Raw genomic sequence first — 56574 nt, forward strand, 5'->3', positions numbered from 1 at the left:
ACTGTATTTCTCAAGGATGGTAGGTACTTATCTTATGTTAAAAAAAAAATACTAGTGACCGTTCAAAACTCATGATATTAAAGAATACTAATTGAATATAAATTAGGCGGAAAAAAAGCTGCAGAAATAAATAAACCCCAAAGAAAATGAAGAAAAAGGGACAAATACAAAAGAGAGAGTGAAATAGGGAGAGGGTGTGAGGTGGAAGGTGACTTTTGAGGTAATTTTGAAACAATATGTTTGTTTATCCAAAGTCATTTACTCAGTTTGGTGGTTTTTGCCGGATGAGACAACCTACCAGTTGTTGCGGCTCTTTGAAGAGTGAGAAAGAGAGAGACTTTTTTTAGGGGAGAGAGAGAAACAAAGCATTTCAGAGAGAGAGAAACAGACTGTGACTGCTCCAGAGATGGGATCTCACTCTCACCAGCAGAATCATTATTACTATTATTACCATTTCAACCACTGTGTTTGATCCATTTCAGCAACCAAATCTTCTGCTTCTTCTTCCTCTTCAGGTATTGCTCTTACTCTTTACCCCCATTTTTCTTCCCATTTTGCCCCTCCCCCATTGTCACCAATCTGCTCTGAAGAACCCATATCCTAATTTTGCTAATTTGTGTAGATCTTCCACATTTCCATGGTTGTAGTTCAAAATGGTGATCTGGGTATGCTTTGTTTCTCTGATTTGGGCTGTGAAAGTTGTTCCTTTTATTTATTTATATTTATTTTTATATGGGAATGTCATGGTTTTTGCTGGAGCATGCTTAAACTGGAGGATTTTGTGTTGTTTTTCTTGCTTTATTGAATATCTGTCATCAATTTAGTTCCTTTTTTCTGTACTCTGATTGGTTGATGGGAAAATGTGGAAAGGAAACAACCTTTGAATGCTGGGTTTTGTCAGTTCTTGTTAAAAGAGATGACAGAAAGCTTATGGGAGCAAAGCCATTTAAGATGTTTTTGGGAGTTTTTGTTTTGCTGCCTATCAATAATATCTGAGATCCAGAAAGAGCCAGAATTCGGCTATTCCTTCTTTTTGCTTCAGATCTTTCATCCATGAAATTCGTTCGAAAGATGACAGATTTCTGACTGGAATCTTTGTAATTAGTAAATGATTTGTTGTACTTGCAATTCTATTGTAGTTTAAGCATTTTGCCCAAAAATTAAGAAACTTTGTGCCACCCAGAACAAAATGTTGCTCTCAAGACTTGACCTTGGATGTTCATTTTCGCAATTGATCTTGGATGTTCGTTTTCGCAATTCAGTAATGCCGTGAAGGTTTAGATGTTATATCAAGATTGCTTTCTTTTCTTGCTGTATTGTGGTGTGGTTGATTAGATCATAACCATTATACCTTTAACTTTTATTTCTTGATTGTCTCAAGTTTTCATGCTGGTTAAGGATTATATGAACAAGACCTGATTGCCTCTCTTTCTCTCTCACAGTAGGACTTTGAGTATCTCTTGGTCATCCATTCTCGTGCCTTGATTCTGTGCCCCTGAAAGAAGCTTGATGGGTTCCAGATTCCCATCTCATCAGCTCAGCAATGGTCTCTATGTATCAGGCAGGCCTGAGCAGCCAAAAGAAAGGCCCCCTACGATGGGTTCAATGGCCATGCCCTATACTGGAGGTGACATCAAGAAGTCAGGAGAACTGGGGAAAATGTTTGATATCCCTATGGATGGGTCCAAGTCTAGGAAATCCGGACAATTGACCAGTGCTCCTTCAAGGACTGGATCATTTGGAGGTGCGGCTTCACATTCAGGTCCTATCATGCCTAATGCTGCAGCTCGAGCGAGCTATACCACATCAGGTCCTGTATCATCTGGAGGCATGCCAGGTTCTGCTTCAGTAAAGAAGACTAATTCTGGGCCGCTCAACAAGCATGGTGAACCATTGAAGAAGTCTTCTGGCCCTCAATCTGGTGGAGTGACACGTCAAAACTCTGGCCATATTCCACCTGTTCTTCCCACAACAGGTCTTATCACATCTGGTCCCATTTCTTCAGGTCCTCTAAATTCCTCAGGAGCACCTAGAAAGGTATCTGGACCTTTAGAGTCTATGGCATCAATGAAATTACAAAGTTCCTCAGTTGCTCACAATCCAGCAGTGACTACTCTTGGCCAAGATGAGTTTTCTTTCAGAAAGAACTTCCCAAAGACAATATTGTGGTCTGTGGTACTGATATTTGTGATGGGGTTCATAGCTGGTGGTTTTATTCTTGGAGCCGTCCACAATGCCATACTCCTTGCTGTTGTGGGAATTCTTTTCGCTGCTGTTGCTGCTTTGTTCACATGGAATACTTGTTGGGGAAGAAATGCTATTGTAAATTATATTTCTAGGTATCCTGATGCTGAGCTCAGAACTGCTAAAAATGGGCAATACGTGAAAGTCTCTGGGGTATGTAGCATAGCCAAGTCTGATAAAATATCTTATATTTCTATCTCCTCTTGTTGGCTTATATTCCAATTGATATTATGATTCTAGCTGGTACTTTTCTTCCTTGCCTTAGATCTCAAATACCATCACTAAGTTGTTTCTCACTATGTGCGTATGTCTGTTCTTCTTTTACTTTGATTCATGTTATAAAGTTGCACTTTGCACAATAATCACCCATCATTGTTTCTCCACTGACATGAATTGGAGAGATGACATCTTTTACTGAGAACTGCAATGCTGAGAACGGAAGAACAGATGAGTTAATCTGTTTACATAAAAGTGGGAAATGAGTCTTGATAAAGTACAGAAACAGGTTGGACTTTTTTAATATTTTAAAGTGTGTAAATAAGCCCTGCAATCTTGAAAATTTCCTACTTTGACATTCAAATGCATATATGGATGATGCAACTGTGAACATATCCTGGATGGTACTTGTTGCTAAGTGGTTTATCATCTGTCATCGTGTATCTTTTTCTGCATAACTAGCATGCCGAAATTTTGATGTTATGTTTTTCATAATTCTTGAAGGTGGTTACCTGTGGTAATGTGCCCCTTGAGTCATCCTTCAGGAGAGTTCCTAGATGTGTTTACACATCTACGAGTTTGTATGAGTACCGAGGATGGGGTTCCAAACCAGCAAACCCTACACATCGTCGATTTACATGGGGACTTAGATCATCAGAGGTCAGTAACTGAATCCTGTGGAATATTATGCAGCACGGATAATTCTATTGGAGAACCTACCCACTTTTGAATATGGATATGTAACTTATGAATACTCCGCAACATGTATCTGATTCTAGTTATATGCATTTAGACTTCTCGTAGTTATTCACATGTTTCTTGAAGTTATGGTCAGGCACTTCTTGAGAGTTTAATGGCATGTATATGGCATTAACGACTGGACAACAAAAGACATAGCACACACAATTAGTATGTCCTTGGCATTAACGACTACAATTAGTATGTCCTTGGCATTAACGACTACAATTAGTATGTCCTTTGCACATCGTACTTTTTCTCATGAGAATTGTTATTTTGTATATATTGCTTAAAAGTTGTGTTCATAACTTCATGTTAATGCTTAAAGGCCTTGTAACTTTATTAGCCTTGTAATATGTTTCCTCGTAGGCTCATATTCTACGTATCTCTTAATTCTCAATTCAGTGCCTTTTACGAATGAAATTGTACATTTTTTCTGTTTTTAAGTAGAACAATTGCAAAGAGAATGTTATATTCTTTTTTATCCTCAAATCAGGGACCTTTTTCTTTTCACAAATAAGAAAGAAGGAAAAAATTACAAAAGATTTGCGTGTCGGTGAAGTGGTTGATTGCCTTTGTGATGCGTACACTAGACATCTTAGTTACCGCTTTATGTCTACAAAGCTTCTTCTGCTAATCATTTTTCTTTCTCAAAAAAAGGATTTCCGTATCACATAAATGCCCCAGTTGACAACTGGAGGGCCGATGTGCATGAAGTGATGGTGTTGCTTTTCTGAGTTTAAGGATCTTAAATTCTGAAGTGTACATTTGTCTATGTTGCTTGACAGAGCCGCGTAGTGGACTTCTACATCTCTGATTTCCAGTCTGGTTTGAGAGCACTAGTTAAGACCGGCTATGGAGCAAGAGTTACTCCTTACGTTGATGAGTCCGTCGTTATTGACGTTATCCCAGAAAACAAAGACATGTCTCCGGAGGTTCTCAGGTGGTTGGCAGAGAGGAATCTTTCAAGTGATGACCGTACAATGCGATTGAAAGAAGGGTAAAAACTTATCACTTAATCCATTGTAGGCGCTCGTAATTATTTGTAAGAAATGCATGAATCAGTTTACTCCGAGTCAGTCTTGCATAACTCCAAGTGATGTTCGTTTTGTAGGTACATCAAGGAAGGTAGCACGGTAAGTGTGATGGGAGTTGTCCATAAAAATGACAATGTTCTTATGATCGTCCCTCCACCCGAGCCACTGACGACTGGATGCCAATGGAGCAATTGTATTTTTCCAGCTAGCCTTGAGGGGGTTGTTTTGAGATGTGAAGACTCCTCGAAAAACGATGTCATACCTGTTTAGTTGTTTGTGTGCTCCATGAAACTTTTCGGGTATTGTTGGTCTTTTGAGAAATATTTTGTTCCCGGTGTCAAAATTGATGGGGGTGGCGGCAGTGGCGGTGGTGTAGTGATAAACAGTGACGAGCTTGATGGTTTAAGACGACGTGATTTTTTCTCTCCTTGTGTATAGATTTTAGAAAATTTCTTATCCATTGTTTTTCGTAGGGTTTGAAAGTTTCTGTAATGGTGTGGCTTCTTGTAGTGGGGATTTTACAAGTGTGAGGAGACTTTGTTATAAAGGAAAGTGTTACATAATTCATCGGTTCATTTTTTGTTTTTGTTCATCCGTTTGCCCCTCTCAAATTTGCTTTCGTCTCTCTCACAGCTCTGCATGGTTTTCACTATTTTCGATTGTTTTTTCATGGTACGTACTACTAAATGATCCGAGAAATTAACAGTTTAGATCTTGTATATAGTAGAACAATTATATCCTACATAAAACCTGTACCCCTGAGTGGAATGTAGCATTGTAGCCGGACAGCGACCAATTTCTCTTGAGAAGGACGAGGCAACCTGCTCAGTTCATCATTCATCATGCCCTTTTCCCTATTTTACCTAATCCCAAATCATTGTACGAATGCTTGGGCTGGTTTCGTACTACTTCTTAAGAAAAAATCTAGGAAGTTTTAACGAAAAACCTGCGGTACTGTTTATTTTAATGAAAAATTACATTTTTACACTAAAAAGTCAATCCTTGTATATTTACTTTACCTTTTATTTTGTCCTTATCGTTAAAAATCAAAATTTTCAAACCTTTTTCATTAGTTTTCCTAAAAATTCTATGCTCATATTTTAGAAGTGATTTTATATGAATTACGTTTAAAATTTCTTTAGAAAATCTAAGTGCTTCGCAATGAAACGTGCTTCTCTAGAAATTTCCAAACAGACACTTGAAAAGTTTGAGAGTTTTCCATTTACAAGACCATCTCCAATCCTTGGTGATAAAACTTAAAATTTTAAGCCAAAACAATTTTAAGCTATAACCCAGAAACTGCTTTTCTCATCGAAACCTTAGAGCTTAAAATTTTAGCCCGAGATATTAAATATTGATTTTAGCCTTTTTTTTTCAGTAACTTTTTTATAATAAAATTTATGTAGATTATACTAATTTATTTTTATGAACATTTTAATCTAAAAATATTTAAATTTCTAAAAACATTTTAATCTAAAAATATTTGATTAAAATAATTTGCTTAAATTATTTTAGATGTTAGATTTAATTTTGGGCAATCATATCTTTTTTTTTTCACCATTAAATTTGATCTCATTTGATCACAGCTGTTAAATTATAAGTAGCAAAACAAAAAAAAGTTTGAAATATAGTAGTTTGGTGGGTCAAGAATAATTTAATACATACTTAAATCCTGAGGGAATCTAACCCAAAGATATATTTGCTCCCCATGGCTTATTTTAGCCCAATGGTTGGAGATGATTTTGGAGGTTTTAAAGCTTATACTTTAAGTCATAAAGGTTGGAGGAGAAAAACAGTTTCTGAGTTATCGCTTAAAATCTTATAGCTTAAAATTTTAAGCTTTATCCTCAAGAGTTAGAGATGGTCTAAAAGCAAGAAAATTCCTAACGATCTTTCCATGCATTAACTTTTACGTCATTAATAATTAAGTTCGACCCTGAAAGAGTTTAAGCGGTTTACTTACCACTTCAGAAGGTGTCTCCACAAGGAAAACACCTTCACGCCACATGCAGCATGCGTGCATTTGATCGTTTCTCCACATATTTTGTGAGGCTTATATGACAAGTTATGTTACCCGACTATCACTTTAACATCTTATCATAATATACGTACGCATTTATCATTTGGCAACAGAACAAATCGTACTGTCTAGCAAGCGAAATGTTGCTAACAAGCTTATCTTAACTAACTTTGCGTGTACTCATTTAATGAATCATTCGTACTTATCATCTTTAGAAATTTACAAATATTAAATAGGTTATTATGGGAATTTTGAAGGGACATTAGGGATGATGGCGAAACCCAACAACATATCCGTGAGGTACAACCTCTTTTATGCCCCTCACAACTCTACATATTTTCCTCCTTCAGAAATTAAATCTTTATTTTTTTTTAAGGAAAATCTTTATTTTTTAAACAAAATTAACAAATAATTTAAACAAAAATAAGACAAAGATTAAACCTTGGGATAAAATAAATAAAAAAGATCCTACCTTGTGACTGTGACCACAAACCAGTACTGTACATAACTATTGTAACAACCAAAAGGTACAAAATACTCGAAAGTAGTATTTTTACTCGTTATCTACACACTAACCAGTTATCTACACATGCATTTTTACTCGTTATACACTTTCTTAATTTTTGACTATGAATTCAATAAATTAAAGAAGATTAATTAAAAAAAAAAAAAAAGAGTGTAAAAGCTAAAAATTGGGGCGTGAATAGAACTTCCAATTCCAAAAAAATTATCCCCACAAAATTAGGGGCATATCAGACATTTCATATACTTTGTACAGGTTCCCCTTTAATTGGAAAATAGAGATCGACAGTGTATACACTGTAAGAGTGAGCTATATATAATACTTGGTGTATAAAATTCGTGTACACCTTAGTACTAAGCAATCGCAATTTCTTTGGGTTCGGAGGTTTTTGGCCGGACGAGACAAGCGCACACAGTTGTTGCTTGCTCCTCTCTCTCTCTCTCTAACTATCTCTTCACGCTCTCTCTCTCTAGCTAGTGAGAAACAAACAGAAACCCCAAAAGAGATTTTGGAGAGAGAGAGAGAAAGTCTGAGGTTTTTCCTTTCTGGGTGCTCTTTGTCCTTGTCAGTGAAGCCATTATGTCTTCAATTCTCCAGATTTCAGCTCTCCATGCTTCTCCTTCAGGTATGTGTATGCATAACTTTTACTTAGTTGCCATTTGGCCCTTGCCCGTATGAATTTTTTCTCTTTTGTCAGCTACTATCTGACTGAGATTTCAGAGTCAATCTCTACTTGTTATGTTAGATCTTTCGATTTTCTTAGTTTTTGCTCGAAATGGTGATCTGGGTATGCTTTATTTTGTTGATTTGGGCTGAAAGATTGGACATTTGGGTGGGTGGTGCTTGAAGATTGTGCCATTTTGAAGATTTTTTCCATTTTTGGAATGGTTATGCTGGCTATTAACCTTCCCTGAAATCTGGGTTGGTTTGTGTTTCTTTTGAGTTTTGTTTGGTTGTTGAGAAAGTGTGGGGAGAGGAATTGGAAAGGACATGCTTGAACTTTCCTTTTTGTTGCATTGGAATTTTGGTATTGCTAAAACCCCCCATTGAACTGTGCAGCACTTGAAATCTGCACTTTTTATGTAGATCTTTTTCGTGTCTTTGATTTAAGGGCAAAATATTGATGTGGGCTTGCTTTGTTAATCGGATTTGAGGTGAAATTTAGTTTTTGCATCTTTCTAAAAATGGAAGATTCTGAATTTCAGATACTTTCTCCTAATTATCCAAGTATTACTTCTGACCTTCTAAAACATGCTTATTTTTTTGAAATGCTTTTCTTACAGTTCCTGAAATTAATTCATTTTGTCCGTGGTATTGTTCATTTGAGTTAGGATGGCATTTCAATTGATATACTGCTTTCATTGTATAAAGTTGAATGTGCGTATGATTTATGGACCATGGATTCTTATATGAATCTACGTATATAATACTCTCCACTCAAACTCAACTAAACTACAGTGAATCAATTTGTTGCTTCTGGCTTTGTCTTTACTTTCTTGATTATCATAAACAAGATGTTATGCATGCGCATGAGCGTTCCTACACACAGGATTGGTTTCATAAGTGGCACAAATCATAACCACATTATAAGGATTATACTCAATAAGATAGTTCTTTAATATTCTCTGAAACTCCACTTGTATATTTAGTTCTATTATTTTATAGGAGTAACTATAGGTTGTTGTGGTATATATAGATGAAGAAACATTGCATGGGTGATGACTATTTCATTGGTGGTGTATAAATTAGACGTGTTTTGTGATAACTTTTCCATGACATATGAATGAAGTATATAAATGTTCAAAAATGTTTTAGCTTTACAGCCTTTACTGGAGATCTGAGACGGCTTCGTAATCTAATTCTTTTGTGACTCTTCTTTATTTGTTAGTACCTATATAACCTTTATTTTCTCCATTTACTCCTTGTTCCTTTCCATTCTGCAATTCATTTGTGTTACTATATTGTGTGTGGCTGTGGGTTACTATTTGGTTTTTAGATAATCAATAAGTGATGATTTTAACTTTTGCGGTGCCCTTTTTCCCCTAGGAGGATCACATCACTGAACTGCTCGTCTGCTAGTTGAGTTTATTGTGTAATATCTCGTGGGATCTTTCAAGGAGCTAGATGGGTTCCAGATTCAATTCTCATCAACTCAGCAATGGCCTTTACGTTTCAGGCCGGCCAGAGCAACCAAAGGAAAGGACTCCAACTATGAGCTCAGTTGCCGTGCCCTATACTGGTGGAGATATCAAGAAGTCGGGAGAACTAGGGAAGATGTTTGATATCCCTACAGATGGCTCTAAGTCTAGAAAATCTGGACCTATAACTGGTGCTCCTTCAAGGACTGGATCTTTTGGAGGTGCTGCTTCACATTCAGGACCAATCCCTAATTCTGCAGCTCGTGCAGGCTATACCACATCAGGTCCCATATCATCTGGAGGCATGCCCGGTTCTGCTTCCTTAAAGAAGTCAAATTCTGGACCACTGAATAAGCATGGGGAACCTCTAAAGAAGTCGTCTGGTCCACAATCTGGTGGGGCAACACCAACTGGCCGGCCAAACTCTGGACCTCTTCCTCCTGTTCTCCCTGCAACAGGTCTCATTACATCTGGGCCCATTTCTTCCGGCCCACTAAACTCTTCTGGTGCTCCTCGTAAGGTATCTGGTCCTTTGGAGTCAATGGGTTCAATGAAAGTACACGGTTCCTCCATTGGTCACAATCAGGCCATTACTACTCTCAGCCAAGATGACGAGTTTTCATTTAGGAAGAACTTCCCAAAGTTAATTATGTGGTCTTTGATTCTTCTTTTTGTGATGGGGTTCATAGCTGGTGGTTTTATTCTAGGCGCAGTCCACAATGCAATTCTCCTCATCGTGGTTGTGATCCTTTTCGGTGCAGTTGCTACACTATTCACATGGAATACCTATTGGGGAAGACGAGCTATTATAGGTTATATTGCTAGTTATTCTGATTCTGAGCTGAGGACTGCAAAGAATGGGCAATTTGTGAAGGTCTCAGGGGTAAGTTTGATGGATTTGAAAGTGTGGCCTATAAATTTTATTAAGAACTCTGAAGGAGGGCGAGATGGAGATACACTGGGGCATTTAATTGCTGGAAATTCTATTTCTGTACAATATTATCTTCTAGGTTCCAATACAAATGAGTTGGGTTTGTGTGTTTTTTCTTTGGATTGAGCTTGGTTATTGTACTGTATATGCAAATCAGTATTTTTTTTACAATTCTTATCTGGTTCTGTTTCTGAAGGTGGTCACTTGTGGCAATCTGCCTCTTGAGTCGTCCTTTGAAAAAATTCCTAGATGTGTGTATACATCTACCAGTTTATATGAGTATCGAGGATGGGATTCAAAAGCTGCCAACCCTACACATCGTCGATTTACTTGGGGGCTCAGGTCCATAGAAGTGAGTAACTGAAACTTAGCTTAATATTTGATGGATAAAGCGGTCTTTCTCTTTCTGCTTTTTCTTTCCTTTTTTATTGGGTTGGGGACTTGGGGTTTTCAAATTAGCTAACTGATTTCCTTTTTTTTTTTCATTAACTTTCAAATGATTTAAGAGTCTGAGGTTGGCTAAGTTTGCATGCAGGTGAAATTGTGACAGTTTTTAATGTGTTTTAGAGGTTGACAAACAGTGTACAATACTAAATTGTCAATCCTCTAAGTGCTGCTATTTGAATTTTGTTGATATGTATGTTTCTGGTTTACTTGGCTTCTTGCGTTGAATGCTTAGTTTCTAGGAGCCATTCCATGGTGATGTCATGGGACCTCTGTGTCTACCAGGCTTGGAAATTCTTTTGCTTTAGATTTCACACTTATGACTCAAATTTTCTGTTTATATCATTTGACAGAGGCGTGTGGTAGATTTCTACATCTCTGATTTCCAATCTGGGTTAAGAGCATTGGTTAAGACTGGTTCTGGGGCAAGGGTGACTCCTTATGTTGAAGATTCGATTGTCATTGATGTGAATCCTGAAAATGAAGAGTTGTCCCCAGAGTTTATTAGGTGGTTGGGAGAGAGGAATCTTTCAAGTGATGACCGCATGATGCGGTTGAAAGAAGGGTAATAGCTTCTATCATACAATTATTCTTTGGTGTAAATTTTAGTGTTAATTATCATGCAATTAATTTACCTTGAAGCTCTTTCTTAATTACTATAATGGTAAGGTTCAATGAGATTTCCCCTCATAATCTATATTTATAGATGAGTTAAACTTAAATGCCCATTTTATGGATTTTATATTGTAATTTTGAATAGCCAGTGTTCATGTTCTCTGGAAGTAAACCGGGATGTAGGGCTTTCTACTGATTTTAGGTTTTCTCAGTGGAGGCATTAGCATGAAGTTGGGTGGCTAACGTCGAGCTCGTTTGGATGTGCTTTTGAAATGACTGAAAACGCTTTTGGTGAAAATGTTTTTCGAACCAATTCTTAGTAAAACTACAAGTAAATTCTGGAAAAGCACTTTAAGTGCTTTTGGAACCAAAAAATATTTTCTCTAAAAGTGCTTTCAGTAATTTTAAAAGCACATCCAAACAAGCCCGTACAGATTTGGTTGGGTTTTCTAGGTTGAAAAGTACTGCAGTTGTTTTATAGTCAGTCTTTCCTATGCAGCCCTAAAGTTTATCCTTAAGATAGTTGACCCAGCCAACCAACCCGGTACTAAATCTGAGTGAATGAATACTTAGACCTTGCCCCGTCTTCACACCCATAAATGTTTTAATGAACGAATAGTATGGTTTGGATTGATACGTCTGCCTTACCAATTCGGCGGGTGCTTATTTAGGACAAATAAATTGGAGTTAGTATAGGAACTTAACTGTGTGCTCTGACAACTACCGATACTGTATAAGTAATGTGAATGAGATTTGTTTACTTTCCATACAAGTAGTTTGATTTTAGGTAGATGCAAATTAAAGTGGTTGTAGCACTAAACTGCAATGTCGTAATTGCAGGTACATTAAAGAAGGAAGCACAGTTAGTGTAATGGGAGTCGTCCAAAGAAATGAAAATGTGCTGATGATTGTTCCTCCACCTGAGCCGATCACGACAGGATGCCAGTGGGCCAAATGTATCTTTCCAGCCAGCCTCGAGGGTATTGTGTTGAGATGTGATGATGCATCAAAGAATGATGTCATCCCAGTTTAGCAGTAAAGTACACTGCAGACTTACCCTTGTAGGTATTTCTCTTTCGGGAGTATATTCTTTCCCTCTATTATTATTAATTATTGTTGTTATCGATGTTGGCGATGATGTTAGGAGTGAAGAAGTTGTGTCCGTGACAGATTAAGACGGGGGTGGCGGTGTTTATTTCTTTTAACATGGTGTATAGTTTTTCCAGGTTTCATTTTCCTTTAATTGTTTTTATTCTAGGGTTTGAAAGCTTTGTAATGGGGGTGGTTTTGATGAAGCAAGGAATTTACATGTTTAATCAGATTGACTTAATGAATGTGAAATAGAAAGAAGAAAGAATTGAGTTGTTTGTATATCATCTTTTTACAATTAGTTTGTCCATCTCAACAAGCCCGAGAAAGTTCAATCCGTTCTATTGGTGGAGAAATTTTTTCAAGCACCCGATATTCAAGTGGGTACTCTACGTTGGGACAGAGAAAAATATATCATTTTCTACGCTTGTATCATTACAGGTCGAGTTCTGCTTGAATGCCAGCACTTGAAAAAAATCTCTCTAATTGGTGCATATTGTGTATCAGATTTGCTATAATTATAGTAATTTGAGTTTTGTTATTTAAATGTGGTGCGGTCTGGATTGCTTGATGTTAATTTGAAATGCATTTGGCTTGATGTTACTTGATGTTCAATTTTTGTAGTAGGGCGACAACATTAGTAGGTTAAATGGTTCGTTGTTAGGCGAGTAGGTTAAGATTGCTGATGCGCAATTTGGCATGCCAGAACTGAGCCATCGGGCAACTGTGCAACGTAACATCGATGCCCTGTTGTGCTCAACAGGGCACTGCCTCCGGACGCAAAAATCTCATTAATCAACCAGATGGTGATTTCTCCGATAAGGAAACATATGCCAATGCTGGCTATTACGGGCCCTAACAAAGCTTGGTCAGTCACCACGGATAGGACAACTCCAATAACATCTCCCATCGCACTACCATCTGATGCCATATTCGATAAAACGTTACGCGCCGCTGTTTGAAGCGGGTTGTCAGCCGGCAGTACCAACATCAAAACTCCTAAACCAAAAACAAGAACGGCCTTGCCAACAGCCCCCTAATCCATTGGATGCACGGTTACAGTAATATTTACCCGCCCGGATTTAGATACCATTGTGCCGTACATCTATATATTTAGATACCAATGCATATCTTTTGATATTAATTATATATTAATTATCAATTAATTAATACATCCCAAAGTCCATCTCCAAGGTTTGAGCCTAATTTTATTCTTCATGATCCATCACTCCAATAACTTTTTATAAGGGACAAAGTCTTATAAAGTGAGGTAATCTTTTAGTAGTGATCAATGTGAGGCAATGAAATTTCTACTCAAAATTTTCAACAAGAACACGATAAAATTTCATGCTAAGAACAATTGGCATGGGCACATTGGAAAGGCACCATACCCACCAGAGATTTTAAATGGTCAGTGGGGTGCGTTTCTGCACGTCCAAACGTCTTTATTAGCGATGGCTAGATCCAATGCGGCTGTTGTGTACCGAGGCCTGAATAACGCCAGGTAGCGAATGCGACTGGTTGTTGTCTCGGAGCAACCCATTTAACAGGGAAGGATATAAAAACACGGTGAGTATTAATGACTTCTTTTCTAATGATTTAAATAATGATCATTAACCGCCATATCACATAATATATAAAGTATTGTCTAAAAATAATCTCTCTACCATCATTCTTTTTTATATAATATATATATATATATATATATATATTGTTATAGGCATAATTTACTGAACAATTATAAATGTCAGAAAGAGAAATGTGCGACAATAGTAGAGAGAAAGAGAGAGATGTGTAATTATGGGTGTCTTCTATTTCACCCCATTGTGCCTTTATTTATAGTAGTAGGAAATGTTAATTTCTTACCTTTTTAGGATTACAACTCTTTAATAGGTAATTAACTCCTAATAGGAATATAAGAGATATTCTCATATCTACTAGGATTTATACAATCACATTCCTAATCTAATTAGTCTGCAACACTCCCCCTTGAGCATGTAAATACTCAAGTAAATGACGCATCAGATCTTCATCGATGAAGTAAGTATAGTTGATGAAGTCATCGGCACAATGAGCGAATGCGAGTCTCAAATCAACGGAAGAATGCATAAAAAGTAAAACTCACAAAACCTCGCTATAGTAAAACCCAAGGTGGGATAAAAACCATAGTCTAAAAAGAAAAGTGAGAAGTTGCATCAAGTCAAAATTATACGTCTTTTGGACGCAAGTAGAATAGCTCACAAGGGTATGATCAGCCCAGGATGGGTGCCTCATTAAAACCTAGTTAGGTAGCAAAAACCCAGTGGGAAAAATGCTTTTAATCGTAGGAAAAAGAGTACATTAAGATCAAGTGAGTATACTTCTGGATACTCCCCATGAGTTTGACATAACTTCCAAATGAGAACTACAAACATTGCATATGAATAGTTAGGCATACCAATTCCTCAGACAAGCTTCTAGAAGGTTGACTTCGGCAGTGACGTCGTGTAGAGGTCGGCAAGGCTGTTTGGGGCCTGCGTGACTTCAATCTTCTAATGCTTTGCTGATGTAGATGTAGATGCAATATGTCTTGGTGTTGACTTCGTTGATGTATCATGGCTTAGTTGGGTTGATACATACGGCATAATCTTCATGGATCGTTGTTGAGACTCAACGATGGATGAAAACATAGTAACATCCCATATCGACCAATGAATAGGGGTGATGTGCCTTATATGTACATGCCCACCTCCATATAGCACGAGGTGTTTTGGAAACTCATTGGCTTCAGGTTCCATCAGAACTCCGAAGTTAAATAAGTTCGAGCGAGAGCATTCCCAGGATGGGTGACCCACTGGGAAGTTCTCGTGTGAGTTCCCAGAAACAAAACCGTGAGGGCGTGGCCAGGGCCCAAAAAGGATAATATCATGCTACGACAGAGCTAAGACTTGGATGTGACAAAGTACTTCGAATGTGCTCAACAAGAACTCCTAACCATATCTCACCTGTGGTATAGTAAAGTGAGGTGAGTCTTGGAACGATTCGAAGATTTCGCAACTAAGGTCATATTGTGGACCTCTAAGATATTGCGATATCCCTAACGTTAAAGACATAACCATTTGAGGATTTTGCCTTGTGTGGGTTTGATAAGTAACCAGCGTCAGCATAACAAACAAGGCAAACATCATGTCAAGGATCAGGGAGTCGGATCCGCTAGAGATATGTCAGGATTTGATTTGCCCAAATTTGTAGTACCTTCAGGGTACGTCTTTAATACTAATTCAGTGGTTGCGTGTATGCTCGGTGCTGCATCTTTACCAAGATCAATAGCGAAGGAGATGTTATGTCAAAATACAATGAGCTAAGTACAACAAAGCGCAAAGTTGAACTCATACATGGAATTTCGGATTCTATAACCTCTTCAAGGGTCTCATTTGCATATAACGTATGAACGATCAAAGGTATACTCAAAGGAGACACATTCAGGATGTAGTTAGACTGGTAGACTAAGGTACCGTTAGAACAACACTGGAACTTCAGGTCAAGGTATAAACGAGTTTTCCTAAAATCTTTCATCTCAAATTTCATCTTCAGGTGCGAGGCAATTTTCTCAAACTCTTCCGGAGTCTTAGTGAGATGTATGGCAACGACATAAACTGTAACTCTAGAAATTTGGAATAAGACTTCATAGTTTAACATGCAAGGGCATAATTCATATCCCTGATTGATCAAATAATCACTTAGATGAGTATACCACATTCGTCGGATTGTAAGTGAACGCCTCAAACAAGTTAAGAGGGTGTTCTGTGGTTTTGGAACTATTTGAACCAGTCCATGTAATTCTTCAAGAACTAACATGTAAATCGTCGTATCTATATCACCATGGAGAAAACACTAACCACATTTCATAATGCTACTATCAATCACAGGACGTTTAAGAGAAACCTTGCATCGTAAAACGTGCATCATATTGCACTATTTCATTCATCTCATAATGCTTCCTTTCCTACTTGTAACACAATAGGGTTACCTTGGGCAGTGTAGGAACGACAAGTCCAAAACACACTTTGGTAAGGAATTTGACCTAAATTGTAATTACAATTGTCCAATCAGTTCTATGTTGTCACTTAATCAACGGAACACGGTTCGATATCGTTGCTTTTCATTTATGTCGATAGCTACTATATAAGTGAAAACATCATCGATAGTAATCTCATTTCAGTTCCATTTAGCTCATCTAAACTAGTATACTGGACCAAGAACTTCAAGTCTTGGGAGTAATCCGGATTAATCTCATGAGATGGAAATGATTTGAGACAGCGATCAAGTATGGATTCATTGTTGTGCCGTGTCTTCATCTTCTAGGGAAGTGAATCCTACGAACTGAGTGATCTGTTGTGCCCCAGGTCAAGACAGATTTATTGGCTATCCGCCGGTGTACCAGACCGTCCAACAGGGGCGACACACCCTCCATGGATGTTGACTCGACGTCCGTTAAGTACGTCTATCCTTGCATGCATGTTTGCAACTAATATATGATCTCGTCACTTTAGCTAGATCAGAGGAATGCATCTAGGGAAACATTCTGAAAGCTAGAATTCATCGCACTTGCTTATAACACTTGTGCGGTATGAGGATCGAGATAAGACATAATGGGCAATGTCCACGCAAATTTACGTCGTTCTATAGGAACGTTGACGTTCTTATCTCCCCCTAACGACGGGAAGACTGTCTCATTAAACTGACAACCCGCAAATGAGCGGTAAAGAGATCGCATGCAAAGGCTTGAAGAGAGCTAGTGTGAAGGGGAATCATGATCGACAAAAGATACACATCCTTCTTTGAGGATCCATATTGGTACGTTGCGGTGGCGCAACTTGGCACATGGAATGCACACCAAAATGCGTAAATACGAAAATCATCAGGTTCGTACCCAGTAACCAACTGTAATGTCATATAGGTTGGGTGGCAATGGGCCTCAATTTAAGTTTTTACAATTTAAGTATGGGTATTTTTGTCATTTCACTTTTGTGCATGGAGTTTGCGTGGCCAATTTGTTCTTGCTACCAAGATTACGAAAATGGCCAATTTATATCAATTTCCCTAATAATTTGGTTCAAATTTGTGTTTAGTAAGAATCAAATCTATAACATTTTAATTACAAGTGAAGAAGAATAGTACTAGACTGCAGTAATAAGCGACTTTAAATATGTAGTTAGGTTCTAAGGGCATGTTTACTTAACAAAAATGGAATAAATAAGGAGTGCGAGAACTTAGAAATAAGAAAAGTAAGAAAAGAGAATTGGATCCGCTAGGGAAAATTTGTAAAAAAAAAAAAAAAAAAAAACTAAAATTTAAACCTCATATAGAATTATAACCACTATTTTAAGTGTATGATAATTATAATCAAAACTTAATATGAAAATACTAATACATCCTTACAACGAGGTTTTCTAGAAAAAACCAAGATTCTTTGGGCGCTCAAATCTCTCTCCCATGGTTGGTCGTTACGGTACTAACCCTTTTGCAGAAGAAGACGTAGTCAATCCCTTCTCTGTGAGTCTTCTCTCTCGATGATTTTTGCTGTTGTTTCTTTTAAAATCAATTGAATTCGAATAGGGTTTTCTTATTTGGTGAATCTGGTTGCCTAGATTTTAGAGATTTTAAGATCTGAGTTTCACAGTCAAATTGAGGAAGACTAGGGTTTCTGTTTCTTTCGGTCTGTTTATGTTTTTGGGCCTAATCTCTTGATTAGGCTTTCGACTATTTTGTCTGGAAGGCCCACCTTTTTGTTGTATATTATGTTTGGGGCCTTGGCTTTGTAAGTTCTGGCTTGTAACTTTCGTTTTATGTTGGCAATAAATATGCCTTTCACTCTCAAGAAAAAGACAACGTACGGAATCCCACCTCGAAAATTTCATGGGTTTTTACTGTGTATTTTCAAATTTTAATTATATCTGTTTGCCCAAGCAATTATGATTGCATCCTTGCATATGGAAAGAGATCATCTTCGGATCCCTTCCTCTTAATCCACTAAGTTCAGAGATTCGGACCATTGAAATTTGATCCAACAACTACAAATAAGGGCCCACTTTAAAAATTATAATAACTGTAGCCGTTGAATCAAATTTCAATGGCCCAGATTCTCAAACTTGGTGGATTAGATGGAAGGGATCCGGAGAGGATCTATTTCCCTTGCATATACTTAACAGGGGTATATTAGTACTTATATTTTATATATATATATTTTTAATAATTATCATAAATTTCAAAAGGTGGCTATGCATTTAGTACTATGGTCTAGGAGTATTTTACTTGTAAGTGATAGATTTTAGAGTCAATTCTAGCCAAAGAAAATTTTGAATCACATTATTGCTAACTCATTGTGAGGCTTGACCCACGTGTAGATAATATCGTTTGTTAAAATTAAAAAAAAAAAAAAGGTGACTATAATTCTATTTGAAGTCTCAATTTTGTTTTGTTTTTTTTTTTCTTTTCAAATTTCTCATCCACTAGTCCCCTTTTGAAATATATTGCTATTTATAAACTTATTTTGGTGACATTTCCATTGGTACTTAATTAAAATTGATGTTTTTTTTTCTTCTTATAAATGGTATTTAAACTAAAAAAGTCATTCTTTTTATTAAAAGCGATAGTACTACTTACTACATGAACGATACTACGGAAACGAAGAGAATTTTGACCTAAAACACAGTGGATTAAAGAGAAGACTGTAAACAAATGCAACAATCCACCACTTGTCAATCAACACAATTTGATGGATTTGGACAACACATTTTAAATTGATGTGTGGTAATGAATTTCAGGTATGATATTAATCGATTTTCAAATTAAGAGATTAATGTAAAGAATTTGATCAATTTTAAGAATTATTTGTGATAAAAAAAATATTAAAAAAAACCTTCACTTTAACGTCCTATAAAAATAAGTAAATTTTCTCTGACCCTGGAGAAAACCAATAATTGTAAAAGTACCTCCAGCCTCACTGCAATAATCACTGTGTCGGTACGCGTAGTAGCTCTAACCCTCCTCCGTTGGCGCCGTTAGCGGTGACTCTCTCTCTCTCTCTCTCCCCCCCTCCCTCCCTCCCTAAAACTGCGAATCCATATGATATGAGATGGTTAGGCCCTCCGCGAAGCACACATCGGCTCGGCTGCTGTTGATATGCGTCGCTCTGCTGGGGATTGCTCTGATTGCCGATTTCCTGTGGGCTTCCTCTCCTCGCTTTATCCGTTCTTATAACGACATTGCCGACAATTGGGCTTCTCCTGTCGATATCTCAAAACCCACTATCATCCCCTCCCCCAAGAAAACTAGCCATGAAACCCCCACCAAGGTAATGGGTTTGCTTTCTAGTTGTTGAATTATTGTTTTTTTATTTTATTTTTTTTTATGTGAATTCTCATCTGGGTTTTGTTTGGCTTGTGAGAAAATGCGGTAAAGTTGATTGCTTTTCTTTGTTTGGTTGTTTTGTTGATGCTTCTTCGTGCTGCTATATGGTTTTCCGTGTGAATTTGATCTTAGTTTTGTATGATTTGGGAGGAAGTGTGCCTTTTTAGTTTGTTTGGTTTCTCATTTGAATCTCATTGACATTGTTGCTACTTAGTTTGCATGAATGTTTTCGTCTGGGAGTTGTTTAGATGGCGAGTAAGTGTGCTTTTCTTACTTGATGTGAGAATTGTTTGATTATTGAAGTCGTTATTGGTAATTGTAAATTAAGATTAGTGTTTCTGTGGATTTCCATGAGCCCATTCACTCTCATTGTTGCGGATTTTTGTCTGCTTGATGTGAATTCTTACCAGTATTGTTCGATTTTTGAGAAATGGAATGCTTTTCGGGTACCACTTGAAAATGTAGGAACAACACAAGCTATGAGAATATATCGTGAATTTCCACTCCTTTGAAAACAATACACTGTCCCTTTTACTCTCTTGTAGTATTAGTCAATCCTTGTTTCAGCTGTGAATATTGACCATTGTTTATGTTACCTACAGGGAAGCGTCAATTACAAAAACGATACTGCTCCTGGAAGAGTTTTATCAGCAACCTTTGCTGATTTGCCTGGACCAGAATTAAAATGGGAAAGTATGGCTGAGGCACCCGTACCTCGTTTGGATGGAGCTGCTATACAGATAAAGAATCTTCTCTTCGTTTTTGCTGGATATGGTACCATTGATTATGTGAGAACATTGTTTTGCTCATCTACTAAATTCTTTTTTACTGTTCATCCTATCTCTACTACGTGGTTCATGCTATGACCTTTTTTTTAGATTCAAATAGTCTCAGTTACATATTTTTTACATCCAGCTTTTCATACTTGAGAAGAAATATTTTAGCTTAACTTTGCCCCACTGACTATTGTAGAGATTGCTCTTACGTTTCCATGAGATCTTGTTGTAGTCCCTTAATGAAATAACCTTTTTATGCTTTTCTGGTTATAACGTTTAAAATTAAAGAATACTTATGGCTATTTATGGGTTATGTGACTTTTAGAAGTGAAGATTGATTAGTATAATGTAGAAGTACTTAATGTGAATACTTCACACTGTATTAAGTGAGGGTAAATAAAAACTTAAAAGATAGAAAATAAAACCATGCAATCATGTAGAAACTGGCCATGTTTTGCATCAATATGCTTAACGAGAAGGATTTTATTAGACCTAAAGAAATTTGATAGATATCTCAAGATGTAGGACAATATTGTCGTCTTGCAAGTGGATTAGGGATTTCTAGGAGTGGCGATTAAGCAAAATTAAAAAACTTCTTTGGAGAATCGTTGTTCATTGAATTTTTGGAATCCTGTAGTGAAAAAGTGAGATCAGATGGGGTGAAAAAGGTTTTTTTTTTTTTTTTTTTTTTGTCACGGGGGAGACATACTTTGACTTAATTGATATTGAGTAGAACTGTGGTGTCTTTTACGGGAACCTAGATCAAAGCATTGTAGTTTAATTCATCGTGATTGTGTTGCCTGTCTGAAATAGTTGCAAGTTCATTATGTAATTCTCTGCTTTTTTTCCCTATTATAGAGGGGCATGTTATCCCTATATCCATTTCAAATTAGATTTTAATGTTTATTACCAACGAAAAAAGCAAGGAAAATCACAAACTGCTTGCTGAGTGGTGACATCAGAGAATTAGCCTCATCTCAACTACTGGGGATTACCATTACCAACTGCTGCTGTTGGGGTAGATTAGCTATTTATTCACTTGTTCACCAGAAGGTCCAAAACTCGAAAAATGCTGTAACTTTTTCTGTTTATTGTTTTGTTTAGGTACATTCGCATGTTGATATGTACAATTTCAGTGATAACAAATGGGGAGAAAGATTTGATATGCCAAAAGAAATGGCACATTCACATCTAGGAATGGTAACCGACGGAAGGTACATATACATTGTCACAGGACAGTATGGGCCACAGTGCAGAGGGCCTACAGCTCATACGTTTGTGCTCGATACTGAGACAAAGCAGTGGCGGGACATGCCTCCTCTGCCAGTTCCTAGGTTTGTTTTTGTGGTTTCTGTTGTTAAACACCACCTTATTCTTGTAAAACTATTACAGCTGAATGTTAGTTAGTAATCAGAACTGGTAGCTCCAAGTTAATCTTTACGCGGTTTTAGATTTTTATTCTATTGGTTTGTAGTGCTGCAAAAACCCACACTCATACTTATATTAGTGTGCTCGCCTCAGTGCCCATATATGGTTTCTACTAGCTGATAAAACTTCTGTACTGTTGTTGTGAACTAGGTCTTTGTAGTTTAAGATTTGCATTACTAGGTCTTTGTAGTTCAAAAGTAACTCATACATAGTTTTTCTTCTGTAGTTCATGCTTAGATTGTTTGGTTTTAACTTAGAATTTTTCAGGTATGCACCAGCAACTCAACTTTGGAAAGGTAGACTACATGTAATGGGTGGTAGTGGGGAGAACCGATATACACCTGAAGTGGACCATTGGAGTCTTGCTGTAAAAGATGGGAAAGTATTAGAAAAGGAATGGAGGACTGAAATTCCTATTCCCCGGGGAGGACCTCATAGGTCTGTTTACTGTCTTGAAAATACATAATATTAAATCATAATTTTTGAACTTATATACCAACAACCATAACTGAAAGTTCTGGGCAATCTGTTAGTACAAGTATTCTCTTGGTCATTTAATAGGTCCTCTTTTACACTTGTAAATCGATTCCAGATTGTGTCTGATACTTAGCAATGACAATGATCATCTAGGGCAATAACATGAAGACAATCACACATAATCCCTGCTTAGAATGTTTAATGAGCTAACTTTCAAAGCTCTGGTCAGAAATCCTAGAGTCAGTAGATAGAGGCAGAAAGGGCTTGTTGTTACTGGATACCAAATTACCAATGTATCAAAATTTGTCTCTCATGGAGTGGTAAATGGTAAATGCAAGTGAAATATGAAAACTGGTGGAGTAATTCCTTTCAATAATATTTGTGCTGCCTTGGGTGGTCCTTTCTGACATATTTTTTAAATTTAAGACCTCTTCGCCCAACCCTCCCACTACAATGTGACCTTTTATTTGCCAATCTTGCTTTATCTATGGCATATCCCATCAACTAAAATTCACCAGCGTTCTCTGTCATTGGTATTTTCTTGTAGGGCTTGTGTAGTTGTTGATGATCGTCTTTATCTTATCGGTGGTCAAGAGGGTGATTTCATGGCCAAACCCGGATCACCTATTTTCAAGTGCTCTCGTAGGAATGAGGTAAGATGTTAACATATTTTTTATTCTTTTGTTATTAGTGAGTTTTGTTGCACCAGATATTCCTTTTTTATGTATTATCATTTGTTCAGATGGAAAAGGATCTACTACGGATCTTTTAGGCTTTTTAATACACATGCCAACACATATTTTACTCGCCCAGTTAGAATCATGCACTATTTACAAAGGAACCACTCAATTACTTACAAGAAGCTTCAGAGCCATACCCAAACATAGAATGAGTTTGGCAAGAACTCCCAACCAAAGGAGAAATCTGGACTTGTCCTCTTAAATAAGTTTCATTTTGTTATTTCTGATTGTTTCAGGTTGTATATAGTGATGTTTACATGATGGATGACGAAATGCAGTGGAAAGAGTTGCCTCCCATGCCTAAACCAGATTCCCATATTGAATTCGCTTGGACTGTTGTTAACAACTCTATTGTTATCGTTGGAGGCACAACTGAGAAGAACCCTGTAACTAAGAAGATGACTTTGGTTGGTGAAATATTCCAGTTCAACTTGAATACACTGGTATTTCCGTTCTCCTCATTATACTTTTACGACACCAATATATATGCTTAATTGTTTACCCACACAAATGAACAAAAAAACCACTAAAACAGCAAGGTAGTCACTGTTGATATGGAGATTATAGTACCACAATGTGTTCAACTACCTCATCTTTTTCCTTTAGTTGCTCAACTTATGCAAATAGGATGGTAGCTTGTATGTGGTAATTGATATAAATGCAGGCTTCATATTTCTACAAACAAGCTATAGCTTCTATAACGGGTCATAAGTTTCTTCTGTTATCGAAATCTCAGCAATTTTTCTAATTTGTTGTGATGCGTATTACCCTGTGCTCCTTATGTCCTAAGGGTTTAAGCTCTAATGTTAGTTTCTACTCTTCTGATTTTCGATAATTGCAGAAGTGGTCAGTTATTGGGAAACTTCCATTTCGAGTTAAAACCACACTAGTTGGTTTCTGGAATGGGTGGTTGTATTTTACATCCGGACAGCGAGACAAAGGACCGGATAATCCCCAACCAAAGAAGGTCATCGGAGAGTTGTGGAGAACGAAATTAAAACTGAACTCGTGATTGGTTCCTTCCTGTTGATTCTTGGGCACAATTGTTTTCTGCCGGTTTAACCATTCGTAGTCTCCAACCAATTATTCATTTATTAAATTTCTGGAATTGAAATGTTCTTCCCTGTTGCAGCAAAGGGAATGTAATAGAAAAGTCACCTACTTATAGGCAATCTTGTGGACAGATACTACTTATGTCTTTCTCATTGGTGTTCCTCGTTATGTAACTTTGTATATTAACTTGAATTTCACGTGCATGATCATTACCAGAACAAGAGAGTTATCTCACGGGTTGCGTAATTACTGACGAGGCTTTTGACACGTGGTAGATATAGTCGGTGAGTCTTCCCGGCCCCAGACGAGATGTATAATCGTGACTTACCACCAGGCAATCTCGTGGACAGATACTACTTCTGTATTTCTCATTGTTGTTCCTCGTTATGTAACTTTGTATATTAACTTGAGTTTCACGTGCATGATCATTACCAAAACAAGAGTGTTTGTCGCAAGGAATGTTGAGAAAATTATCCCTAATGTGTCCCATCTTTCTCATAGATTGCGTAATTACTGATGACCACGTTTGACACATGGTAGATACAGTCGGTGACATCCAAGAATCTTTCATTGATGTATTTTCTTATGGGTTTTCCTGTATTGTTCGTTGTTATTGCTTGTGTTTTGGAAAAATGAAAGGGAAGTGACTTACCCTTTTTAGCTCGTACACTCTTATTTAATTCTAGTTGTTGATTCCGTTTGATTTTTCAATCTGATGACCATAAATAGAGTTGTGTGGGAAGCTAAAAAGGGTGTGAAAATTAGTTTCCAAAACGAAAAAGCACTTGTACACATGGGATAAAATTTAATTAAATTCTTTCGCTAATTTTTTTTTTTCATGTCAAAAAATTTACCGTTGCGGTACATGTTGCTAAACTCTAATTTCGTATTTGAATTTAAAATGTAAATTATACCAAACTATATATTTTTAGGACAGCATGCAAGGTTATAAATACTCACATGTAATATAAGTGGGCGACAATTTTTTATTATTAATAAACCTATATACACATAATAACATAATAAATTGAAAATATTTAGGTGATCGGTCGTCCTGAAAAATCACTCATCTACTTACAAGGTAAACACTCTTAAACGAAAATTTTCAAAAGAGAAGGGAAGGAAACGATGTTGGATAAAAGCCATTTAGTCAGATAATCTCAATTCCTTTTTCTTTTTCCTTAAACAAAACATAATCTCAATTCTTAAGAGACGTAGAGAGCAAGTAATGAGCTACTATGTACAAGACATGGAGCAATGCACTGGCATCCATGAAAACACTTTCACCTCAGCACAAGCTCCACAAGCAGGAGCTCGCTGTCAAACCTCAGCCCGGCAGGGTCTGCCGGCTGAAGCAACCCATCCATCATTCCGCCAAACACAAACAAGTACCGCCCCGAGTTATCTGTGCAGGCTCGATGGAATGACCGGCATTTGGGCTTGTAACCATTTGCCTTCAACCTCTTCCACCTTTTTACCGATACCTGCATGGAGTTCAGCGTAGTTGGCTGCTGCATTGTAATGGATGGAGCTGCATTTATGTCTAAAATCCAGAAGTCATTTTTCCGGTGTCTGTACGAATCCTCTCCCCCACAGATCAGTAGATGGCCGCCTAGCATGAGCGTGGCTGAGTGACCAACTCGTGGAAGAGAAACTCCTCCTGGAACATTTTGTAGCTCATAGCGTACTTGTACCCATTTCGGATTATCATCACAAATGTCCAAGAACCAGACATCATTAAGCACGTCGTAACGTAATCCTCTCCCACCAAATAAAACCGTTCGTGTTCCTCCAATGCAGGTCAGTGTGTGTCCCGAACGAGCTGGGGGACATGGATGAGTCCTGATTTCGTACCAAGTTCCAAACCGAAAATTTTCTGAGAGTTCCAACACCCATGTGTCACACAATCTCACACCGTGGAGCCCAATTCCTCCATGGATAACCATCTTTCTGCCGTCAATGCAGCACGCAGCAAGAGCCCCTCGCTGGGAAGGTGCGTTGGATCCCACAACAAGCAGCTTCCATGAGAGTGTGACACCAAGACTCTCATGGCATGCTACTTGCCCCACCCATGTATCATTGTGACGGCCCCCACTGTCATTTATTCCTCCAAACATAACGAGAAAATCATCAATTACAACACACGAATGCCCGAACCTACCACTTGGAATGCCAGAATTTATTTTCTGCCACTTCAACATTCTCCGAAAATCATTACCAATGTATGCCACCCATGTGTCGTCTAGATGGCGTCCTAAAATAACAAACAACAGAAACAGAATAATCAGATATTAAAATTCGAAGTACATGACAAAGAAACACAAGCATGCCCAAACTAGGAACAAATTCAGAAGACAATTTATTTAAGATGATGGTTGTTGTATAGTGTGTACAATTTTCATATATTTAATTTCTAAATATCTGCAATAATTTGAACCCCTAGCAAGGGGACCAACTGGTACACGTCCAAGAATTATACGCATCCTGAATTTTCCAGGGAAAGGTACGGCTAACTCTCTTACTTAGTGACCATGAAAACATTCGACGTAGAATACATACAGTTTTAGACATGGTGTTCAGTTATAGAAAGGCAGCCTCAAGCATCTTCAGTTGTTTATATTGTTTCTTAAACAATTTTATTGCCGTCTACAAGTTAGACACGGGCAATCTACAAAAGAGAGGCACTTGAATAGGGTTTTAGAAACCTATTAGATTGAACTTTCAGAATATCAGAAACGAACACATGAGTAATTTTTTTCGGTTTGTTCACTTAATATTCTGCAGTCCTGCAAACATATAGGTTTCCTGGCAGGAGGCAGATACAAGGACCAAACCAAGCAACGGCTTTGGAGTGGTCTACCTGAGCCTTGAATGCTTTCATCATCCATAAACTAAGAGAAATACACATATCAGAATCATGAGAACCTTGGCATTAACACTAGTACCACTTTAACCTCTCTGATTAAGAAAAATATGTGCTTCCAAGATACATCCTGTACTCTGTTCAAACCAATATCTGCTAACTACAAAAATCTGAAAAATTTGGTTTATCTAAATAAGAAACCGGGAGGGGGAGGGGATTTAGAAGCTGAGCAGGTTGCCAAATATTCGTAAGGCCAGTGTTTCTAATGTAGACACCTTCGGTATCTGGTCAGTTTCAGGTTGGTCAGACTTCTAAAAGCCTTATTCCTACATACATATGATAACAGGAAATCAGTTGTAAATCCAAAATCTTCAGCATTACCCTGGTGATCCTAAACAATAAACAATTAGGCATCTCGTCGAGTAATGCTCACAATATCTCAACTCATTTTGCAAGATCAGCAAGCCTGCAAAACCTAATAGAGACAGTAGAATTGACATGGAACAAGTACCAGGGGGCATGAAAACCTAGCAGACTTCATGCCCAATTAGGCACATAAACTAGTTATGAACATACAGACAACAATGCATGAGCAGTGGCTTCCATCTAGTCAATAGATCATAAAGTTCAATAAAACATGCAGTATAATTAATTAAGACCAACAAAATTAACAACAAATCATCATACTCAAGAACACGAGGTATTCATGCAAGTGCTAGATTGCCCTGGTGGATAGGGTCTTCCTCTTCAACCTACAACATATCGCATTCAAACCCCTCCCTATCGCGTTCAAACCCTCCCCTCCTTAGTCTAGCTAGAGCAGTAGTACCACTTGTAATAAAAAGAAATATATCACAAACAAAACAAATTTTGAGAAGGGATTATTTTAAGCAAGATAAACTTACTAACCTCCCTCACATCCACCACCAAACAACACCAAGCAACCAGACACAAAATTTAGGGAATGAGAGGCCCTGGGACATGGAAATCCCAATCCTCCATCTGGGTCAACAAGTTTACGGCAATAAACAGAATCAACCCTAGAGACTTGCTTGTAGAGCCTCATCCATGGCAGCTGCTGTAGGCCAAAGTTTGAAGCCTTGAGGGCCTCTACTGATTTGGGTCCCCAGTCCCTCCTGCATATGGACTCCCACAGACTGTCAGATGCTGCCAAAGCTCTGAACTTTTTGCAGGTCATGGCAAAACAAAGAATTGAATCCGCAGGGAGGCGCAGCAGGATTGTAAAGAGGTGGTCTTGGGCTAAGTTGGAAATTGGTGAGCCACTGGAGGAGTAACCGAAGCTGCTGCTTCTGCTGCTAGTGCTGGTTTCTGCCATTGATGAAAGCTTGGGTTTTTGGGGTTTAATGGCTGTGTGTGTTGAGGAAGTGGGAATTATAGAGCGATACAAAAAGGGGTTTTATGATTTGCTCAGATTATTGGTCATGGCAATTGGCAAAAGAAATGTTTTCTGTTTTCTTTCTTTGCTTCTCCTTTCCATTGTTGGTTTCAGAAGATGGTAAAACTTTGTTAGGAGGATTGGATTGTAGTGCCCCTCTTGTTTGTTGTCTTGTTTTATGAAAATTATGAGCTTTTCAATTTCAAATTTCACTCCAACAAAGCATGGTTCGTCTTTTATCTAGAGTTGTTATTGTGAGTTAACTTTGAGTTTAACCAGAAATTGAAGTTATGGGTTATGGGACAAAAATCTGAGTCTCTTCTTTCCACAGATGGTGAGCCAAGGGATTGAAACTAATAGAGACAGTAGAATTGACATGGAAGAGAGGACTTTCAAGGTATTTTAGTTTCAATCGATCTCACGCTAGGGCCCACCTGATGTAACAGATATCCTAATTTGGCAATCTTATCCTTATTTAGTTTTCTGACATCCAGCGGTGTGACATAGAATGTGGGGTTGTCTGTTCTTTTTGTAGACAAATCAAGGATGCAAGAGAGGACCATTGAAAGTCGGTGAAGTTATAAACTGTGTCTGCCAGGCACAAGCCGCGAGCTCATGGAATTTTGATGCTACCTGAGAATGTTTGTCCCGACGTCGAGATTATGTAATGACGTGGATAAATCCAATCCCCTGACAAACGTGTGGCAAGGTGTGGACCGTTGGATCTGAAATTTGGATAGCTCCAACAAGATGAAATTGGTAAACCCACGGCATATTATCCATTTCAAAGAGAGATTATCCACATTATTGACAAGATGGGATGAGAAAAGTCTAACGTCTTCCTCTCATATGCGGGTCCAACGAATTGTTGTATTTATACGAAATAATAACCGTCTCGTAACAATGCGTCGTCGACGTAAAATACCACTAATGCGTCGTCGACGTAAAATACCGCTAATGTGACATCTTAGTACGAAAAATTCAATTCTCTCCTCTGCATTCGAGTTCAACAAAAGGGGACTGTATTGAACCAAAATCCAAAAGGTCCCCTTCTACGAGTCTTGCACGAATAGATGACGCGCCACGTGTAACCCTACCTAAGGCCAGACACAACATTCTCATCCAACTAATTTTTTCAATATCCTGCTGAGTTACAAGCCGCGCTACTAGAGACAGTAGAATTGACATGGAACAAGTACCAGGGGGCATGAAAACCTAGCAGACTCCATGCCCAATTAGGCACATAAACTAGTTATGAACATATAGACAACAATGCATGAGCAGTGGCTTCCATCTAGCCAATAGATCATAAAGTTAAACAAAACATGCAGTATACTTGATTAAAACCAACAAAATTAACAACAAATCATCAAACTCAAGAACATGAGGTATTCATGCAAGTGCTAGATTGCCCTGGTGGATAGGTCTTCAACCTACTACATATCGCGTTCAAACCCTCCCCTCCTTAGTCTAGCTAGAGCAGTAGTACCACTTGTAATAAAAAGAAAATTTGAGAAGGAATTATTTTAAGCAAGATTAACTTACTAACCTCCCTCACATCCTCCACCAAACAACACCAAGCAACCAGACACAAAATTTAGGGAATGAGAGGCCCTGGGACATGGAAATCCCAATCCCCCATCTGGGTCAGAAAGTTTACGGCAATAAACAGAATCAACCCTAGAGACTTGCTTGTAGAGCCTCATCCATGGCAGCTGCTGTAGGCCAAAGTTTGAAGCTTTGAGGGCCTCTACTGATTTGGGTCCCCAGTCCCTCCTGCATATGGACTCCCACAGACTGTCAGATGCTGCCAAAGCTCTGAACTTTTTGCAGGTCATGGCAAAACAAAGAATTGAATCCGCAGGGAGGCGCAGCAGGATTGTAAAGAGGTGGTCTTGGGCTAAGTTGGAAATTGGTGAGCCACTGGAGGAGTAACCGAAGCTGCTGCTTCTGCTGCTAGTGCTGGTTTCTGCCATTGATGAAAGCTTGGGTTTTTGGGGTTTAATGGCTGTGTTGTTGAGGAAGTGGGAATTATAGAGCGATACAAAAAGGGGTTTTATGATTTGCTCAGATTATTGGTCATGGCAATTGGCAAAAGAAATGTTTTCTGTTTTCTTTCTTTGCTTCTCCTTTCCATTGTTGGTTTCAGAAGATGGTAAAACTTTGTTAGGAGGATTGGATTGTAGTGCCCCTCTTGTTTGTTGTCTTGTTTTATGAAAATTATGAGCTTTTCAATTTCAAATTTCACTCCAACAAAGCATGGTTCGTCTTTTATCTAGAGTTGTTATTGTGAGTTAACTTTGAGTTTAACCAGAAATTGAAGTTATGGGTTATGGGACAAAAATCTGAGTCTCTTCTTTCCACAGATGGTGAGCCAAGGGATTGAAACTCAAAATGTAAGCACCTACAGCAAGAAACTTGAAGTTAAAAGTAGTTAAAAAAAACCTTTATTCTTGCACTTGAAGTCATGTATTCGACTCAGCTCTCTCCAATACGAATAATGAAAGCACAAACTAATTAAAAAGATCATGATACAATACACCTATTTGTGTTATGCCAATATGAGTAACCGACTAGCTATCAGTTAAGTAGTATTTTTCTTTTCAACGTTAGAAGAAGTGATACGTTTGAATTAGAGTGTTGTATGTTTTGACATGTCTTAATATATGGAGGGAGGTGATTTTCACACATTGTTTTTAGGTTTTCACACACGCCTTTTTATTTCTTATCATGAGATTTAATAAACAAACGAAAAAACAAAAAAAAATTGTTTATTCATTAATTCTTTCTTGATTTGCTTCATTACTGTTAATGTTTTTATCAATATTTTTTTTTTGTTGATTCAAGAAAAAGTTGTGTTATACGAGAGACTAAAAAAAGTGTTCGTTTATGATTTCCCATATATGAAACATCAAAACACAAGGCTTTCAAGTGCCGTCACATGAAAGCTCAAGTAGTTTCATGTCTCCTATTTACAATGGTAAAATTGGTTAATTCCAAAGTTTCATGCAGTGTGGAGGATATGCTCTCCTACACAAGATTAAAACGTGTGTAGGTGCACCCCTATTAGATACCACATCTTTTGTAAAACCGCTCTCATAAATATATAAAAATTCGGTATTTTAGTTTCAATCGATCTCACGCTAGAGCCCACCTGATGTAACAGATATCCTAATTTGGCAATCTTATCCTTATTTAGTTTTCTGACATCCAGCGGTGTGACATAGAATGTGGGGTTGTCTGTTCTTTTTGTAGACAAATCAAGGATGCAAGAGAGGACCATTGAAAGTCGGTGAAGTTATAAACTGTGTCTGCCAGGCACAAGCCGCGAGCTCATGGAATTTTGATGCTACCTGAGAATGTTTGTCCCGACGTCGAGATTATGTAATGACGTGGATAAATCCAATCCCCTGACAAACGTGTGGCAAGGTGTGGACCGTTGGATCTGAAAGTTGGATTCTCTCAGAGGCATCCTAATGGACCAATGATAGCTCCAACAAGATGAAGTTGGTAAACCCACGGCATATTATTCATTTCAAAGAGAGATTATCCACATTATTGACAAGATGGGATGAGAAAAGTCTAACGTCTTCCTCTCATATGCGGGTCCAACGAATTGTTGTATTTATACGAAATAATAACCGTCTCGTAACAATGCGTCGTCGACGTAAAATACCGCTAATGTGACATCTTAGTACGAAAAGTGGACTGTATTGAACCAGAATCCAAAAGTCCCCTTCTACGAGTCTTGCACGAATAGATGACGCGCCACGTGTAACCCTACCCAAGGCCAGACACAACATTCTCATCCAACTAATTTTTTCAATATCCTGCTGAGTTACAAGCCGCGCTACTCTTCTCGTCAGATTCATGAAAATTAGGGTATCAAGACCAGTATTATATTGAAGCGAAAGTATTACTGAGAATAAAAATACAGAAAAAGTAAGATGAGAGTAATTAAGAGGAGGCAGAGTTCAGTGAGTCTCAGAAGAGGGTGTCAGTAGCACAAGGGCCACCAAGCACGAGCAAGCAACACCTTGTGTGCAACTCCAAACTAAATAATGGAGCTACGACAGTTCCTATACGTTAACAGCATTATATGTAGCTTGACAAAACAGGGTGCGGTTATTTTTACCCCAGTTCGAAACAACAGCAACTTGTTTTACAGTCCATCCACACCGATCTGTCCATTCTCTTGTACGGAAATGCATCACGAGCAAATCACCGTCATCGCTTCTATAACTTAAATACTCGGCCTTTGTTTATCAGCTTTCGGAGAGCAACCTTCGCTTCCTCCAGTGTCTCGACAGAATGGCCTTCGTCAAATGATATCCTCTGTATGTTGAACTGCAAATGGAGCGGAAGATAATTTTTTAAATCATAAGAAACCGAGGAATGTTAGAGATTTAGAAGGTTGTTACTTTAGAAACCTACCTGTGCACCTTGGCGGACCCGAATATCAGTTCCTTTGCTGTCTATGGATATGAGAGCAGCATCATCCACCTCAGACTCGGCAGATAAAAGCTCTTTTAGGGGCTTTGAAAACATTGCATTGAGTTCCTATATGAATAGAAAATTAAAACTGGGTAGGCCTAACTGGCAAAGAGGAGTGATATGCAAATTTGCAAAATTTACTTGGGGGAAACGACGTCAACTTAAAGGCCCCATACAAGCAGATAAATACTAGCATGCTAAAAGTCGACCAAGATCTATTGAGAGCGTACTCAAAACACAAAAGAAATATCCCTTACAGCCTTATGCATGTGCGTGTGATTAACATTATTGAAAATTCAAAAGTCTATTTGCCCCTTTATATAATTTCCCTCTCTAATAAAATAATTAAGAGTATTTACCTTCAGGTTCTGCTCCCCTCCATCAACTGCAATCCTATCAGGCTGCAGGGCCTCGTATTCTTTGACGTCAACCCAAGCAACAGTGCCGAAGCCACCAATGAAATATATGTCACTGCAAGAAATAAAAAGAATACAAGTTCCAGCATGCCAAGAAATGCATTTAGTACCACTTATGATCGTCTCAGAAAACATGGAAATACTTGGACAGAGTTATTCCTCTACATGGTCAACGCATCACCTAATTCATCCTTGCGAATAAATTCCCACTCCAATGCGCATTAGTATTGTGCCCTAAAAGTTCCATTCTGTAAGAATAAGCAAAAGAGAAAGGCTGCATCCAGCACCATGGATTCTACCTAATGGTTCACGGTCACAACTTTACCACCTAATAAAAAATACAACTAGCCTGCCCCAGTTGTAAATGGACAAAGCTTTGACGAGGACCTTGACACAGGTTTACCTTCAGGAGTCCATAAAAGGTTCCTGTCCCAAAATGGTTTTGACAATTTATGGTTCGCAAGAGCACTAGCAGTCAAAATCCAACTACAGACACAATGCAAAGAAAACAGCATGAAACACAAGAACCTTTCTCGTCAAGGAATCAACATAAATAACACTAATTACTCAAGCCAAAATAAACAAACAACCTTATGTTCTGCATCCTGAAGTAGTAGAAGTTTCCCCATTGTTGAGAAGGCCCCTGTTGATGCTTTGCTATGTATTGCTTATGAGCCCATTCCTACAAACACAGCCAAATGCAATGAACCTACTGCTAATTGTCTAGTAATACATTGCTCTCTATCACACATATTTAAGCAGACATGCAGCAGCAACAGCTGCGAGTTAAAAGTATGCTGACAACTCAAATTTTTCATGACTGGCAAGAAGAGTGCACCAAATGGGATGCCCGGGACACTGTAGTCTTCAAGCTCAGCACATTCTAAGGTGAGAGCTTCTTGTTGCAGATAACCACTGGCTAGAGGTAAAAAACAAAATTGTGGCCAGGCAACCAAATATGTCGTTGCCAGGGTATGAGTTAGAAAATCACCTGTTGATGCTCTGGAAGTGGGTAGACATCACCAAAAATGGTTACCCTTGCATTTGACAAGCCACTCCATCCAGGAATCTACAAGAGCTAACTTTTAACAAAATCCAAATGGAGAAAAAATAGACTAGAAGCAATCACTAACCTGCACAACAAGTGTGCATCTTGGATCAGCTAACAAATTCCTTGTGTGGATGGCCAACGGTGAAAACGAAAATATAGGATCTGCATATCATTGATAAATAATAGCTTTATCAGCAGAGGTCCAAAATACAGACCAAAAGAAACAAACTTGTTTATGGTTCAAATTGTCAACCAACATAAACAAAGACACAAAAGACTCTTAAATGGCCTCTGTACGATTGTTCAGGTTGTACAAACAAAAAGAACATAGTAAGAGGACTTTAAGACCACCTAGACTTTAACTTTACATGCAAATTCTTTTTTATTGAGGAATGACAAAGAACTGGTTAACTAAATGTAAAAGTTCAATAACTTACGCCCTGATGAATCAGGTGCAAAATCAACTAGAGAACCAAATGGATATCCTTGTCGCCGATGGTGCATGCGAGACATTGTGGTGCACAAATGAGCAAATCTGGCCTTGAATTAAGAAGCAAGACGTACTTAGAAGCTTAAAAATAAAAAATCAACTAGCAAGATAAATCTTCTCCAAGTGAAGATATTGTGCATCTTAAGAAGTTAAACATAAATAATTAAAAAAAAAAAAAATTTGTTTTTACCTGCTCCATAAGATTGCGTACAGCTAAGGCGGGACGGGGTAAACCATGAACTGAAGTTGCACTCTGCACCCCGCCAGAAATTGGAGTTCTAAAGAGTCCGGCTCTTGTTCCACCTCCTGCTCCACTTGCAGAAGAGGATGTAAGAGACATATCTACCATTAATGCCTCATCCACATTCTTCTCACTACTATCAAAGTGATTTAAATCACCCTTCAGAAAAAGAAAAACAGAAAACAGAATATGGTCAGAAACAATTATAAAATTAGAGAACTACAAAACAGATATGTGCAGAAAAGACGCGACTAACACTGCAAAACAAACGTGAGAGACCTAATTGTCCATTCTTAAAGTTTTTTCACTGCGTTCTAATTCCACACCAAAGCTATACTACACTTCAAAAACTACCTTGTGCTAAAGAGGCCATTCCTAAGCAACATTAGAGCTTGGGCTAGCTGTTGAAAATCACTTAACCACAAAACAAAGGGTGCAAGTTGGCAAGGGAGGCAATGCTCTATGGTGTCCTGAACTCACCTACTTTCCAAATGTTGTTCTAATGGCTGGAGGCAAGCAATCTAAGGTTTTAAGTTAGATTTTCAGTCCCATTCACAGACAGGCATTGTGAATTGGCTAAATTCGCTTTGTGACTGTCTACCTAGATTCTCTGTTTTTTTTTTTTTGGACCAATCTGCCGTATCAACTATGGTTAGAAGGAATTAGACAATATTCACATCCTGCTCCAGCACCGAGGGGCGTATTTCTAGAAGAGCCCTTGTCGATATAATTGTTGAGCAATGTTTTGTGAAATATCAAGAATAAATCAAAATTTAGCTATCTATGATATCAATGATACTTGACAGAGTCCTTGCTTGATAAAGATTGTTCATTTTTCAGCAAAATCAATATGTGAGTTCCAATATATATGTGAATTGGCAATATGGGGAGTACACCAATCACTTATAAGCACATCCAAGGTCCCAACTTTTCCCGATGTGAGATTCCCTCTCAACACACCCCCTCACTTGTGGTAAAATTTTCAAGCCTAGCACGTGGACAACACAAATCGAGTGACGTATGGCCGTTAGACTTCACACGTTGGACAATACCATGTAGAAATATGAGACCTTGAATTAATAATTTACAATCGGTTTGACATAACCTGGACGGAATCCTAAAATAAAATAAATACAATTAACACATTACACTCCTAAAATTACAGAGAGGATTCCGGGTTAATTAATTCTATTCTAACAAATTCTTCGCTTTTTCTTCGATCACAAAAGTTTACAAGTCTTACGAATCAAAAACCAAACCAATATGAACAGCACTCCAATTTCCACTTCCCACAACAACTTAACAACAAAATACGAGTTAATCAAAAGTTTAAATTAATAAATAAACACTCACACACAGAGTCACACACAATTGCTGGGAACTTTGCAAAATTAACATACAAACAAAATATGTAGAGAAAGATGCAAAGGCAGATACCTGAGAGAGAGAGTGTGTGTCTTCAGAAAGCAAGCCGAACCCATTATTCAGATTCCTCAGCTCTTCACTTTCGCCGGAGCCAGAGGCCTCCCCGGAGAGAGCTCGAACCCGAATCCCCGCAAAACGACAACTTTGACCGACTTTCAGAAATCCACTTCGATTATTCGGCGTTTTGATTGAAGTGGGGTTGTTTAGAACTGGGTGCGCCTCCGGGACGAAGGCAGAGCTTGTGAGGGCTTCCATGGGAATTACAGAGACAGGAAGAGGGTAGATTTTACGGAGGCGAAAATTGAGCGAGAGATTTTGGGGTTTAGAGATGGTGATCGTATTGGGTTTGTGTTCTGTGTGCCCCCAAAATCTGTGTTTTTTGTGCGTTTTTAGAAGTGGCATGCAATGGAGGAAAGTGACCTAAAATCAAATAAAGCCCAACCATGAATAATTTTATAAGAATCTTAATAAAAAGTTATATAATTAGTAATTTAATGATAAGGGGATTATGTGTTGGTGTTGGATTTGAATTGTACCAATTGTTTATCATTTGTGAAAGGTATTTTCTTTTTCTTCTTTTTTTAACAAACAGTTTTCTACTTATAATATGACTCAAATTCGTTTTAAGAAGGTGTATTCAATTAGGATTTTAAATGATTTTAATTCTTGTAATGAATCTAGGGGTATTCAATCAGAATTTTAAGTGATTCTCTGAAATTCAATGTGTATTCAATCAGAATTTTAAGATAGTTTATTAAAATCTTTAGAAATCTAGGTGTATTCAATTAAGATTTGAAGAAGTTTATAACATTTCAGGTGTATTCAATTAGAATTTGATTTTAAAGAATTTCAAAAGGTTGAGGAATTAGAGGGAATCGGATAGATTTTGTAGTGTATTTTAAACATCCACAAATCTCCCATCTCTCCATGAGATTTCGAGAGAATTGAATCATAATTTTATATGGAATCTCTACAAATCAATTAAACTCCATAAAAATTCATAGATTTATAAATCCATTAAAATCTATTCAATTCTCAATTGAATATACCCCCTAGTGAGAATCAAACATAATATTTCACTTACCAGTAAAAGGAACAACACTAGATAGTATTCATCCAACCACAATTAATTGCCTATAATCTAAGAAATTAATTTTGTAAAATTCATTTAATCTCTTCCTACAATAAAGGTCAAGAAACACATTTAATAGATAAGTTTTAACTAAAGGGGATTTTATTTTTATTTTGATGCGATCTAGAAAATTAATCCCTTCGAACACAATTACACAATTAAAATTTTCAGTAATCAAAAACTCAAAAGTACCATAAACGTAGTAACTTTGTGGTACCTTTAAAGCTCAAATGTCCCATAAACGTACTAGAAAGTATATACTACTAAAACTCAAATGTACTCATATTATACAAAACGAAATATGTACTCATGTTATACAAAACAAAATGTCAAGCAGGCCTTGAGTTTTCAAATGCTTTTAGCGAAATTTCAACTGGTGACCTTTGTAGATTGTAGATTGATTAATAGACATTATTCTTTTACAAACTAATTAATATTATTAACAATGATAAAATATCAGGATTATAAAATAATATATGTGGACTAAAAAAGAATTACAGCCGAAGGGGGATAGGACCTATGCGATCAAGAGAGTACAGTTGAATACATAAACGATGCCAAGATTAAAAGTCAAAATAAATTATTTACCCGATAAAATAAAGGGATTGGGGAGCGATAGATTGAGAGATGAATAACTTATAACACTTTAAACCTAGCAGAATATACTTTGTTTAAATGTTGAATTTATGGGTTTATTAGTCCTTGTGTTGTTTGTAATGAATAGCTAAGATTATAACTAACTCATAGGCTATATGAATGACACCTGTTATAGCAGCTATGTGTCTTAAGTTGTACACATGAGTTGAGTCATGTAGTAGGCATGTGTGGGTTTACTATGTTCATTTTGCTCATTCCTATTTGTTGAGAGACTGAATTCAAGAAGTGCGGCGTACTCTATCTTCTCTCTTCATTCATCAACTAAATCAATTATCATTGATTTTGAGTTTTCAATTTATAAATGAAAGCCTAATTATTATAGGATATGCCAGTCCAACTTACAACGCAGTGAAGAGTGTGCAATCTCCTTTAGATTGTTGCCAATTTGCTAATCCAAGATCACCTACACCAAATGGAGGACATTTTAATTCCTTCAAACTGCTTCTATAAAAACTAAATTAAGTGGGAGGATCCTTGCCAATGTGACAACGAAACAACAAAGAAGAATACTCTTTGTCTATCACTCTCCCAGTCTCTCCCTCATGCTCGTCTTGATTTGTCGATCACTCTTTATCTGCATTTTCCAATTTACGTCTTTTCAGCTGGATTTGAATTTAAGAAACGGGGATTGCGTTGCGTGACTTCTCGAGAGGCAAGGGTTCTTCGATTTGTCAACAACGCCATGGTGCAGGTTTCTCTTGAGAGTTCTTCTGTTAATTTTGCGCAAAGGTTGAGCAGTTACTTGTCTGGAAAGCAATCTTATTGAGTCCTTTTGTTACAATCTTTTCACCAAGGATTTGCTGGTTTCATATGAAAGTGAGATTTGATGCAACCGGGTCGGGTGCATTTTGACCTGCCCACGTAATGGGCTTCGCAAGGATAAGTGGTCTATGAAGAATTGGGTCACTACAAAAACTGAAACTTGATTGGCCCAAAACTACTGGCCCTATCATATGGAAACTTTTTTAACTCGTATTTTTTCAAAGTTTCTTGTTATTGGCATTCTAGAAGAGTCTATGATACTTTAGATTTGTAAAAATAAAAGGCATTTTGTACAAGAAAGCGTGAGGGACGACAATTTTAGAGTGCCGATGACAGCATCATTCCAGAAAAATAAAAATTAGTCAAACAAAATTTTTTTATGAAATCCAAGTGAAGAGGAAGCTAAGAAGGTGAGCATCCCCTGTATTTTTTATTCAGACGCAATGACATGGTTTAGTTTTTCAAAAACTTGCATTTCAAAGTTTTCAACCAACGACAAAAAGTTTAGTGTTACAAAAGTGGCACAATAAAAGTGATTACAATTAAAATGATTACAATAAAAGAACACCTTAACCAGTATAAAAAAAGTCACCTATCAACTCTCTCTCTCTCTCTTTTTTTCTCGAAGTCCCTTTCGAAAGGCCTGCCATAATGGACAATTCGTTTCCTTGCGTTGAACGTATTCCAACTTTGACAATATTTCTCATTGTTTTCTTCAAAACCAATCTCCCCAACCTCTCGCCTTGTTTCCACAGCTGCCTTTGTCACTTGTTTTGGTCCAAGATTCCCATGAACCCTTCACCAAACTCAACCTTTTCCTTCAAGTTCATGGATGCATTTTTACTTTTCTCAAGAGCACTAAAGCTTTTATCCAAGTTTTCGGATTCGAATGGTTTCTCTTCTTCATCCGAGCGATAGTCTTATCTAATCTAAATTGCAGAGAGGAAGATTAGAACTTTAGTGTAGAGAGAAACCGTAATTTAGTCAACTTGGCTACGCTCAGGTCTGCAAATTTCAATGGTTCTAAAGCTTCCCCCAATGAGAACACCAAACACTTCTTCGTGGTGTTTTGGTTATCGTCTATGGATCCTAGCACTTTCGGTTACTTTAGTCCTGCTGGGAGCAATTTCAAGATCATCTCACAATGTGTTTTCCGGATATGGCAACAAAAACCAACTCTCAATGAGAGCGCCACTAAAAGGGAATGGCAACCCCCCAATCTTTGCTTATTGGATATGTGGAACTAAAGGAGAAAGTGAGAAGATTTTGAGGCTTTTGAAGGCAATATATCATCCAAGAAATCATTATTTGCTGCAGCTTGATTCGGGTTCATCGGATTATGATAGAGGGCAGCTAGCTCTCTCTGTTCAATCCGAAAGAGTTTTTCAATCTTTCGGAAATGTTTATGTTGTTGGGAAAAGTTACGCTCTCAACCAGATGGGGTCTTCTGCTCTTGCTGCCACACTTAATGCTGCAGCATTGCTTCTAAAGCTCAGTGCAGATTGGGACTGGTTCATCACTTTAAGTGCTTCTGACTATCCACTCATGAATCAGGATGGTGAGTGCTTTCACATCAAAAGCACTTAAATCATTGGCAAACTCACTTAATGCTGAAAATCACTTAAATCTGACTACTTAAATATCTATAATGACAGGAATATTTTTTTTTTTCGGGTTTTAGTATCCTAACGGTCATTCTGATAACTATTTCGTTTTTAGTTTCGATAGAATACATGTATACTTGGCAACTTTATGACTTTAGTTTGTATAACCATCTTGATTAACTGATTAATTTGATTTACTGACTAGAAATTTGTTAAACTTTTTGTGTTCATCAGATCTGCTCCATGCTTTCACTTCATTGCCAAGGAATACCAATTTTATTCATTTTACAAACAAGACTGGCTGGAAAGAGTAAGAAAAATACCTTTTTATCCATTTTTAGTTTCTCTTGTATATTTTTCTGCAAAGAAATTAGGCACCTTGAGTTTTTCACTCACCATTTACCATGGCCTGAGTTTTCTAAGTGGAAGTTGGTTTTCTGCAGGCATATGGATCGAATCGTTGACGATCCTAGCTTATACCTTCAACATGTTGCTCCTCTTTTGTATATTGTAGAGAACAGAACCATGCCAGATGCTTTCAAAATCTTTGGAGGTAAGTTGTTCTTAAAGAATTTCAACTGATTTTGTTTCAACGAGAAACTTGTGAGCTGACAGTCACACTGACATGTAGTGTTACTGAAAACCTCTCGTATTCAACATGTTATGCGATTAGAATAGCTGCAAGTTGGCGAAATTCTAAGTTTCATTATAATTTTGTGAAATATATAGGTTCACCCTGGACGATTTTAACCCGAGATTTCCTGAACTACTGTGTCAAAGGATGGGATAACTTTCCCAGGAAGCTACTGATGTACCTCAGCAATGTGCCCTACCCTCTTGAATCCTACTTTCACACAATCATCTGCAGCTCACCTGAGTTCCAAAACTCTTTAGTGAACAATGACCTAAGGTACATTATTTGGGACACAAACGCGCTTGGAGAAGCGCAAGTCCTAAACATATCACACTACGATCAAATGCTGGCAAGTGGAGCAGCCTTTGCAAGACCGTTTCGAGCAGATGATGATCCGGTGCTAAAAAAGATCGATGAGAGTGTCCTGAATCGGACTTCAGGAGGGTTGGTTCCGGGCGAATGGTGCCCCGGGATAGGGAGAAGTAAGAGCCTGGAGAACTCAGCAGCTGGTCTGGAAGAGTTGTGTCCAAGTTGGGGCAACATTAACCATGTCACGCCGGGTCCTCGCGGCGTTAGTCTCCGAGAATTTTTGCCTAAGCTTGCTGTAGAAGGAAGATTTACAATCAGTCACTGCCAAGAACAGTGATATTCTTCCAAGCTTGGATTAGGAACTTTTCAGAATTTTGTTAACAAATAATACTTCAAACTACGTTTGAGCAGACGGCTTGGATTTCTGCTTGAACTAAGCATGTACGGTTAGTGAAACAGGAAGATTAGTTCTGCATTATCTCCCCCAATGCGTTTGATGACAAATTTTGTTTGGATCTTCCAAATTCCAAACTTTTTCAGCTTGAATTTGAACAGGCTATGAAACTCGCAAGCTGATAACCATTTTTTTTTAGATACAATGATATTAGAGGCGGAGATTGAGTTAAGTCCCACAACAAGCGAACAATAATTTGATATTGAACTCTCATTCACAAAAGTCGAATCTTATCTCACTTACAAGTGAAAAAAATAACATTTGATTGTATTAACATCTAAAATTTCCATCTCTTCTATTATTTGAAATCATTTAACCATGTGCAAATGTAGATGGCTAGACAATGTGCCCGCCCCGTTCAAATTTCTCTCCTCCTAAACCCTAGGTTATAATAATTAGATCCTCCTAAACCCTAGGTTATAATAATTAGATGATCTTCTGTGCCATAGAAAAAAATCATTTTACTATGTACTAAAATGCTCACAATACATACATATATAATTATGGAAGCGAATTTAACGTCATATTTTATCTAATATTGACACATATTTTTATGAAACTCATTCTGTAATGTTTTAACGATCTAATGCATTTCTTCTCTCTCTCTCTCTTCTTGCCAAGAAAAAGCCCTACAATCTCATAGGCCATGGATGCAGAAAACAATTGATCTCCAGCCAACCAAAGATGGGATTCAGGGTCGGCAAGGCATCTTTACACAGACCTAATTGTCTAGACAGATAATTATTAATTATACACGAGGCTTGTACAAAGACGGAAATGTGTCCAATCCGTGGCAGTGACAATCATTAATTACCACCAATTAAGAATCATGCTTGAAAATAATCCTCCCACTAATCTCTCTTTTCATTGGATTCTTGCAACTACTTCTGACTGCAGCCACATATATGCCTAACTTATTGAATGTTTCTTTCTCCTCCTCCACCAAACCCTTCTCAGTGCCTCAGAAATCAAAATCAACACGTTTAGTCCTCAATTTGTCGAGGCCCATGTAATTGCACTCTACCCTCTATGCTTGTATGTATTCCGAATTTCAATGAATAAATATTGTACTTGATCTTAAAAAGATATCTGATTTATTTTGTGGACCCTATCTTTGTATAGAATGACTCACGTGGAACCTATGTTGGTTTTTTTTGTTTCTTTTAAAAAGGAGATCAGCTGGTGACTTTGTCTCGACAATCTACCTTTTCAGGGGTCGGAAAGGCTCACAGAGGCACTTTAACCTCTCCCTGACCATCATCGCAAGGTTCGCCAACATTAAGAATCGAACCGAGAACATGCTGTGTGGAATGCGAGTTTGAAATTCGCTTCTTAACCATTAGATCATCCTGTGATGATTTTGTCACTATGTTGTTTAAGTAAAATGATATAATGTTATTTGTAAATTTTTTTCTGCGTGACATTGCATTGTTGAACCGACAGGTGGTCCTGCAATTGTTCTACTGTTTGTACTGAATATACCAACTTATTTATGAATTCCATCGTATTTCATCTAACTTGCCTATTTAGTATTCCTCTTCCTTCTGGTTGCTTTTACGTACTGAGACCTGGCAATTTTACTACCACACTATCTAAAAAGCACTCTCTCAATATTTTGAAGTTTACTTGGTCAGATGAGCAAGTTAACTTGATGAGTGGTAGCTTTGAACACAAGTGTCGAGTGTAATTTAAGAAAATGTCAGCAAATGTGAACCCACCACACACATGCATCTTATAATTATGTGGTGACTGGTAACACATCCTAATATCTTGTACCACATATGATAATACGGTTCTGCGAGAAACGTATTTTTTTATAGCAACAAATGCTAAAAATACCAATTGAGAAGACAAAAGTTTGGTTGCATATCATCCATCAGGAGACTAATTTTGAGGCGGATGCGTGTAACTCTTTTTCTTACTTATGTTGTTTGGTTGCAAATCCTCCCTAATGATGTATCAATGTGGTTATGAAACATTGTAGTTTGAACTTCTCGAGAGGATTTTCTTTATAACCTTTTACTTTTGTATTAAACTGAAGAGAAATTAAACTTAGTTGCATATTTTGATGAGAGAGATAATTAAGGGTTAATTAATAATATGAAAAACATATGTCCATGAAATTTGAGATCTAACAAAATAAAGGGACTTAATTTTACTAGACTAAATCATTATTTGCGGAATCCCATCATTTTAGTAACATGGATCTTTCTTTGAATAGCGTGGCGCTAATTTTCGAATGAGGATCATCTTCGGATACTTTTGAGAGGATCCAAAGATCCTTCAATTACATCTGTTTATTATATATTATGAGATTAATTTTGATGAAGTACTGTTTATATTTAATTTTAAATAAAAAATTTACAATAATTTATAATCACACGATATACGATATACAATGAACAAATGTAATTAAAAAATCTCTAGGATCTTCATCATTCCTAATTTTCTGCTCTCACATATCAAAATGTGGACAAGAGGTCACTTTAAGAGGGTGTCGTGAATATAAGCTAAAATCCTCTATCATAAGACTTTGAGCCCTAGCGATATTAGGGCATTAATAGCCATAAAATGTTCAAGAATTAAAACACTAAGAAGAACCAAAATTAGTGATGAAAATGTGACCAAGATCGATCGATTTTCAAGAATTTCTGGTTGTGATCTAATGAAAACCAATCGACATTACAAAGTTAATTTAATCATTTTCCCCACAGCTGGAGCCTAACTAAATGTTCTACGGACTAGTTAATCACTATCATAATTGACACCGGAGTTCACACGCGTACGCATGCCGCACGTGCGAAAGGACTCCACACGCTTTCAAGTCTCAACACTCCGCCCAGCCTTCCTCCAGATCGTCCCGCCGTGCGCACCTAACTCTCAGCTCGCTCCCGAGCTTAGCTTCGACGGCCAAGATCAGCTTAACCGGCACTCCGGAGAGCTCCTCCACCCGTCTCAAATTCTGACACGTAAAAACCGACCTGTCCCCACAGAATCTCAACCCGAACCAAAACGACGCCGCGAGGCACACTCTCGGAGGCACACTCGCCAACCGCTCCAGGCAAAATCCAAACGCATTTGACGCGGTCGCAACCACCGCAGCCGCCAAATTACCATTCACCCCAAGCTTCTTAAACCAATTTACGAAACTGCCCTCCGCTTTCGCATCCACGCTCCTCGAAGTTCGCGCTCGCACCCTCCGTACGCTATTATTCCTCCTGGCGCCGGAGAATTTGGGCACGATATTCCTCTTCATGCCTGAGAATTTGTACGGAACATTCGAACCGGAAACATCCGTCACGGAGCTCTCGGATTTCCGATTCTCATACCCGGTCTTTGTGGTCCCCATTTCTGTGCTGGAGATGCAGGCGGAACAATCCGACGACGAAGACGACTTGGCGTCGCCGTCGCAGTCACCGGGAAAATTTTCAGGCGAGCAGGAGGAGCAGAGAGAGTGGAGATCAGGGGGTTCCTGCAACAGATTTGTAGTTGGAGCAGAGAGGCTGGCGGAGGTGGCGGGCGACGAGGAAGTTGGCCTGGTGGACGCGGGCGTCGCAGCGGGAGCAGAGGAAGGCGGAGTCGGAAGGGCAGTAGAAAGAGGCTTCCTGGTCGCAGAGCTCGCAAGACCTGTAAACTTTCTTCATTTCTCTATTTCCTGCGGAGCGAAGAAGAGGAATCGAAGTCTCGAGACGATTTGGGAGTTTGGGAGGAGTTTGGGAGAGTTGGTGCGGTGAGAGGATATGTGGGTGTGGCGAGGGGGATTTATATGGAGAGAAAGGCGGTGTGGAGTGGAGGAATGAAATGGTGTGGGGAGTGACAGAGAGGTTAGAAAGAGAGAGAGAGAGAGAGAGAGAGAGAGAGAGATTTTTTTATTTTTATTTATAATTTTATGGTTGGAATCGTAGGGAGTGTTTGAGTGGAGGAAGAAAAGTTATGGAGGAGAAGGAATGATGAGAGGAGGGAGAGGGAGAGGAAGAGAAATAAGTGTGCGTGAGTTCATGTCTGTATTCTGCCTTCCAAGACTTCTCCTCTAACACACAACTCAGTCTCTGTCCACATAATCCTCGTTTCCCTCGAAATTTGCCCACTTATGCTCCTATCTCATGTATTCCATGTATTCCAACCTTTCACTCCTCTTACTTTTCATTATTGCATTTCTGTCCCCTTCTAATTACATTTTTTTTTTTCTTCACAAAACCTCATATTAATTGAATCGCTTTTCATTATCAAATGGTGAAGCTAAAAAAATTCTGAGGTTTAAAAGATAAGGCTCATACAGAAACTTTCTTTTTATCGATTATAATTATAACATGTTTGTCCCATTGATTTTCAATTTCAAATTCTTTAAGTAACACGGTTACCATTTTCAAACTTCTCACCAAACTCGCATGGTCTTTAAATTCAAGAATATTGCTCGTTCTTCGTACTCTGAATTTCATTGTGTAGAGAAATGCCCTAAAAAACTAATTGCATTAGAAAGGAATCAAAACTTGATTTCAGTTGCAATATTTTATGCATATGATCACTATATGTTTGTAATATTTCTCCATTTATAAGGACATCATTTTCTTATTAAAACATATTAAGAAAAACTAAACATTGTGGCACTATTGCATATGACGTTTTACCGCATTACAGAACACGATAATTTTTATGTGTTACGGTGCGAGTTTGATTCTTACTCTTTCATTCTAACAATTAACTATTTAATTCACTAACATTAACTCTCTACTAAAAAAATAGGGCAAAATACTGTTTACTATCCTCATCTTTCGTGGTTTTCAACATTTAGTACATCAAGTTTTTTTTCGTCCCACAGTCATACCTAAAATGCAAATTTTAGGACAATCTCATACATCCGTTAGTCAAATTATTAAGTCTTCCGTTAACTGTGACATGGCGCCCATGTGGACAATGACTGGCTCCACATGTCATCCACGTGGAAATTTTAAAAATTAAAAAATAATTAATTAAATAAAAGTAATAAAAAAAATCCCTAGATCCCCTTTGTCTTCCCCACCCCGACTCCCCTCCCTTCTTCTTCTGCACCTCTGTACATCCATCATTCCCCCTCCCTCAAACTCAAACTCTGAAACATAGAATCCATGGAAGATCGGAGATTCCTGCGTTTTTTCTCCTTTTCCCTCTGCATAGGCCTAGTCCTCCTCTTCACTTGGTCCCACCTCCCTTACGCGCCGCCCGTACGTCTCTGACCTCCTCAACTGCACAACAAACTCCACCTAGTGCTCCTCCAAAAACCGCATCTAATACAAACCCCCTATCCCAACGCCCCGCCTCAAAGACCACATCTCCGACACCCCCCACCACCTTCTCGACCCCCTCACCATCCAAGAACTCAACGTCGTCCACACCATCCTCAACTCCCACGCGCTCTACTCCGTCAAGCTGCGGGAACCTGACAAGTCCCTCGTCCTCGGATGGAAGCACGACAACCCTCTCTTCCACAGAAAGGCCTATATTGTCGCACGTGTCACATCAAGTCGCTCGGGGTGGGGGATCGAGGTGGGGAAGACAAAGGGGATCTGGAGAAGGATGGATGTGCAGAGGGGACTAGGGGAATTTTTTTTTAACTTTTATTTAACTAACTATTTTAATTGTTTATTTATTTATTTTTTTTTAATGACATGTGATGTCCAATCATTGTTTACGTGGGCACCACGTCACCAGTTAACGGAAGACTTAACCGTCAGACTAACGGATGTATGAGAATGTCCCAAAATTAACACTTTAGGTATAACTTTGGGACGAAAAAAACTTCATGCATTAAATGTTGAAAATCATGAGGGTAATAAATAGAGTTTAACCCTAAAAAATATTGTGGCATTATTTGGTGTTGAGGGTGAATTCAGTAAAACGATAATAAAAAGGGGGTAAAATAGTGAAGAAAAATTCTTTGGCCTTTGTAATATTAAATAATAAATTTGAGATACCCTGAAAAAATATCTGGCTGCTACCAACTGTGGTGCGAAGTGGGGCCTCCAACAGCAACTAATTCTCCACCAGAAGTTTGAGCGGCATTTTGAAGAATCACCACGTGTCACTATTTGACTACGTCATCATCCTTGTAAATCACAACCTCCAAACACCTTGCAAAATTTTGGAACTTCTTTTGCATGATAAACTTTAGACAGTTTCACTTAAAAACTCAAAGGAATTTTAACGTTCAAATAAATAACCTTTTTTTTTTCTTTTATATTTTAAGTAGAAATTAAATTTAAAAAAAAAAATGCCAAAACCCTGAGAAGTCGAAGGGGAAGACATTTCTAGCCATACAAGGCAAGATTCTCTTCTGGATATTAGCAGCCTAAATCGAGTGCTCAACTTAATAATTCTAATGGAGCGGGTAATATTTTAAAATATTCTGATGGAAAATGAGTTGTGAAGTGTCCATAACCGATAGAGTTACAGGTCTCACAACACAAAATATCTAAAGCATGCATCTAGATGATGGCATGTTAGTAGAAATAGTGGCATTGAAAAAAAAAGAGTCAAAATTAGAAAATAAATTATCTAAAACTACATTAATGAAACCTTCTTTGTCAAGTAAAAGAATGTGAAAAAAATATTTAGTCTTCTATCACACAAAAAAAATGATGTGCAATAATATAATTTCATAGATCTAAATTTTACTGTTTTTATTGAAAACTCATCTACAACTAATGTTAAAATATCTCCAATATTTAAAATAAATAAATAAATAAACCAAAAACAAAAATCTTCCACTCCCCTCCCAAGTTCTCTCTCTCCCTTTCTCCTTCCTATTTTTCTAAAAAAATTGTGTTCATACACATAAAGTATCTAGGCAAAAACTAGTTTCTAATAAATTGAATTGCATGAGCTATAATTTATCATTTTTTTATTTATATAAGGTAAATTTGGCTAATTACTTTCGCTTGAATTTCTAGTCATGAGAAGCATCGTTACAATGTTCAATCGAATCAAAAAATAAATTTTTGTACTTATTATTTGACATTTAACGTAAATTTCTTTTTTTACGGTAATGGAAAAATCTCTTACTTACAAAGAAAAACAATTTGAGATATTTTCTGATGCACGTAAGTATTTTTTGTGACACAATTTTGAAAAATCAAAAGAAAAGTATTATAAAATGTAAAAAATTATTCGTTCAGCAAGTTTATGAAGATATTTTGTAGTGGATAAAATTAGAAGCGTCCATTGTTCTGTTTATGTTTTGAAAGAGAGAAGACGGTGGTGGGGTCACGGCGGAGGTGTTTCATGGCCTTCATAACGCTCGTCGTGAAGTGTGACCATACTGTTTCGACGCGTGGCAAACTCTCAGCAGACAGTTACTTTTCAATCCAATTTCAACCACACAAAACAAACCATTGCACCTGCGCAAGAAATTAAAAAAATGGGTTTAAAAAGTTGAATCAGGCAGCGGCCCAGCAGATGAGCGCCACGCGTGCGGCGAAAGCTGACGGCTGACGTACAACCACGCGGTGGAGAAGAAAACTTTTTATTATAATCGAAACACGGATGATACATTATGTGTTTTTATAAGTGATGAAAAATTTTATTTTTTAAAGTATTAATTTTTTAATATATATTTTATTATTTATATAGTAACATATGATGTATCATTCAGATCGAAAAATCTCTTGCGGTGGGAAGCGAGGAACCGGTGGTTGTCCGCAAGTTTGGCGTGATTTGGAATGCGAATGATTCGTCGGTGGGACCGACATGTGGAGCTATCTTTTTCTCCTTTTTTTTGTAACTCAAATTTTTATCAATCGAGAGGTTATTGTGTGCACAAAATCAATGGTACAAAAAGCAATTGCATGAGAGGTTCCTTTTAGAGAAAGGTATCAATCTCCTTTTTGAAATGTGAGATTTTTTTTGAGGAGTTTTGGGCAATGAGAACCACACAAATTTTATGTGTTGATTGTTTGTGAATTACACAGGAGGTAGTGTATGAGTGCGTTTGTTTGCAGTCACTAGCATTTATTATATTGGACTGGATTAAGTAGTAATTTAGTCTTGTGTTTGATACAAACCAGGACAAGCTTTAATGAGACTTATTTCGACTAAACAGGACTAAGCACTTTGCTAAAGGGTCTTAGTGAGACCCCCCAATATCGGCCAGACTACTACGCCAACTCCTCCCTACTTCGTCCCTCCTCGCTTTGCCCCTCCCATCTACTTGTCCCTCGCCAGATTCGGAACCTAGGTCCCATATCTAAACTATGCCCTACTTCGCCCCTTTCATTTACCATTTCCAAATCCAGATCCTGCAAAATTCGAAGCAAAATAGGCAAAAATTTCTGCAATATTTCCACTTTCAAAACCAGATCAAAATCCAAAATTCTAAACAAAAAAAGCCAATTTTTTTTTTTTTTTACAAAAATCGTTGTGCGTCTAAAACTCACAACAGTCACTCTAATCACACTACATCTAGTCCAGACTCCCTGATCGCAAACCTTTGCCATTGATGCTGAAAAAGCAGACCCATGAATACCCAGATGACTTAGACTCTGATTTGGGTTCAGATCCTCCAATTGTATTCTAGAAAAATTAGGAAGAAAACAGGAAGATGAACAGATAGAAATACGAGAAAAAGATGGAGATGAAGAGGGAGATGGAAGAATAAAAATTTGGAAGAAACAGAGGGAGAGGGACGGAGCAAAATAAGGAAGAAAATGGGGGATTAGCGGAACAGAATTGGGAATAGAGATTGGAGGTTTCTAGAATGAAAAAAACCAGACAGTAGTTGTGATATCCCACATCGCCCAGGGGAGTGATCCTTATATTTATATTCTCATCCCTACCTAGCATGAGGCCTTTTGGGAGCTCACTGGCTTCGGGTTCCATGAGAACTCCGAAGTTAAGCGAGTAGTGCGCGAGAGCAATCCATGATGGGTAACCCACTGGGAAGTTGCTCGTGAGTTCTCAAAAACAAAATCGTAAGGGAATGGTAAGCCCAAAGCGAACAATATCGTGCTACTATGGTGGAGCGGACCCGAGAAGTGATCTGTCCTGGATGGGGATGTGACAGTAGTAGTAATAAAATATGTATTAAATAATATAAAATATTAATAAATATGAATTAAATAATATATTATCCAACTTTTTAGTTTGACACTGCATCAAACGCTTCACTAAGTTAGTCCAGCTTAATCTAGTCTAAGTCAGTCCAGGTTAGTCCTTAAATCTAGTCCAGTCCAAGATAGTCCGGTACAATAAACACACCCTATATGTTTCTTAGAGCATATCTAAAGAAGATGTCAAAATGTCCACGTAAGTTATAACAGTAAAAAATGACCACAACAATATTCTCCAACCAATATGTCAATCTTATGTGGCGATGACATGGATTGGCAGCAAGGGGATTGCTGTCAAATTTGACAGCATCTTCAAATATTTTATTATTATTTTTATCTCCTACCCCTCTCACTCTTTCCCTAAGCCATCATATACCACGACGTCGTTTCCTCTTCGACAAGCTCGTCGAGCTCTGCACGTCGCTGTTCTGCTGCCTTGACACCACCATGCCACCACCTCCTCTTTTTCCCTCCCGCTTCGACTCGCCACCCGATTCTCACAACTCACTCAACTCACTGAGCCAACTCGCCTTCATCGTATCATTGCCACCTTTTTTATTGTTGTTTTGATTGTCTTCGTCGTCATCGTTTGCTACTTTACCAGATTTTGTCTTCATCGTCATCGTTTGCTACTTTAACAGAGCAATCGCGATCCGGTTCGGACCGGATTTTGGCCCGAATTGGTTTAGCGTTGTTTTAGGTTGATGATTTAGTGGATATGTGGATTGTATTTTAGTGTAATTAAATAATATTTAATTTGGCATATCGGTTAGTAGAGTAAAATTTTAAAAGATGTCAAAATGCCACATAGGCTGTTAAATTTAAATTTTATATTTAAATTGACATCTCTTGGTGATACTCTTAGAATCTCAAAATAAGGTTTTGTTGCGTTAGAACGTGCTGATTGGTTTTTTATCGTTGATGAAAATTGAGTTATAACGAATTAACGCTCAGGAATCGTTGACACTTGCATCTATAATTTGACAATATCATATTTTTATATTGATACTTTGTGACCCTAGTGTCGTGTTAATATTGCTATATTGACATCACACTGTAATGAGACTTAAGGAAATAGATCCTTCATTTGTTTTTATGAGAAACTATAAGTATTTCTGGGATTTGTGTCTACATTGAATTTTAACAATCTAAACCGACTACTTTCTAAGTTTCACTTCGAATATACAATTACAAAATATTATCAAAGCCTAGCTGTGACCAAATAATTTGACGAATATGTTGTTCTTAGAAACTTTGAAATTGCATTAAATGGATAAGGGTTTCGGATTGAATTTATTTTTGCAAAAGATGATCTATTAATGGAGAGTCAATTTTACTGTAAACGAATGCAAAATAAACACCAAAATTAGTCTCCATTTGTTGTTTCTTATTTTAATTATGTTTCGCATGTAGTCCAATATCTTAGCAGATACGATGTTGGGTTTCTATCTATGTGTTCCAGATTTAAAACTCTCATTTCTTTAAAAGGGTGTGCTATCCACACACAATTTTTTACTTCCAACACACCCTCTTAATTTGCAACCGTCGGATCGACTGAATTAAAAAAGATCAAAAGATAGAAATTAACAAAAGACGTGTGATAAGTAAAAAAAAATGTGTAGATAGCATACCCCTTCTTTAAATTATTATAATAGTTTTGAACCCACACCTCCTCTTAACGATAATAAAAAAAATTTATAAAAAAAGTCTCCATTTGTTGCATAAAAATGAAAATCCCTTTCATCAAGCAACAGCACATACAATTAATTCAAATTTCATCTCACTCTCTCTCTTTATGCAAATCCAACATAAATCCATCAACATGCCACAGTTCCCTAATTAAGCAAAAGACCTTATACCCATCGTGTGATCGAAGAAATAGAAGATACAGAGAGACAATCAGGAAATTAATAAATTATCAATAAATCGACCGGTATACCACTAACTCTAACACTTCTTGCTTATTATAAAATAAGCATATGATTAGTTCTGACGTGCAGTTTTACATTTCTTGAATTATATAACTTTCACGAGCAGAAAACAGGATTGACAAATTAAGAAAGAAAGTACTACGAGGTTGTGACTTGTGAGACAAACATGAACATGTGGTTGGGTTTAGGGTTCTAACTGGGAGTTTTAAACACGTTTTTTAATTTGACCCCATGCCAACGATAATCATCGATCCCTAACTTGTCCATGTATTAACAGAAACCTACCGAAAAACAGTACTACCTTTTACACATGACGTTTGTCCATGCCCAACATACAGTTGTATTCAAACATATTTTACATGTGTTTAATCAACTAGTGCTATTATATTTTTTATTTTATTTTTTGCTATAGGTTCGGATGAGAAATTTAAAGTCGATTATATATATATATATATATATATATATATATTTTATAACAATATCGACAAACTAAAAATTAGTTTGTGTACAATAGTCTATTGGATTGAGAGTTTATAAACATAAGACAACATTTTTAATTTTAACAGGCTGTCTGGTGGGTTGGATGAGATTGAGTTTTAGGAAAAAGAGATTATATATCTCATTTTATTGTGGATTCATAACCCATCTGTCATCTCATATTTTGACACAATAAAAAATTTACTGGACTCAAATCCATTTTTATTAGTTACAACCTATCCTAATCAGCCCACTAAACAGGCCAATTGGGTATAGTGTGTGTAATCGCTACTTATTTTGATACAAATAATAGGAAGACCCCAAGTGCATGAATAAATGCTCTTGCTACTCGAGTTACAAACCCTTAAATTAACTTTTTAGTTGTGTTTTTTCTTTCTTTATTTTTATTTTTTGTATCAGATTTAGCCATTAAACTTGTTCTAATATGCATATATTTCCCAGACAAGAAGAAAAAAATCTCACAACACAAAGAAGGACTGATGGAATGGGTTTACTGATAATGTGGTTTCGAATTCCAATAAATCAATGTGTTTTCAACACATGACATTGTATTATTGAATAGAAATGCCACCTAATGGTGAATCCATCTTATGTAAGTTGCTCTTCACTAGGGGTGGGCACAGTTCGGTTTAGTGCGGTTTTGAGTAAAATCAAAACTGAAACTTTTTGCGGTTCGGTTCAGTGCGGTTTGAAGCCAAATGAAACCAAACCGTTTGGTTTAGTTTTTAAGAAAACATATACAATTTAAAATACTAAACGCTCATTACCTCAAGCTTTACATGAATGCAATCAACAAAGAACTTAAAAAAAAAAAAAAAACTTATCTAGAAGAAAAGTAGTTTCTAGTAAGATCATAAGTCAGAACTTAAAATGAAAGACATCATACATTAGAACACATTATTAAGCATTTCCCAATCTAGACATCATAGAGAGTGCTCTTAAGGGGTACAAATTAAACATCAGCTGTAGCTAATCGAACCGCTACAAAATGTCATAATCAGTATATAAAATGAAACTAATTCCTCATTAAAAACCAGTAAAAAGTCCTCACAGAGCAACCTTATTAGCTAGCTAGGTACCAGGTGCCACACAAAAGTTGTAAGGCTTGGGAAGAAGAAATGCATGAACGGTTTGCAACTTTACATGCATATTCTATGTAGTAGATAACATGTATCAATGATCCAATGTTACGGACTCATGGCAGATGTATATTATAAGAGCATCTCCAAATGAGATGTCAAATATAATATGTCAAATTTTTATTTGATGGTTGATGTGGCAAATTAAATACAAGTGCTAAATTCTCTTCTTTTCCAATGAATGTGTCAAATATTTATTTTATTATTTTATTAGGCCTAGAGTTACATTAACTATTAAAAAATAAGCAAAATTAATTGTAGTTTTTATTCTATTGGTTGTTAATGGGATCCATGTATTAAGAAATTCAAATAAATATTTTTAACTCCTTCTTTGTTTTCTGTAAAAAAAAAAAAAAAAAAAGCAGCTAGAAAGCAAGGAGTCAAATGACTCACATGCCATATCATATATGACATATCCATTGGAGAACACCTAAATGTCTTTTAATCCTATTTGGCATATTTGACATCTCATTTGGAGATGGTCTAATTGCCCAGCAAACAAGACTTGCATGGTTGCACCCTTAAATCTATGAGGAAGCTAAGCATTATTTCCCTTGCAATTTCGATTTCTCAACGTCCTTTGCATGGAACACTTACCCATTGATCACATATCTATTGTAGGACAATGCATTCAAGTGCCCACCCCTACTCATGAGTGGTGATATTATGTCGAAGAGAAAGAAAGTGATGACTGATGATATTCTAGTGTGGTTGGATTCATACTAAATGTATGGACTCTAACAAACAACCTATTAAAACATGACATCTAATATATACATTTAATTAAATGCTTATTAATATTTATGGTGCTGTTTGGTTTTGGTTTCGGTATAGTTTTCAAAAGTCAAAATCGAAACCAAACCATTTCCTACTTTGTGATTCGGTTTCAAAATCGCAAAACCAAACTGTTCGGTACGGTCCGATTTAATTTTTGTTTCGGTTTCGATTTTCAGTTTTAAATGGCCACCCCCACTTTCCACAGCCTGATCTTAAGCTGTTAAAAAAAATTAAAAATTATGATATCAATATTGAAATGACACGTATGTGGTGGACTTGGGGAGGACATTTTTGGGAAGGGACTTACAGAAATTGGGCTTAAAGAAGCCCACGTTTAATATTTACTTTATGGGATGATTCCACCCGAACTAAGTATTCCCTCAGCAGAAACCCAAATTACCAATTTTAAAAAAATTTCCAAACTTGATTTATTTTAGGAAAAATTAGGTTATCATGCATCAATTTTTTTTTTTTTTTTATATATTGGAAAACTAACGAAAAGTCTAAAAAAAACTTTAGTTTTAATGGAAAATGACAAATAAAAGTGTAGTGAATAGTACCAAGAAAAGGTAAAAATGTGGGTTTTCGTTAAAAGTGAACTGACACACCCCGATCCAAAAATTGGGGCGTGCTGGCCGTCACGTGAGGTGACGTAGCCAAGTGCGCAATGCAGAAGTAAAAAAGTGAAAATACGAGGAAATAAAGTCAACAAGATAATTTACAATAAAAAGATCAGTGAGTACTAGTGACAAACATAGAAGGAAAAATGCAAAGTAGAAGTTCAAGTATCCTAGGTGCAGTCCAAAATAAACAAACGCTACACAAGTGAACTAGAAAATCCTACATGGAGGGTGCTCTGTCAGAAATGCCTCGATGCCTCTTTCGTCACCCACATCCTCGCTACCTAAAACCTGGAAGGGACGCAAAACAAAAAATGTGAGTGGGCAAAAACAAAGTTTGTTTTTCAAACCATTTCAATATCAAGTAATAACCCCTCTCTGTAAAACCCGTATACTTTCCAGAAAATATTATACGTACTCGTATATCAAATCATGCAAAAATGATAAAGCTCAAATATGCCATGCTAGAATATGCCACGTCAGCATATCCAAACAAACAGTATAAGCATCAAGCAGGTGAGATAAAACAAATCATAATAAGCCAGTACTATCAGTACATTAGCCGGAGTCACCTAAAGTGACCTGTACACGAGTCAGAACCACTATCCTGCACACAAGTTGGAACCACCTAAAGTGGTATATACGACAGGCTGGTGTCTATAAATATGCTCAGTGCTATGATCACGTGAAGGTTGTGCGATGTATCGCAAGTCACCTACGAGTTGAAACCACCTAAAGTG

At 37.4% G+C, this 56574-nt stretch overlaps 7 protein-coding genes across 12 annotated transcripts; 4 read left to right on the forward strand and 3 right to left on the reverse strand.

Moving 5' to 3' along the window:
• The first annotated feature begins 236 nt into the window (after window positions 1–236).
• LOC103937167 (uncharacterized membrane protein At1g16860) lies at window positions 237–4827 on the forward strand. 2 transcript variants are annotated; one of them, XM_048572528.1, is made up of 6 exons: window positions 237–515; window positions 623–665; window positions 1443–2397; window positions 2965–3120; window positions 3987–4198; window positions 4313–4827. In XM_048572528.1, the coding sequence occupies exons 3-6, from the start codon at window positions 1510–1512 to the stop codon at window positions 4503–4505; spliced, it is 1449 nt and encodes a 482-aa protein (XP_048428485.1). In that variant the 5' UTR covers window positions 237–515; window positions 623–665; window positions 1443–1509; the 3' UTR covers window positions 4506–4827. The 2 variants fall into 2 exon arrangements, with proteins under 2 accessions (XP_048428485.1, XP_048428486.1); XM_048572529.1 differs by lacking the exon at window positions 623–665.
• Window positions 4828–7107: 2280 nt separating this feature from the next.
• Window positions 7108–12277, forward strand: LOC125471780 (uncharacterized membrane protein At1g16860-like). 2 transcript variants are annotated; one of them, XM_048572532.1, is made up of 5 exons: window positions 7108–7403; window positions 8808–9799; window positions 10044–10199; window positions 10645–10856; window positions 11747–12277. In XM_048572532.1, exons 2-5 carry the CDS (start codon window positions 8903–8905, stop codon window positions 11937–11939), a joined length of 1458 nt encoding a protein of 485 aa, XP_048428489.1. In that variant the 5' UTR covers window positions 7108–7403; window positions 8808–8902; the 3' UTR covers window positions 11940–12277. The 2 variants fall into 2 exon arrangements, with proteins under 2 accessions (XP_048428489.1, XP_048428488.1); XM_048572531.1 differs by having other exon boundaries at window positions 8825–9799.
• Window positions 12278–18963: 6686 nt separating this feature from the next.
• Window positions 18964–24053, forward strand: LOC103926806 (kelch repeat-containing protein At3g27220). Of its 2 annotated transcripts, XM_009335682.3 has the most exons (7): window positions 18974–19331; window positions 19990–20175; window positions 21268–21497; window positions 21859–22029; window positions 22616–22721; window positions 23045–23251; window positions 23650–24053. In XM_009335682.3, exons 1-7 carry the CDS (start codon window positions 19113–19115, stop codon window positions 23818–23820), a joined length of 1290 nt encoding a protein of 429 aa, XP_009333957.2. In that variant the 5' UTR covers window positions 18974–19112; the 3' UTR covers window positions 23821–24053. The 2 variants fall into 2 exon arrangements, with proteins under 2 accessions (XP_048428461.1, XP_009333957.2); XM_048572504.1 differs by lacking the exons at window positions 23045–23251; window positions 23650–24053 and adding an exon at window positions 22882–23038 and having other exon boundaries at window positions 18964–19331.
• Window positions 24054–24978: 925 nt separating this feature from the next.
• LOC103926807 (F-box/kelch-repeat protein At1g51550) lies at window positions 24979–30475 on the reverse strand. 3 transcript variants are annotated; one of them, XM_048572503.1, is made up of 2 exons: window positions 29670–30475; window positions 24979–26115 (listed from the first exon to the last, which is right to left on the reverse strand). In XM_048572503.1, the coding sequence occupies exons 1-2, from the start codon at window positions 30094–30096 to the stop codon at window positions 25145–25147; spliced, it is 1398 nt and encodes a 465-aa protein (XP_048428460.1). In that variant the 5' UTR covers window positions 30097–30475; the 3' UTR covers window positions 24979–25144. The 3 variants fall into 3 exon arrangements, 2 of the variants coding, with proteins under 2 accessions (XP_048428460.1, XP_009333958.2); XM_009335683.3 differs by lacking the exon at window positions 29670–30475 and adding an exon at window positions 27634–28360; XR_007253843.1 differs by lacking the exon at window positions 29670–30475 and adding an exon at window positions 27412–27625 and having other exon boundaries at window positions 25978–26115.
• A 1522-nt stretch (window positions 30476–31997) lies between these two features.
• LOC103926808 lies at window positions 31998–36659 on the reverse strand. The gene is made up of 9 exons (XM_009335684.3): window positions 36250–36659; window positions 34762–34971; window positions 34519–34621; window positions 34164–34243; window positions 34022–34099; window positions 33621–33712; window positions 32974–33085; window positions 32555–32680; window positions 31998–32467 (listed from the first exon to the last, which is right to left on the reverse strand). Exons 1-9 carry the CDS (start codon window positions 36637–36639, stop codon window positions 32357–32359), a joined length of 1302 nt encoding a protein of 433 aa, XP_009333959.2. The 5' UTR covers window positions 36640–36659; the 3' UTR covers window positions 31998–32356.
• Window positions 36660–39511: 2852 nt separating this feature from the next.
• LOC103932623 (beta-glucuronosyltransferase GlcAT14C) lies at window positions 39512–41823 on the forward strand. Its single transcript, XM_009342259.3, has 4 exons — window positions 39512–40346; window positions 40627–40702; window positions 40836–40945; window positions 41122–41823. Exons 1-4 carry the CDS (start codon window positions 39806–39808, stop codon window positions 41670–41672), a joined length of 1278 nt encoding a protein of 425 aa, XP_009340534.2. The 5' UTR covers window positions 39512–39805; the 3' UTR covers window positions 41673–41823.
• A 2785-nt stretch (window positions 41824–44608) lies between these two features.
• Window positions 44609–45848, reverse strand: LOC108865518 (B-box zinc finger protein 32-like). The gene is given in 2 exon segments (XM_018642483.2): window positions 44609–45255; window positions 45257–45848. Coding segments are annotated over 2 exon segments (816 nt in total). The 5' UTR covers window positions 45434–45848; the 3' UTR covers window positions 44609–44616.
• Window positions 45849–56574: the final 10726 nt, after the last annotated feature.

The sequence above is a fragment of a genome, unplaced genomic scaffold (genome assembly GCF_019419815.1).
Source record: "Pyrus x bretschneideri cultivar Hongxiangsu unplaced genomic scaffold, Pyrus_bretschneideri_v1 Contig61, whole genome shotgun sequence".
Taxonomy (NCBI): domain Eukaryota; kingdom Viridiplantae; phylum Streptophyta; class Magnoliopsida; order Rosales; family Rosaceae; genus Pyrus; species Pyrus x bretschneideri.

Excerpts from the sequence above, each read along its gene's own strand:
- LOC103937167 (XM_048572528.1), top strand. The coding sequence starts at position 1,510 with ATGGGTTCCAGATTCCCATCTCATCAGCTCAGCAATGGTCTCTATGTA. Across the intron at positions 2,398-2,964 it reads AATACGTGAAAGTCTCTGGG|GTGGTTACCTGTGGTAATGT; the intron begins GTATGTAGCATA and ends TAATTCTTGAAG. Across the intron at positions 4,199-4,312 it reads ACAATGCGATTGAAAGAAGG|GTACATCAAGGAAGGTAGCA; the intron begins GTAAAAACTTAT and ends TTCGTTTTGTAG.
- LOC125471780 (XM_048572532.1), top strand. The coding sequence starts at position 8,903 with ATGGGTTCCAGATTCAATTCTCATCAACTCAGCAATGGCCTTTACGTT. Across the intron at positions 9,800-10,043 it reads AATTTGTGAAGGTCTCAGGG|GTGGTCACTTGTGGCAATCT; the intron begins GTAAGTTTGATG and ends CTGTTTCTGAAG. Across the intron at positions 10,200-10,644 it reads GGGGGCTCAGGTCCATAGAA|AGGCGTGTGGTAGATTTCTA; the intron begins GTGAGTAACTGA and ends ATCATTTGACAG.
- LOC103926806 (XM_009335682.3), top strand. The coding sequence starts at position 19,113 with ATGGTTAGGCCCTCCGCGAAGCACACATCGGCTCGGCTGCTGTTGATA. Across the intron at positions 22,722-23,044 it reads AGTGCTCTCGTAGGAATGAG|GTTGTATATAGTGATGTTTA; the intron begins GTAAGATGTTAA and ends TGATTGTTTCAG. Across the intron at positions 23,252-23,649 it reads AGTTCAACTTGAATACACTG|AAGTGGTCAGTTATTGGGAA; the intron begins GTATTTCCGTTC and ends CGATAATTGCAG.
- LOC103926807 (XM_048572503.1), bottom strand. The coding sequence starts at position 30,096 with ATGGCAGAAACCAGCACTAGCAGCAGAAGCAGCAGCTTCGGTTACTCC. Across the intron at positions 26,116-29,669 it reads TGGTGGAGGATGTGAGGGAG|GACGCCATCTAGACGACACA; the intron begins GTTAGTAAGTTA and ends TTGTTATTTTAG.
- LOC103926808 (XM_009335684.3), bottom strand. The coding sequence starts at position 36,639 with ATGCCACTTCTAAAAACGCACAAAAAACACAGATTTTGGGGGCACACA. Across the intron at positions 34,244-34,518 it reads TGCACCTGATTCATCAGGGC|ATCCTATATTTTCGTTTTCA; the intron begins GTAAGTTATTGA and ends AATGATATGCAG. Across the intron at positions 34,100-34,163 it reads GATGCACACTTGTTGTGCAG|ATTCCTGGATGGAGTGGCTT; the intron begins GTTAGTGATTGC and ends TAGCTCTTGTAG.
- LOC103932623 (XM_009342259.3), top strand. The coding sequence starts at position 39,806 with ATGGTTCTAAAGCTTCCCCCAATGAGAACACCAAACACTTCTTCGTGG. Across the intron at positions 40,347-40,626 it reads TCCACTCATGAATCAGGATG|ATCTGCTCCATGCTTTCACT; the intron begins GTGAGTGCTTTC and ends TGTGTTCATCAG. Across the intron at positions 40,703-40,835 it reads AACAAGACTGGCTGGAAAGA|GCATATGGATCGAATCGTTG; the intron begins GTAAGAAAAATA and ends GGTTTTCTGCAG.